Source organism: Varroa destructor, unplaced genomic scaffold, assembly GCF_002443255.2.
Source record: "Varroa destructor unplaced genomic scaffold, Vdes_3.0 BEIS01000002.1, whole genome shotgun sequence".
Taxonomy (NCBI): domain Eukaryota; kingdom Metazoa; phylum Arthropoda; class Arachnida; order Mesostigmata; family Varroidae; genus Varroa; species Varroa destructor.
Genome location: NW_019211455.1, coordinates 7122874 through 7175577, shown reverse-complemented (window position 1 = coordinate 7175577; position 52704 = coordinate 7122874). Strand labels below are relative to the sequence as shown.

At 38.2% G+C, this 52704-nt stretch overlaps 4 protein-coding genes and 2 long non-coding RNA genes across 10 annotated transcripts in view; 3 read left to right on the top strand and 3 right to left on the bottom strand.

Moving 5' to 3' along the window:
* LOC111244682 (uncharacterized) overlaps positions 1-14777 on the bottom strand; it is a 64662-nt gene extending 49885 nt beyond the window's left edge. Inside the window, exon 1 of the mRNA XM_086980749.1 lies at positions 13452-14777. Coding sequence (XP_086836875.1) covers positions 13452-13478 — 27 coding nt within the window. The 5' untranslated portion in view covers positions 13479-14777. The remainder of the gene's footprint in view (positions 1-13451) is intronic.
* On the top strand, positions 3478-4166 carry LOC111244683 (uncharacterized). 2 transcript variants are annotated; one of them, XR_002671011.2, is made up of 2 exons: positions 3478-3615; positions 3724-4166. It is a non-coding gene; the product is annotated as an uncharacterized LOC111244683 (long non-coding RNA). The 2 variants fall into 2 exon arrangements; XR_015322007.1 differs by having other exon boundaries at positions 3483-3571.
* Positions 14778-18149: 3372 nt separating the features above from the next.
* LOC111245307 (uncharacterized) lies at positions 18150-24597 on the bottom strand. Its single transcript, XR_002671276.2, has 4 exons — positions 24462-24597; positions 19616-19764; positions 18911-19231; positions 18150-18670 (listed from the first exon to the last, which is right to left on the bottom strand). It is a non-coding gene; the product is annotated as an uncharacterized LOC111245307 (long non-coding RNA).
* Positions 24598-29993: 5396 nt separating this feature from the next.
* On the bottom strand, positions 29994-31128 carry RpL15 (ribosomal protein L15). Its single transcript, XM_022790245.2, has 2 exons — positions 30900-31128; positions 29994-30531 (listed from the first exon to the last, which is right to left on the bottom strand). The coding sequence occupies exons 1-2, from the start codon at positions 31069-31071 to the stop codon at positions 30089-30091; spliced, it is 615 nt and encodes a 204-aa protein (XP_022645980.1). The 5' UTR covers positions 31072-31128; the 3' UTR covers positions 29994-30088.
* Positions 31129-31700: 572 nt separating this feature from the next.
* Positions 31701-33834, top strand: LOC111243910 (SOSS complex subunit B1). Its single transcript, XM_022790244.2, has one exon. The coding sequence runs from the start codon at positions 32042-32044 to the stop codon at positions 32762-32764; it is 723 nt and encodes a 240-aa protein (XP_022645979.1). The 5' UTR covers positions 31701-32041; the 3' UTR covers positions 32765-33834.
* Positions 33835-34908: 1074 nt separating this feature from the next.
* NitFhit (ntrilase and fragile histidine triad fusion protein NitFhit) lies at positions 34909-49753 on the top strand. Of its 4 annotated transcripts, none has more exons than XM_022790241.2 (10): positions 34911-35262; positions 36519-37025; positions 37235-37565; positions 42723-42943; positions 43205-43786; positions 44899-45070; positions 45559-45675; positions 46692-46837; positions 48622-48720; positions 49404-49753. In XM_022790241.2, the coding sequence occupies exons 1-10, from the start codon at positions 35257-35259 to the stop codon at positions 49491-49493; spliced, it is 2271 nt and encodes a 756-aa protein (XP_022645976.1). In that variant the 5' UTR covers positions 34911-35256; the 3' UTR covers positions 49494-49753. The 4 variants fall into 4 exon arrangements, with proteins under 4 accessions (XP_022645978.1, XP_022645977.1, XP_022645976.1 ...); XM_022790240.2 differs by lacking the exon at positions 46692-46837 and adding an exon at positions 47115-47263 and having other exon boundaries at positions 34912-35262; XM_022790243.2 differs by lacking the exons at positions 48622-48720; positions 49404-49753 and adding an exon at positions 47115-47257 and having other exon boundaries at positions 34909-35262.
* Positions 49754-52704: the final 2951 nt, after the last annotated feature.

The window sequence follows — 52704 nt, the reverse complement described above, 5'->3', positions numbered from 1 at the left end:
CAGATTTCCTAGCTATGAAACAGAAAGTTCGTGTCACAAATTGACATCTGGAGACTCTAATGAGTATTTGTCCAAATCTCAAAAAAAATGGGTAATGTCGTTTTTGACACGGCGTTGACAGAGGGGTGCTATCGTTTGTTCCCGTCACGATTATTATAACTACTTTACTCAAGTTTTACTTACTTACATACGGAGATAATTTCTTCGACATTCGCAAAGCAGGAGTGCACTCAGACAGAATTCTTATTATGATACTGGCTATCGGCGAGCCAAGTTGATCTCGGTGAGATGAATCACCGATCAACCTATACAACCAAAAGGCTTCTATATGGGCAATTGCCTCCGATATAAATATCTACCGACTGTTTGGTGAAGACACTTCGGATTATCTACGTACCTTCAAAATGGTGGACCTGAACAAAAATACTATGCCCAATATTATAGACGTTACGTCTGCTGGCTTCTGCAAATATCAGAGGTGATATATATATATTTTTTGTTCGTTAGCAGCCACAGCTATTTTTTCTTCGTTTCTAAATGGCGTGCCAAGTTCTTAGAAATTTCGGTCGTGTAGCAGTATAAATTTGTGACAGGCTCCTGCCTATAGAGGTATTACTAGAATGAATGTAAAATGCATCCCAGCGTCTTTGGGCACAAATAGACTAATTTTAGCGAAGAGCTCGCTAACTATTCTGGGATATTGAGCGGCCGAATAGTGAATTCTATCGAACGGATCTCGACCTGTAATCGCACAACTTTCTACAGCTAGTCATAGATTCACTGGCAAGGCATTTGCAACAATCATCTGAAACTAGTTCCTTCAGACCTACGATTTGACCAGCATTAGTGAAAACGCTACGGACCACCACCTTATCCTATGAGTTGAAATAATAAACCTAACCTGCTTAGACTAATGTGTGACTAAGCTACCTCAATTATCTGTGATATTTTATGCCACTCAAGTTCACGAAAGAACCATTGCTACCATAATAATATCATAAACTCCAAGCATATGCTCGAATTGAGTGACATCACACGATTATGCTTACTTCAGACATTCGTGCTGCCTAAAAGCGGAATGCTTTTAGTTTATTTTGAATGTTTGTTTTTTTTTTTGAAATTTTATTTACTTAGAAATGTTACTACACAACTTGTTACAGGGCGATTGGTAACTCGTCGATGATTTGCACGGTTCGTTCGCATCCATTATGCCTGCATGCGTGCTCCGACCGATTTCAGTCACCTTTTTAAGTGTCAACTCGCTAAGAGTTGCCACACGTATAATTCAGCACAGCCTCGATGATAGTGTATCTATAATAATAATAGGTATCAATCTTTGATTAGTCTTGGCTAACGTTCCAATCGGATGGGTGATGGTTGATCTTCCAATGACACGTCGAGAATCCACTGAAGACCCTGGATTTGACACAACCAGTAGGCCTCTTTGTGGCGAGAGCTGCGGCCAGTGATCGGCAGCGTTTGAAAGTGTCCTCGATACCACTACAACTGGGTCAAGGCAACCTGGATTTAGGCACACTGTTACATAGAGACCACGATGTTTCAGACAACACAACTCCGTATAGGTAGTGTTATGAGCTATCGCACGAAAGCGGAGCAGGTAGCCAATGCTGAACAGGTCGCGTTGACGAACGAGTCATTTAGGCAACGAGGTGAATCCAGTGCTTTACGTTCTCAATAGCGCCGCGCGCATTCAAAGCGATTTATCGCTAGTAATGGTCTGCGTTTGGAACTGTAAACCACTGCCAGGTGCTAAATTGTACGGTTTCAGCTTCTTCTTCAATTTTCACGTTATATATAATTAAATGTAGTTTCATATACATGCAACTCAGCCGCCTTCTTTGTTACACGATGAAGAATAATCTAGATCTAAATAATGGTCTTCTTTACTCACACACATTTAAATACATATATAACTAACGAGTTGACACTTCTGGTTTTTTTCTCGCGACGACAAGAATTTACTTATGTTACTTTCAGCACATTACCACTCAATCCTATGAGAATTTTGGTAATGGTAGACATTTTTTTTTTTTTCTCTTTTTAATAAAAACCTTTCTCAGAAAATGACAGAGTTTGTTAAAATTTTAGCCAAGATGTCGGTGTAAAAGTGACGCCCCTTAATATAGCCTTTTTGTAGATGTTCTTCTTTGTTTTTTTTTTCGTTTCGAAATATGCGTAATCTATACGTGTATTTACAGAGTAAAAAAATCATTTCTCAGAAAGTCATCTTGAAGAATATAACATCTAGCTTTTTTCTTCGTAGAGCTTAGTAATTCTGTAAGCACTTTATAGATCAGTGGTTATTCTTGACTCGAGAATGCAAAGAAAAACTAAGGTTCTGCTCCATACGCGGTTACTTTCTAATAGAAAATTTGGCACGAGACACAAATCCATGAGAATATTTCTAAGTAATTTGACAGCGTAATGGGCAGAACATTATTGCGATGAACAATTATATTAGACCTGTACTCTAGAGCAATAAAAAACATTTCATTTGGTACGCACGAAGTACGGATCCGTCAATTGAATTAAATACTCAACGTACTCGTTTTGAATATATTGTCTTAGTGTTTGGATAACCTGTAGCATAGGAAGTGCTAAGTATCAGTATTAACGAATTGGAGATATACGTTAACAGTTCTTCTTTGATATATTGCGTACGTTTTCTTTACTTACTTTCTACAACGTAAAATGATTTGACCGTCTTGAATGTCAACCGCGTCAGTGCTGTAATATATAGTACGAATTATAGGATTATTTAGTTGATTATAGTATTATTATTATTATTATAGTGCGTATATCCTAATTCTGCAGTCTATACATGTAAGAATGGTGGGTAACGAGCTTTACCGTTCTCAACAAACGCTAGAAAAGGTCCATGGCGGTAACTTATATTCGCTTCTGTTCTCAGTACGTATCATAAAGCCAGCAATCTATAGTAACTTTCTTTCTATCCCATCATCTTCCGCACCATAACAAGCTGGTGCCACTTTAATCTCTAAAAATTGCGAATAGACCCGTACAGCGTGCTGTCATTTAGACTCGACAACAGGCTAATTTGACGTGGGGATTTTTTTTGCTTAGCTGAAGATAATATGAAAGCGAAAAAGTCGGGTTTTAGGAAAGCAGATCACCCAAAGGAAGCACAAAGATGGCGTCGGTCTAATTTCGCCTGAAAACACATCTTTTACATCGTATCGTCTGCTGCACCTCATGGATAATCAATTGAACGAGTGCGATGTCTGGCTACCTAAAAGGCAACCGGACTTTTACCCGTCTGATCAAATCGGACATTGTGCGTAACACTAATGCCACTTGTAGACGAATTGAGCTAATAAATCAGAAATAACAGGATCAGAAGCTTATAGATGGTTCATTTGCTAATACGAATCGAAATTGAGTGAAATTTCTGCAAGAATGGAACAGTACCACTTGAAAGGACAGTGGAAAACGATGTGGACACCTCGTGACTCAACAGGCGCTCTATGGATTGCATCATGTCGTCTGCCAGGCACACGGTCCAGGAAAACATTGCCCATGCAAACTCGAGGTACCTTTAGTCAGTACTACGACGAGATAAAGCGTTCGCTGCCCGTAAGTACGTTTCTAGATGTCTTACGTGCAGTTGAGCTAGTTGTGTTTGAAAGCAACAAAAATATCGTCCTAAATGACAATCACATCCGTACTATCATTTAATTGCAGTTCACAGAGCAAACGACATTAATGAAGACATGAAGTATATCTTCGACGCTAAAAATGACCAAGGACGGCCATCGGACAGCCTACCAGAGCAGCTTAATTCGCATGGAACGGGGGACTGCGAACCTACCAGCGCTCGAGCTTGTCTAGCCGTGGAACTTTACAACATGTCAGTAGGATAGCTAAGGAAGAAATCTACTATGCGAATGCTATTCCCGATACTGCTTACGATGGTCGACAGCAGGCTGAGGAAACAACCGAAAAAGGAAAATGTTCATAACTCCTTTTGATTATTGATAATAAACCTAATAGGAAAAACGTCAACTTGATCAGAGAATGTACAGGCCAATTGAGCTGGAGATATGAACATCTACGCTTTGCTTTTAAACGTTGTAAAGCAGCCGTATCAGATACAAAGAGATTGCCTTAGGCAAACTTAAATACTTAAGACGAGGTGCTAAAGAATTTCGACCGCTACGACAAAAATTATCTTTATCAGGACTTCGAGCTGATAAAAAGCCTAGTAAACTTTTTTCAAAAAGTAACGTATTCTGCATCATTGTCCTTCAAAGCAGGTTTTCAATCAACGAATTGAGAGGAGCGGCCAAATTCAAGTTAGTAGGCTCTAGAAGCATTTGAAGTAGAAACGAAGTCGATTATTTCGATTTACTATACAAATCAATTCCGAAAGTTTTGCGCTGAAGTTCAAAAAGAAGAAAATAGATGCCCTCATTTCCACATCAGGAACTGTGGTAGCATTGCGGTGGCTGCTGAAGCTTACCATAGCATAATCCAACATCGGAATATATATATATAAGATCATAGAGTGAGTCACTTTAGGGGTTATGTTCTAGGGACTTAATCGCAAAGTAATCAGTCGCCGCTGCGTGGTTTGAAGGACGATGACATGAGATACTGGTTTCAGGCTTCACGTCCAGTGCTGCCGTCACGCATTGCCTGAGATAAAAGACGATGATAATTTAGTCTACTCCTTTGCCGAGGCTGCACAGGTCTATATGTTATCGCGCTGTGCCTTTCTATGAAAACATATTCGTGTGTGTGTGCTAGGTTCACTGGCAAACTAATCCTCGAGACTTCCAGTTGCACATGACACACACTGCCTTTGCCTTTAAGGCCTCTAAAATAGGCAAACCCAGCGCAATATAAGAAGAATAGAAAAGGGCTAATAATTTGAACTCATCTTGTGCAAACATGTTTAGTGTCATATCAATTTAGTTGAACATAAATATATCCTAATATTTTAAGACCGTTATCATATAGATCACTATTCTCAGTTCTGTTTTTTATATTTGTCCTGAAGATTGCCGTTGCAAATCTTCTGTCGGCCTCAGAAAGCCGAATCTGCTGTTAACCCGATTGGTCTCAAAGGGAACTATTTTATTTGACAAAATTAGCAAATTCCGGATCTTAATAACTGGGCTGCTAATCTAAGTGCCTGGAAGGCCCACAGAGAGTTGAACTCAGTGCGTATAGCAGAACTTTTTTACTGTTAAATTATGAGTATGAAGCAATCAATGTGTAAAACTCAGAATTTCTACAGAGTTCACAGTTCTCCTGTAAGATTTTTGGATAAAAACGAATTCTTTTTCTCCTGAGAATCCGGCACCGGCGATGATCTGCTATCCTAAAAGCATGCATGCAAGTTGAGCTTCCGTGGCACAGAATGACTAGCAAATGTCAATTATGACTAATATTAACTTCAATAAACCGATTATTTTGAGTTTTTTTTAGTCCGTCTGACGTACCAGGGTGCTAAAAGCTCAACGCATGATGAGCATAAAGCAAAATAGGGCTTAGCTGCCTATTCGTCATTTCGGCAATCCTAGTTGAACCTCAACTATTTCAAAATAGCAAACACTAGGCCATCACTTCATGGTTCATACTTAAAAACGATATAAAGCAGCTTTTTCAAAAAAAAAAAAACTTTAACAACAAAGAAGTGCATACATATAACAATGACCTTTCTGAATGGAGTCTTCGACCTTACTGGATTTCCATGCCGATACCAATAGTGTGATTAATAGCAATTTCTCATCGTTCTATCAAAATAAACTTCAAGTTACAAGCTCGCAACATTTTCAAGTATTACACATTATTATTCAAACCGATATAGAAAGTACATAGATAGACATTAATGTTTTCAAAGTGGTACTAGATTATTATACTTCACTACGTGTTTGACCGATTAAGTGGCGCTCTCTGGCCATCTTACTTGACAACGGCCCCACGTGCTCTGTTACTTGAACTAGCTGTCTTCTACCGCTATCTACCTTAAACTAATCAGAACTTTCAGATCGGTCTCTGATAGTAAAAGACTTTGGACTGTAAATGCCCGCCACTATATCGAACATATGAATAGTGCAGTAATTGGCTACTACGTTGAATTACGTAATACGCAGACTAAAGTGAAGACACGCCATCCAGGAGGTTCTTCGTCAGGTAATCAAATGCTACGGATTACTCGGACGTTGTCTTTTGAATCGCCGACGTAAAGCGAGAAAAAGTAACCCGAAAGACATTCTAATACATTGAATAGTTAACATCTGCTTGAAAGTTTACCTACTTTCTTTATTTGTTTCTTATTTCGTCAAATTACTGGGCTTCCTTAAGGCAGATATCTAATGGGAAACGCACAGCAATTTGTATAGCCAAAATATAGTTAAGCAACAACGTGGCTTGCGATAACCGAGCTCATGAGAAAAGGGCACTTATTCAGAAGTTACACCCCTTTTTCACTCGTTCGGAGATGGGTAGGAAAGGTCTGTTGCAGAAGTTTGCTGAGTAGATAAGCAAACGAATTGTAATGCTGAAAATAGGTATCACAAACGTCTGAAAGTAAGGAAGTAACGCGTTATGCAAACGCAGTTCTGTATTTCCTTTGTTAAATACAATTGCCCAACGAAAATTCTTGTAGCAAATCAAAATTTCCCATTGATAAAATTTATGTCATAGTGTATGATGTGTAAATATGTAATCACACAATAAAAGATAACCATTCTGGGCGATGTTGGTTTGGAAATATTAGACCACTGAGAATAAAGAAATCCAGTGTTACATACTTACACTGAAACGTCCTTCTCAATAAATCCTTGAACTGCTTTTAGGATCCTCCTCAGATAGTGTCCTTTGGGATGTGTCTAAGTCATGAAGTTAATCGCATATTGAGATTCATTCCGCTGAGGTCACGTGTAACGTATTCAACGTATGACGCAATACGGTAGGCTTTACAAATGTAGTTCATGTAAAATGTTTACCAGGATAAATACTGGCGAATAAATAAAATCAAATAGAACATTCAACATGTGACAATCTAGCTAGTAGCCTTATATTACAGGTGTAATGGAAAAACATACGTATCTCTATCGAATGTCTTCATATTTTGAAGTTTTTTCTTGCCTTGGGGCTTTCCATGGCCTATTTTTCTGCTCCTATCCTATGCAGCTTAGCGATCGTACGCGTCTTTGAATGTATTTGTTTTTAGTTTTAACTTGTAATAGTACAATATGTTGCCCAATTTTAGCTTTAGAGTGAGGTATGATGCAGCCACCTTCCAAACTATGCACTTGGATAAAGTGAGGATGTTAAGCACCAGAGGATAACGGCTTAACGAAGAATACATCTTTGCTGATCGAAGGAACATCCTTGGTATATTTAAATATCTATTTAAGATTTAATACACAAACGTTTGGCAAACCTATAAGTTTACATTTCTTCGCCGAAGCGTAGTTATTCACCCAGGTGCACTTAACAAGTTACGTATTACCTTCAGCCGCCTTAATAAGTTTATAGTACTGTTTTTGTACTGTTTTATAATCGATTATCCCTTCATTAGGTACACCCGACATAGCGCAAAACCTGTCGATAGGCTGAAAACAAGGCTGGGATTAGATAATACGATTGTGAAGGGGAAACAGTTCAGCGATTTTCGAGATCGTAAGATAAGGAAAACCTATTATGGACAATCGCCTCCCCCTGAGTGGCTGTTTTTCGGTAACTCACTGTGCTTCAAATGATGGTACTTGGGCTCATGAGACTTTCAGGGAGCTGGACTTAATTCCCGATACGCAGATGAATCTGACTGATTTCGTTTGATACATTAGCGAGAACGCTCCTGGTCTCCCTTGTTAAAATATTCGCAATAAGGAAAGACACTTGCGAATCGTTTAAGAGATCGTAGACGATCGTTCGGACCTCAGCTGTCGTAAAGCCTAAAATCAGCACTTATGAAATTGACCTCTGATATCTTGGCAGTCTGCGCCAACATCTATTGTTTCCAAAGGTAATTATGTGCTCAAAACTCTCATCTTAGTTTTTTCTATCGTCTTTTGAATACAAACTTGCAATACTGGTTCCGCTCAAAAAACCGAACAATAACCGATTGACGTAAGTTAGGTGTATGTAAACAGGCCTCCTTGCTGCTAGCTGAGTCGGCCAAGTGAACTAAAGTGTGATAGATGCAGACAGGATAGCAGTGATGCCTTACCACTCTACTTTTTGAGGTTCAAAACCGCGAGTCGCCAAAAAGAATCGTTGGCGACGGTGGCTTGGTCATGCACAGATAATTCTCAATAATTCTAAATAACAATCCTGACAGGAAAACTACAGTGCCTCTGTACTTCTGATTCGACCACCTGAAGCCATCCAAGCTTGTCTTATGTAGTGGAGTGTCCAAAAAACCTTATTAAGGGCTTTCCCCTTTAAAGTTTCCACTTCACTTGAATCTTGGGTCTGACTTAATAAATATTAACAGAGAGTAAAAGAGATAGATTTCTGCTTATGGTTAAAAATTCTTAATTTATCTAACAGTTGCATGCTATTATGTACGAATGTATGTAGAAATGTATTATGCACGAACTCAGTATAGTGAGACATTATTGTCTCTAGCGAAAAGCGCTGCAAGCGTCAGAGAAAGACGTACATGATTTCCCGCTCAGGGAAATTAAATATAATTGAGATAAATAAAAATACATAGGTTTCCCGGAATTCAGCCTGCCAGCAAACTGTATCATAATCAGTTAACGGGCCACTGCGTATCTGCACTCCAATATCCCAATAAATGGCTCTGGAGATTATCAGGCAACGAGGCTTATGGGAATTGCATTGTGATTTACAAGGTTAGGAGGAATGTAGGCTTCTCAAGTATAAATAAATAGAAAGTCAACTTTTTTTCTTAATGGTCTCAAAATGGCGGTCCTGATGTGTACATGCTTCTATATAAGAAAGCATGCAGAGTCGACGTCACGCTTGTTAGCATATACTAAAGCTAGTTAATATTTCTAAAGTCAGAACGCTTAGTAAGTTCTTAAAAGTTATAAGTATCTTTAGAATGTACTGATAGAGGAAACAGCATTTAGTGTGTATTAATGGCTCTTTGGGGATTTGCAGCAGCAGAAAAGTTCCGAATATTTTTGAGCTTTTCGCGTTATGTATCACAAGGAGTGTTGCTGAATAGAGGATTATTGAGTTCGATTTGGATACTTGCAAAACGTACCTAACAAAAACGTATGAAGCTGACCCATATGGAGCTGTAACAACGTAAGCAGGAAGGTGCATCTTTATCTGCAAACTCTAAGTCACGAAAATAGGTACATTTGAATGTAAATAAAAAAAATACGGCCTTACGACGCTACTGCAGGTTTGTTATAGGCTCTTCTTTCTACAGAATTTACACGAATCATATCCCTAGTAATATAGAAGTAAATCATATTTACACTTCACTGAGTTACTCCTTTTCGTCAGAGGCTTGCACACTAAATATATAGATAGGGCTGGTCAGATTGGAAGACAGAAGAAGTAATAGATTAGCCAGGCATTAATCTTAGCAAAAAAAAATAGATTTACGCAATTCTTACTCCTCGGCATTAGAAGAAAAATCAGGCCACCTTACAAGGTTACAGAGAAGAACAGATCCATAGATGAAGCCATTACATTCTCATGAGAATACGTATTACTATTCTATTTCACGACTTGTCCTACTATACGGCAGACAAAGGGATCGGCATGTTGGCACACATAAAATACTTGGCTAGCGCTAACTTTATGAGTTTTCTTAGACCAACTGTTCAGACAATTGCTCGATGCGGTATTATATCGTAATAAACAGAAAAGTCTACTTAACATAGGAGACGCATAGAAAGAAACCGTACGAAGAACTTGTACCACTTAACGAACGAAACGAGGCAGTGTAACCGTGAACGATATAAAAGAAAACGATTTGTAATCACATAAAAGACCTTTGTTTAACTTGCTTACTCAGCAAATGCAGCAACAACTTGCCGCTGTCGGTAATTTCAAGGAAATATAACTACGATATCTTACTTACTGTCCCGAAACTTAATCAATGGCCTAGTCAGTGACTTGTTTGCTTGTCATTACTATACGAGTAAGTTGTATACCTGCTAACAGCATAGGTGCAAATAATATCACTAAATGCGACTTACAGGCTGGATGAATCAATCTACGAGCTTTTGTCCTTACAAAATCCCATGTCATTGCATCACATAGGATAATGATAAAAATAAGAAATAGATGCGTCACCGATATGTATTGCTCATTGTTGTAATTAAGTTCTAATTAGACTGCCTGACAAGATATGATTCCAGGCTCATATGCTATTACATATCCTCTATTATAGATAAGGCTAGTCCCTAAGTCCGAGCTGTACATATATTTGAAAAAATCCACATTTTCATCAACGAACATTTATCGAATAAGGTGTTGTTTATTATTTCAATTGCTGCACACACTATATATATATATATATATATATATATATATATATATATATATATTTTTTTTTAGAAAACAGTATCTGTGCTCTCGATATCTTTGGCTATGTACTTTTTATGCTAAATAATTGAGAATTTTCTTATGAAATAGATTTAGCAGACAGAGGAACACGAGTCAGTCTTTTCGGAGCTAGATGGTAAATAAAATACGTCACAGCCAATGTCTAGCGTATTCGTGACGGGATACAAGATAAATGCAAAAAAACATGATGAATAGTTGTCCCGAAGTCGCTCTTGAATCATGTCGTTGTTTAGACAAAAATTGTTCTCGATCAAACCAGCTTTTAACAGTTCTATTCGTTTCGTTATGTAAAAGTAACTGCATCGGATCATACAAATCGAATCGCACCCTATTCACAGCTAAACTTTTTTGAATCGAGAGCCTACACAAAAAGACTGAATGAGGACCGCTACGTCCTGTTTTTCTGGCTATTTTCTTGAAGAGTGTTGTGTCTCAGTCATACGTAAAAAATGCTAATGCACTTAATTTTTTAGCCATTTTTAGCCGTACGCCAATACAGGCCGATAATTGGACTTATGAAGCAACCAAGCTCCGTCAGTTTGACGTATCCCTAACACATGTATTCGGATCCGATCGATTTTCATCAATCGCAAAGCATACAGATGTGCATCCGCAAGCAAAGTTATTAACGTCCTGTAGATTGTGATAAGTTGTTCGGGTCATAAAGCTTAAGGTCTAGTATCATAAAAGGAGCGCGCTGTTTTTGAATAGTGCGTTTGATAGCTACTGGGGACTCAAGCACAGAGCACACGTTAGCGCCAGTCTGGACCATTCCCGCTCGTCTAGAATAGAAGACCACTGTTCATCTGAATTGATCGGTACGGTTTTAAATTCTTCTTCTTCTTCTTTCTGGCTATAGGTTTGTGAAGACAAACTGCCTCGTCGTCGTAAAAATGAGCCAAATCAAAGCAAAAAACGATTCGGATTCCCTCCATAGAGAAAAAATTTCGTTTGTTATTTTTTGCTTGGCCAAGTATTATCTGCTATTCAAAATCGCCCTTCTTATCGTGCAAGTCTGTTATTGCTCCTTTGTCCGGAGAGCAGTAACTTATCTCTAGCTTGAGATCTAGATCTTAGTCCCGAAAACTGGCATCTTTCCAAGCAAGTTAATTTCAGAATTTTATAAAATGAAAAAAAAATTTTAAGGGAACAATTAGCATGAAGAATGTATAAAAATCGAATTGGTAAAGGCTCTTTTAGTCGGTTTTTTGTCGACGTCTAGGTGACGTACCATATATTGAATTGGCTATCGGTCGACATCTAATGAACAGACCTGTTGACCATATTCCCTAGATGCACGTAGATCTCGGCGTTTCCGGCCAACGTCTCAGCAACGTTCTGTCTTTGAAGACGGTAGGGCTAATGCCCCGGCGACGCACGTAGATCGAATGGGCCTTCAACCAACGTCAAATAGGCCAACATCAGAAACTGAATTCGTTAAAAAACTCACGGATGAAAAAGTTAAACCTGAAGATTGCTGAGCGTAAAACTAATCCACTTTTATGAAAACGTTGTGGTTTCTTCTAGAAGACATGCGATAACCCTTGCACAAGGTTCACAGCAATCTTTTTAATATGTCTTTGGCCAACTTACTGATTTTATACGTTGCAAATGCTTTATCAGAGAACAAACGTAGAGTATGGACTTCAGGTTCAAGCTTGGTCGATCAAAGTCACTTATTCACCTTTGAAGGGCAGTTTTCGTAATAAATTAAAACGTACATTTCCCGAGGTTAAGTTGTATCATTTTAATTAGTCGTCTGCGGTTATACAATATAATTGAGTCTATACAAAAATTATTGAAAAGACCTCGCAAACGATCTAAGAAAAATTGTAAAGGAAGAATAGCTACATATAATACCTTTCTGGAACTTTTTCTTGCAATAGCGTTCATCACATAGACTGAACTAGTCAGCGATCTCATAGAGTATAATGACAACAAGCAGAGCGTGTGCGGCAATCTAAGGTGTAACATAGATTTTATATTGAGGTGTAAATAAAGCGCATTACTTAGGCGATTCGTGTAGTTCTGTATAAAACCGTACCCCCATAGATAGCATTACATAGGTACCTATACGAGTTTTATATTTATCGTTGAATTCCTGAAAAACAGCGGACTTCGCCAACAGAACATCAAAGATCATTGCAAAATATTCTTATTCCCCGATAAAAATCAATAGTTAATAAGCGGTAACTTGACAGCGTGTTTTTCCGGCAACTTCCTCTACACCGAGTACGACTAACAATAAATAACTTTTTATCATTAATTGCTTACAACTTAGGTATTAATTTATTAAATCACAAAAAAAGCTCAGTACAGATGACCTCTTATTCCCGTTATGTAACTTTTATTCGTAAAATTTTTTCCAATACTTGTCAATTTTTGAGTCGCGCACTTCTGTTTGACGTTGAGCTGTAGCCGATTTATCCGTGATGTCTCGGAAAGGGCTGTGTTAATAGAAGGCGGAGGCTAACTTGTTGACGGTTTCATATTCAGTAAACAATATCCGTAAACAATATTCCAACTCCGCCCTTTAACGATAACCAGCAAGACATTTCTACAAATAAGCGGTTCATTTAGTATAGTGTTTGGCTGGTATCGATGTCATATCTATGCCCTATGTCAATCTGTATTTATGAATTCTTAATGCTCGTCTTAACATCGGTCGATTCACAGGAACTCGGTATACTCTCTAGAACTTCCGTCAAAACACTTAACTGCTCAAAAATCAGGTAATTTCTAGGAAATTCTTTTTCAGTATAAAGCGTCCACTGTAGGCGCAGCATGTTCGGATAGCCGATTTTTCGGTACTAGGACAGCAGGTTAGTTTCTAAACAAAACACGAATAGTCTTTGTCCGTTTGTTGAACAGACGTTAAAACGCTTCCGACAATTACTTACCTGTGCTGAAATTGGTCGTGGCTTCATATTAGCTGAGTGTACTTCATTGATGGGAAGTGCACCGAAGTGGAATGAGTATTCCACAGTGGCTGCAGAGACTTCCAGCACCAAATATACGCCCCATGGAGAAATACGATTTGACGAGAAATTTCTAAGTAGCTGCTAGTAACACTTTTGTTTACTAAACCTATATAGGCATCAGTAAATCGAGCAGCGTAAATCGGGACCTACGTAAATTGAGGTTCTTGAGGTTGGCGTAAATTTTTATACCAGCTGTGCTGAGCTGCTCCAGGTCAGTAGCACGAACTTACGCGAACAATTACGAGCAGTTTCAGCTGTTCCGTTAGTACGTTAATCAGTTATTCTGCTGTGGTCTTTGTGATCAGACTCCAACTGTCTTTTTTTATGCCACTTTGGAGCCAAAACACACTGGCCAAGCCGCCGAACCATGGGGCTTACTGCGATTGGCCTTCATTGCCCATGGTTGGTTTGGCGCTAACTGAGATGAAGCAGGAGGTTGGCAGTGAGATGAGGTTCAAAAAGAGGTGGTGTCGCCTGGGGTTGCTGGTCATTGTCGGTGCTCCGTTGGTCACCGGGGCTACCACCCAAGGGGGTTAGTAGCAAGTCCCCACTGTAATTTGGCGAAGTCCTATCTGATATAGTATCTCGCTCGATGCCTAATGCGGCACTAGAAAGGGCTGAGTGGCGCGCCACCGCATAGTAGGATTCAGTCTAGTTCAGCAGTAACGTTGCGAGACCGACAGCCGCAGCATCCTTCATCGAAACAACACATAAATGAAGCCGCAATGGCAACGATAGCTTGACCAGAGGCTATATCAATAATAGAACGCATTGCCAAAAAATTAACACTCACATACGTTAATTCCGATCGGAGTGGAAAATACTGATACATGTAAACTTCAGGCTCCTGTGAAGTCTTGCTACAGCAAATATAAGTCATGGTCCTGCTTATTCGCTAATAAATTACTCAGTTTTCGATTTGGTGATGAAATCGCAATTAGCGTACTAAAAAAGGTATAAAGCGTGAAAGACTGATCGGGCAAATTGGGCTAACATTGCGTGGCCTCATACTCTATAACACAAGTGAAGCCAAAAGAAACAGCTAAAAAATAGGCTAAAAGTGACTGACAATCGCGATTTTAACGTTGTAAATATACCTGCTGGTACATTTCTTTTGCCGATAATGGTTAGACGATGTGCTAGTTCTTTAAAAGTAGTTTGCACCTTAGTGGAGTAAGCTGATGTCTGCTATATGCCGGGAACATCTTTGTTGACATACACGAAGACGTACTATGTTTTGTTTCTCTTGCCTTAAACCCAACTGTTACTGGAAGAATTCTCTCAGATAGTAAGGGTTTATGATGTTCTGTGAGCCTGTTAGTTCATCGTTGCCGTGACAACGACCGAAGGCCACCGCTCCTCAACTATGTTTATACGAATCGGCAATACGCAGGCGGATATGCATTTGTTTTTCTCTCTGGAGGGATCCGAGTTTTGCTGGACCAGTGCTCATGAGGGACACTGCCAGGGTCCAATTTGCACGAGGCCATAGGTGCTGCGTGCGATGGCTATTAACAAAACTGTGACGCTGCGACAAGATATGTGAACCGGAAATGTGGCAGACTAAGCGGATAGATTCATTGTATCTCAACCCGAACGTACTTCAGATATTATCCAAACTATCGTTATGTATATAACTTGCTATGCGCAAGTTATTTTTTTTCAATAATTGCATGGACATATTATATGCTATCTATACCCTTTTTATAGCAAAATATTAGCCTAATCGTTTAAGTTGCTTTGAAGCCAGTTACTTAGAGGACTGTGATGGACCGGATTCCTAAGCAGATATTAGCAAAACATGATGCATCCCAGCGCTATTTCCTATACGGAGAGAGCAAGTCATAAAGTGACGCGTCAATAGCCTATATTTTTTTTTCGGGTGGGTTGCTGCTATTCGGCCCAACGAACCTTTACGGCAGTCCGCATAAAATAATAGAGATAAATAGTATTATTAACAAATATGTGCCGCAGTGTATCTTACCCAGCGCATATGACTTGGCATTGTATGCATACAAATGTATACCCTTTTTCCCCATAATAGACCTAAACCACTTACCAAACCTAAGCAGCTGAACTGAGCAAATTTACCTACTGTAATGCTGCGGTACGATCCCGTAACCCGCTAAACTATCAAGGACGCATCAAGGGAACTCGAAAACAAATTTTATCTAAGATTGATAAAAGGTTGACTTTAGCCTATTTACACTGAAACACTTGATATAATCTAGAGGAGTTTATTCAAACTTTTGCTGGCGCATCTTTTCGAAAAGTTTATAAATAATAATAATATTTACAAATAAACAAATGTTTCAAATGATGTCCAAACAGCTAAGTATCAAGTTTTCTAAGCCGTTTACTTTCTAAAATTCTTCTAAAAATAAATTTCTAAAAGTTTAATGACCAGCCTTCCACATTGTTGGATCATTATACCACTGGATAATATACAGTGTTCATACATTGTGCGATTAAAGCATTAGAAAATCATTATCATTAATTTTAAGACCGTGTGGACTCTAAGATCTCTCTTCATGTATTTGCTATTAAGGTTTCTCCGCCTATGCTTTTACTCTAATGTCCTAGAACTTACAAGCTAATCTAGAGAATTAAAAAAGGTCTGTCTAAAACGAAGTTTGACCAGAGGCGCCTGAGATATTCATCATCCAAAACGTATGCTCCCGATTTATGCGTAAAAGGAACATCGACTCAGATCGCATTCACCATTAATTTTTTTTGTTTTTCAACAATGCATTCTGTTAGTGTAGGGCGACACGTAGGTCAATCATTCTAACTCATTAAGATAAATACCCAAACTGTGCCTGCCGCTAGGTAAAACCTTTACTTCAACACTACTACAAGCGAGGTTCAGGCCCATAAAGTAACCATATTAATCGACATCAATCTTTATTACAACGTTTCGACCCACGATAAGAAACTTATTTTCTTGATCCTAAGCATTTTAAGTAGAATAGTTATTAATTATACGTGAAAGACGATGTCAAACTGTTGGAATGATGGCCAGAATCGAGAGTTGCAAGAAGAGGAAATGATTTTAATTCGTATCTTCCACCGGTTTTGATCCATATAAGTCTAGTTGCACAAATACAACTTTATGCAAAAGAAACAATCAACAACGCCAGTAGTAGGTGCACGCCTAACGATAATATGATGAGTTTTACGCTTGTAACGCAGGTGCTTGCAACCTTTGCCGTGCATGCAGATCTTCAGTCATCTTCATGGGTAAGTATGGTTGGTACCCTATCCAAGTTAACAAATTGTGAATTATTATTATTAAGGCAACAAGTTCCTTTTTTCTTTTCATATATAGCCCACAGAGATTCAAGTCAAAAAGAGATGCAAAGGAACCGCTGACCACGAAAGTTGCAGTTGCCTCTGAAGGACTGCTGGAGAGGTCTACGACACCAATGACAAAGTTCTGTGTGGATCTCTCAAATTTGGCTCGGCATGCGCTCCAGGAATCATAGCGGTATCATGAAGCCTATTATTACTGCCCAATTCCCTTGCAATGGTTTGAGTGAAGAGACCAAAAGGATCGTCAAATTTTGTGCCTTTCTACATCAGAGACCCCAGACGTCGAACTCAGAAACGGCTTTTAGATACAGATTTCGTTTATTGTTAAGTGGTTACTACAGTCCTATAATGTAAAGGCAACTTAAGCCAACCAGCTCTGTTTAAATAGTAATGCCATATAATTTATTTGAATTTTGGCGTTGATTAGAAAGGAACAATGCGCTCCGGAACAAGGACTATGCTTTAGGCTCATCGAAGACACGCGAACAGACATTTTCACAGTGTCACGGGCGGGTATATTGGTTAGTAAGGACAAAGCCACTTATTTGAAATTCCATCGGTAAGGAAAATGGGCGAATAAAACAATGATACTTATACCGACTTTTGGTAATAGGTATATAATAAATTGATTGAAACATTTGTCGCTCGATTCGCCCCCGACGTTGGATTCCAAATCGAAGAAGCTCCAGCTAAATGTAAACTAAACATTCTTAAATCGATTGCAATATCTTTATGAAACGTATTTCTAGGTAAGGAGGAATAAACTGTTCACCTTGTTCCGGCTACCGTCAACGAAAAATTAAACAAAATTAATATATAAGTGGAAAGAAAAAATAATTACCAAATGTAACATTATTTAAAGGCTGGCTATATCAGGAGCAGGAATTATTAAACAGTTATATTATAAAATGCAACTATCATTAGTAAATGAACCAGATTAACGGAATTTGTTCTCATAGCTGTACCTAAAGTGACAGTTTAAGACCTGAAAGCTGAATTATTAAACCAGTATCTTTATGAATACATGAAAACATCTAACAATTCATATACTTTTACGAATAATTTTTCTATCGAGTGGTGCTGTTATCAAAGGTATGAGTTAGCGAAAAAATACGCTAGTTTGACAATAATTTAAGTGGTTTTTAAATGGGCAGCAAATCAATTTCGTCAAGGACGTATCTCCTTTTCGCTACCTTCGGCCAATGTTTACGTCATTATTTTTACGTAGTTTACGTAGAATATCCACCAGTCTATATTCGACGTGCTTCAATGACGAGCTTAACCAAAAAGCAATGACACGTGCGATTAAATTAAACAAGTGAAGAACTAATAGCAGTACATATATTTTTCAAATTTTTTGATATTTATCTCATTTCTGTAATACTTCCTGTATTATTTAAATGTTGGCTTTTAGGTAGAAGAAAAATCCAAAATAGTTTTCTAACCCTATCCAATAATACTAAATAGACTAGAGTATAGATCTCTTCTCAGAAATACTCTATATGATTTAGTTTTGTGTTGTTATAAGGATGTACGGCTTTTAAATATATTGGTTTTTTTTAAACCATTGGTTACTACGTTTTACTCCTATTTATACTCAACAGGGATGAAATTTTCCCTGAAAAATGCGGGAAAAATGCAAATTTATTCGCACGAAACTTTATAATGTCCGCTTAAGCTGATGCACCAATCGCTCAGGAGTTCATGTCTCTCCCTGAAGCATTTTTGCTGTTCATTTTCGTCAAGTTACTGATCTTTCTATGTATTTAGTTTAGAATTTTCGAAGGGTTTGCATTGCTCATTCAAGCCACCTCTAGCGGCCATGCCTGTAAGTAATAAGTAAATAAGCAACGTCATAGCTCTCATGCAAAATTTGCGATATAGTTTCTAACCGTGTTCATAGTGGCATTATTATGATAGCAACAGGGGTTTCTTTCTTCGCGTCGAGCGATTATACGGAATGCTGTTTACGATAAAATAGCAGAGGTTAAAATACCAATTTGCTTCGATCACATTGATCTCATCTGAGGAAAATATGAGTTATTAAAGGTTATCAATATTCTTACTATTGCCGTTAATTTATCCATGACTGTAGTTTCGAACGGCTTGACTTCACGCAGTAGGTGCTCACCAATTGGTACGGTCAAAGTCACGCGTAGGGGGAAAACGTGGTATCGTAGATACATCTAACAAGGTGGCAAGCAGATTGTGACGGTGTGTGGTGTCGAAAGGACATCAGTTCGACACTATCAACTGTCGATAGTTCTGAGGTATATTCTAGTGCTGGTCAGTCTTAATATCCCAACTAAAATTCAACTCCAAAGGGCGACGACTCGGTACAGAAGCTAGTCTGGCAGAAAACGTTTGTTAATCTCGCTCGCTTTATCCTGCAACAATCAATGAATTGATTTATTATTTCAACTGGATTAAGTGTTTCTTTCTAATACAAAGTGTATTTCGCATTTTAATTGGATCCATAATAATCAACAAATGTCAGCGTCGGCGCTACCTAAAGACCTAAATAACAGTTCCCTCCATTGGTTCGTAGACCAAATCGAAACAGCAGACAGGAACGGTATTTATTTAAAAAAAAAAAAGCATTGAAAGTGTTCTCAAACTTAGTTTAGATTAAATAAAGCAACTGTGTATACGGATAATAAGTCATATATGCTCACACATACACCTCGTTAAAGCCCGTTTCATAGCTGTTCGTTTCGTCGATTTTACTATTCGCGTTGGATTCAAGTAAATAGAATTAAGACGGTACATACGTATAGTGAAATTGCTCGGATGGAAATGGATAGCGTTCAACGGTAACGTTTAACACGTCTTCCGTAATTTGAAGGGTCCAATATATCGATCGAATGTTAACGACTTAACTGGAAGTTCACCGGTCTTTTCCGGTCGAAACGCTCGTTCTCTACAAGTATAACGCACAGCAAGCGGTGAATCAACATCTTGCGGCCCGTGAGGTCTGCATTTCGTGGCTTCGTTTATATCTGTACAAAGCTCCGTTTGCTGATAACTACTCTTCTTAACTGATTTTTATTCGTCTAATATCAAATGAGGCTAAAATGATTTATAATATGTAAATGTACATCATTTTCTGAATCAAAACCGTTGTTCTTGTATCTAAATATCGATTGTTTTAGAACGGTAAGTTAGTGTAGCAGTCAGTGCCTAGACCCCTGTTATGTGAATGGTCGAGTCTTCTAGGCGAAGCCTAGTGGAGAAGATATTTTCTACCGTCTGCCCTATCGTGCGAAATATAATCACCGAACATTTACTTCAGCGACGCTGAGCAAATCGCCTTATCGACTTCTGAGCGCGTCGTATGTAACGTTTGGCGCCTACGATATTGATTTTCTAAACCGCTCAACAGTAATTATTCCATTCACATTCCGTGTTGGTGTTTAGTGCTGAGTCCTTGCAACAACGGTTGGATTTACCGCACGCGATAACTGTGTCCTTAGTGTTGTGATTTCACACCCGCTCAAAAACGGAAGTTCTCATTTGGCCAGGTAGACTTGCTTCGTTAGTGCATATGTCGTTAGGCTATTGGCGTAGACCTTCTCAAAAGCTGTCCCAACTTCCGGTGACGTATGCGAGGTCCTACACCTCGCTAAAACTTTTTGCCGGGTACAGAGCCTTTCTCGAGTGTAACCTGATAAACGCTTATCTATTTAGGTGTACCTCTCTGTGCGACAATTACGTTACCCACTAAGCAATCACAAGGACTATACCTATGTTATTTCAACCACTTGTCCTCAAATCCATTTACTATGCTTACGCGACGTTCAGTTAATTTTATAGAATTTATAATACGCAACCTCTATGTCGTTTCGTAGTAATTGCCAGTCCCGTAAACGGTTGGAGGAAGAACTGCCGATTTCAAAATACTATTAGAGATAGCGTTCCTCGCAGTCTAAAACATACATGCAACAATTACAGGATCTTTTGAGGAACTTATATTTAGAATGCATGAATGAATGAATATTTACCCAGAGTATACTTCTGGAATTTCCGAAATAGACGAGAAAATTTCCTTATAATTGCCCTAGTCTCGGCTTTGTGTTCAGCAGTCGCAAAATGCCCCACAATGATTAGCAGATACCACCAAGGGCTTCGCGTCTTTAGCTTTGTGTATTGTTTACTTTGACTGATGCCATATATTTTCACAGGGACGGTTAATCAGTAACTTCATTTATCAACTTGCATGACGCTAAATGTTTAAGTTGACTCTATTATTTGTTGTCGCTTCTATAGCGCTCGTCTGCAATTTAGGATCGGCGATTATTCATGTGCAACAATCTAGCTCAGAAATTCAGAATGTGCAGTGTCATGCTTTCGGAATTCATTAAATCGTGTTGCAAATCGTTTAATGTAAACACAGGAAAGTTCAGTAGTATAGATCCTTACGAATAAATGCCTAAACAATTTCGCTATGGGATACTTATATCTGTATAAACCAAGACGCTACTATGGTCTCTCTTCAAGATTAACAGGTTCTACAAAGCTAGTGTTTATCGTGATTTGACATGTTGAACAGTTGTCTTTCAGTGAACACTTAGGCCTCAATGAGAGCGAGCAATACTACAGTGAAGAATACTATTTTTTATTTGTTTTATGATCCAAGACATTTACGAGCAATATAGACACGTTTTTATTGATTCGAAGAAAAATTTCTTAAGTAAAAAATGCCATGTTAGTTGTTTCTCCAGAGCGGTCGTTTGTTTCGTTAAGAGTGTGATACAAAGACTCAAAAGAATACATGGACAATAACACGCACCGTATCTTAGTCAATCAAACACGTACATACCTATGCATAACATATTATATATCAATTTATTGCAAATGTGGTGAAGGGATACTTGAGGCCAAGCGTTAAAATAAACATGAAAAAATAATATGCTCCGGTGAGAAGCTGGGTCTCATGTACGCCCTATTGATGTTGTGAGTGTGAAACAGTAAACGATCGGGCGGTTTACATAATAGGTTGATAACGACGCACAGCAAGAAACGCTTCAACCTAATTTTTCATTACTGTAAAGCTGAAAATTGCAGAGAATGTAGCGAACCTGCGCGGCTCATCCTAAATGATCAATAAGGCCATCATGTGACAATATACGGATGTTCTAATATATGACCAAAAGGATAGTGTTCAACCGCTCTAATTAATGCTAGAATTAGGCATGCCAAATGCTTCACGTACTTCTCATCACACGCATTTTTAGTGTCACGTAGAACGATATAATATGTATATAGCAAAGACTGTATTTTTCACACAAACGTTCTACGTAGATAGGCCCTATTCTATGTAGATAGTACTATCTTTTTTCCATACCATCAGTTTATTTTGTCTACGCTTTTTGAAAGGGTAATTGAACTTTCTGCTATCCGATTGTCAAACGATCCCGTTCATCGTTCTAGCAGCGTCTCGTGAGCTTTCCATTTTCTAAAAATGGATCCCTTTGCGAAGAAGGTTGATTTTCTCCAGAAGAGAAGTTAAAAGGATACAAAACCTGCATACTGGTCTCCCTTACAGGTGCTCATAGAGACAGGTAGTAGCCACAATGGAACAAGTGAACACTTTCAATTCGCTTTTAAATTTTGACAGGTTTATCTGTTTTCAACGGTAATAACGGTGACTAATATCGTGAGTTTTACATTTTCATCGTCCGTATAGTGGATCCATTTTCGAGGCGAATATGGGCGCATCCTATGCGCGTTACTGGCGAGGCTTTTACCACGTCAAGATTCCTTTCTAGGCTTTAGCTTTCCTTAATGGAAATTAGAGCCTTTTATTAGTGTTTTTGTATATTCAAGGTGAGTTTTTGTAAATAAATAAATGTATATTAGGCATGGATCCAAATCATTTCTGAGGCTTCGCATATCAAGCTCTGTTTATTGTCAAAGGTATTTTGTACGAAAGTTTTCCTTTTTACTAGCGTTAACTAATATACTACGTTTAGATTTAGAAAGAAGAAGTTTCGATTTAGAATAAAAATGCAAACATGAGCTCAGAGCAATTCAGTGTCGATTACTTGCATCATAAAAGCACAACTGTATCTGATGGGTGACATTAAATATCCACTGCTCTATAAATTATCGTCCCTTACATCAGTCGAATCAAGCGATATATTAATCCGATAGTATCTAGGGGTCACCTACAATAAAATTAAATTATGATGGAGCTATGTACAGTAGCAGTAATAATGCTACACATTTGTTAGACCGTGCGTACCCATGACCAAATGCAGTCACGGCTCTTGAATTATTCGCGTAATAACGAAGTATGTATTATATATTATCAATTGCTTTGTGTGCGTGTTGCTTCAATTTTCTTAGCTTAATGTTTGTTTCTTTTTCGTCAAGAAAGTGACTGTGTTTTTACATACGGTAAGTAAAGCTGCTGCTATGTTGACTCATAATGTTATATGCGTTATAGGTGTAGGGGCTATACGGGTCACCAATTATTTTACGTGAATGAGCCAGTACTTCTACAAAACTAAAGCGAAAATATGTTTCTTTGTACAAAAAGTTGTTATCATATATATATATATATATATAAGATTATGATTCGTCTTTTATATATCCAGCTAAAATTTTACTGTGCAGTGCCAAACCGATTTTTTAATGGCCCAGCTAGTGGCACGCCCATGTCTGAAATGACGGGAGAACGATCAACAATATGCGCATAATTTTCTAAAGCCAACTATACCTGATTGATCCCAGTACAACAATAGTGGTCATGCTGATTCCGGTATAAAAGATGATCCGCGGTAAATTCTGATCATGATTAGCCGTAATATAGTGCATACGTCGGTAATATGGCTTTGTCCGAACGCTGTATTATGCCAATGAAATCGCAAATATTTTCTTCGGAAGTTGTGCTTAACACCGATATTTGCTACAGTGAATATTAATCTGCGGCGCCTTTGTTTAACTTGTGCAAATAATGAAAGCTATTACATATACACGCACGCATTTCTACTAAGCTAAGGCCTGTTAAGTCAACGGGGTGTTTTGAGGACGCTTAGTTCTTTCCGTTTTTCTGTCGAATTTGCATTTGTGCCATCCGATTTCACATATTGTCATATTCAGCACCAGTGTGAAGTAGGCATAAAGCCCTGCCTCACATTGGCCCCAATGGCCCTCAGAATGAGCTACATTTACTACATTTACATCACTCGACGCAATGACTTCTATAAAAAAATAACTGATATTCAGTTTACATTTGAAAATGTATTTTATAAGCAGGCGAAACAAAGTGGCTACTTTGCTTCTTTATTGTTTAATAGTAATATAAGTTTAATAGAATGCAAAAAACTTAACTATTCTATATATCATCTTAAAGTGTGATTAAGTAAAAAAGTTCCGCAAGTTTAATAGTGTTAAAGTTTTTAAATCAACACCCCTTTGCTAGGAAAACTTAGTGGCCCATATTGCCCTACGTTTCCCTACTCATTCTTAACGCTACTTATTAAAAGATCTCAGATTTGTATTCGTTACCTACATTGTTGCATGTTTGCGTTATTATTCGTATCGCGCAGTAGATTAGCTGCTACGGCGCGCATTCGCTAATAATGGGGTGAACGTTTTCTAACTCATACTTACATTGGATGACGCTTTATACCACAAGATTGCTTTTTAAGTATATGTGTATAACTGTGATGAGTTACGGGGCATAAACCTATTACTAAAATATTCCTTTTCAACGTACTTTGTAAACACGCCACAACAAAAATCACGTTCACACGAGGCTGTCATGTTGAAGAATGTGCGCTGTAGAATCAATTAATCCAGCCTGAATCCATCACAAAGTGGGCTTCATATAATCTAAGAATAAAAGTTTATTTAACTGGAAAACAAATTTTGCCGCAGAAAGAATACATATCTATAATAAGAAAGAGCTTTATCATACTTTTTTCAAAAATCAAATAGCCACTTTTTAAAACCCAATATAAATTCCTTATTTAGTTAAAAAAAAAAAAACTGTATGAGCAATACGAATATTCTATCCTATTACTGTTGATGCAAGCTACACAATCGGATTATAAATGGAAAAGTGCTAGTAAAAAATTCAGCTTGTTAAAGGCTAACTATTGATGATGCACAAGTTATGCCTTGGTATCATTATGATCGGTTCCTCGTAATACGTGTAGGACAATATTGTAATACTTCTACTGTTTCCAGCAGGAAACGTACGGTGTTATTGCTTGCAATTCTAATTGACAGTTCATTATATATACACATATTTTAAATTGTAGGTTATCTCCGCACAACATAAATCTAATAATACAGAGGTAAGTTTTTCCATGTCACACTGAGTTGCTAAAAGGTGATACTTACATTCTTGTGCTCAACTTAAATAACAAAGAAAAGTACTTAACGTAGACAATCTTTACATTTCTCCCATTTCCCTAAAATGGCTCTGAATCATCTTAAATTAGAATCCTTATAACAAGCTTTAAAATAGGACCATTAGAGTAAACAAGTAAAGCAGTGTCAGTAATGGCAACTAAACTAATCGTGCTAGCTGGAGTGACCTGTGTAAGTTTACGACCAAAATGAACTTTCAGAAATGCCGTTGTAATTTATTGTTATAACAGAGCAACTTTAATAAGCAGAATCTGTTAAATAATTAGCCCACAACCTAAAAAAAACGATTTAACGTATTTCTAAGAAAAACCGTTACGATTTTGCCATACATTTCAAAAGAATTGAACTCTTTTTTAATCAACCACTGCTGATTACTTATGGACCGTGTTAATGGAACCCTTAACATCAACTGATTTTGTTGATGCATCTTGGACCAATCTAGATATTATCAGACTTCTCGTTCATCAGAAACTCAAAATTGATTTTTATTGTGTCCTCGGTAAGATTGAGAAAAACGAGTATAGTACTGTTAAAGGGTACTACCTCTGTATATCGTAGATCAACATTACTTAAGTAATAGAGGGAGCTGATTTATGTGAAGTCTCGAATATATCTTGTTGCATTGACAGAAAGGTAGGACAATATTTAGTTCAATCAAAAAGTCAACTAACGATTCAGCAAATTTTAAATACTTCGACTTTTCATTTCTTTTTACTGTTGTTAATTTTTGTTTCACAGAGCTGACTCTTAACACGAAACGAAGTGTGCTTACGGCCAGTTTCGAATTCAAACTACCTCGAGGTCGATTTAGTTACGACTATATCATCATAGGAACTGATCCAGCAACCTAAAGACTCGTTCGTGTTCTTCCAATCCTAGATGAAATAACCAAATAATTTTATAAATAAAGTATTTATATTTTACAGCCTATTCTTCATAGTATTATCTCAGAGTTCTATAATATATTTATTTATACCTTTTACCATGTGTCAAAGCCCTCTATTATAAACTGTTGATTAGTGTTAGGTCAGTTAACATGCATAACCTTTAGAATTGGGATAAGTGAAAGATAAGTGACAATAAACTATTAAATTAATTTCCACTGAAAGCGCCATCAGCCTACTGCCAACAGCAGTGTTAAGTATACCTTGATTAAGTCAAAGAAAGGCACACATTGGTATTTTCCATTTATTTAAAACGATGAATTTTGGACAAAAAAATGTGAAACAACAAGGTGGTGGGCACTGTGAAGCGCGTGTATCAATGATGTAAGATTTACCCTACAAATTATTCGTTTCAAGATCTCGAACTCCCACCTTTCTCATATTTCTTTTTTACCTAAAATTATTATCTTCCAGGTTATTTGAAGTTTTTTGGTACACTTATACCTGAGTATAACCATTTTGAAAACATATGTATTGCAGAACTTATATCTGCATGTGTGTTATGACTATTGCTATGTCTCGCCAAAAGCAATAACAATGCATATATTTATCTATTTTTGTTTTAAATTCCCCTTTCGTTGAAAAAATACTTTTATCATTCAACTTTTTACCACTATTTCCATTCCAAATAATAATATGCTATAACTGTAAGATACATTGGTTCTCGATTAGGGCAAAAAAATATTTGACATTAATCGAAGTTAGATTGAGAGGAAACTGATCCAGATTTTTATACAACAGAGGCTACCACCAATGAAGATGAAAAAAATTGGGTTAATAGGCAAGGTAGTAGGTTAATAAACAATCATTGTTAGCTATTCTGTTTGCAGCTTTCATTACATACAATGTTAGACAGCAAACTTTCCTCGATTATTGTATCCGTATTGCTGTTATTGCAGTTAATGGAATGCTAAATGCCACAGCATATTGAATTAAAATAATAAAGCAAACGTAAAATTTAAGCAATAAGTACTTGTCAGCTGTTTTATGAAGTAAACTTGCACACGTCGAATTTTTTTTTATTGTTTACCAGTTGCTAAATAATATTCTTTACGACAACCGCAATAAATAATTCGCTTAGATATTAGCCAAAATGCTCAAAACTAGAAAATATTTATAAAAGATCTTTAAATTTCTGCTCTTTCTTGAAAGAAAACTTTTTTCCACGCATATATTGACGCACGCAATTTCCCAAATTTTTCCCAATTTCAACTCGGATGAATCCCTCAATGATGTAAATTCTAGGTGGCAAAAGTGCATCTTTAACACCTTGTGTTTTATGCGTTTCCTCTGCATAAAGCACTGCCGAAATATTAGATTTATCTAAGGCAACAGCACTATTGCTAAGAGAAATGCTCAAAACTGATTTGAGAACGGTGTCCGGGATCTAGAGCGTGCCCCCCGGCGCTATCGACCCTGCATTTTTGGAAAAAGACAGCCGACAAACAACTCAGGAATTAGTCGGAAAGATGGGCTGCCACACGACCTTCGCAAATCACCTCAACTTCATTAGGTTTTGACAAAGACTCGAAGCTTGGGTTCCTAATGGATTCTTTGTATACACCAAAGAATTACGGCCTTTTCAGCACAATGACCGACTTCTTCTCAGCGTTGTCATCGACGATCAGAAGTGGTATTTATACATCTACATGAACTAGGGATTTGAGTGAATGGTTCTGGAGAGAGACCAAGGCCTAAAATCCAGCCTAAAAAAATTAAAAAAGGATATATTGTGCGTTTTGTGTAACTGCAAGGGTCTAAGTCACTGAGAATTGCCTCCTATGAACCAGACGGCACGTCTAATTGACACATTCGCAGCAAACTGCTGTGGTAAAGTATTTACCTACTAACCATAGGACACATGGCTATCTGGATACGATTCCAAGCATAGACAAACTTTGTTTCTCAGTGGAAGCTAAACGTTTGATGAAATGCCTAACGGCGGTTTCAAACGTAAACCGCGGAAGAATTATTCCATAAAATGAATGAAAATATACGACTCTTTTGGACCCCCTTTTCGAGAGCAAATCGAAGTTATTGTTTAGGCTTTGAAGAGCGCAACACTTGGAATTAATCTGACCACGGCCTGCACCGCAAGTTTACCGGTTATTAAGGTTTTCACACTATTTTGCTCATTTAACCCTTTTTAAACTAAATCGAACGAAAACGAATGTGTATTCATCCCGTGTACAGTCACATAAAAGTGTTTAACTAGATATTTTATGTTCCTATAGACCTCGCTGTAAAATAGCCGGCCGTAAAAATTCTTTAACAGAATTTGGAAAAAACATACGTTCGCCAAGAGCTAAAGTGCTAGCTCTAATAAAAAAGATGACAAAAGCTTGTACGAATCATTCTCCAAAAAACAATTTGTCGCTTGTAGTATAGAAATAGAGCTCTCATTATACGGGATAACGACCTTCGAGACAATTACCTTCTCTGTATTATAATTGCTACGTTGTACTTTTAACTACACGTACATGAGAATTCACTATTTTGAAAATATAGGCTATCTTAGATTACCTGACAATACGGTAAATGTATTTATCTAAAGATAAAAGCATTATAGCGTCTGAGAATAAAGGATAAAAAATAAGCTTGTTAGCGAGAACTCCCTGATGAGAAAGAGAAATTCGTTCATGGAGCACAGATGCGGATATCTGTTATACGATAGAATTCATACCGCTAAACAAGACTCGATGTACTTTTCGAAAGTACAAGTTTTAAGTTGGCTATTGGCTACGAACTACGTAATTGAGTCGGTATACACAAACATTCGCACAAGATTCAAATAAGACGAAAATAGTCTACATTACAAATATTCTGTTGTAAATAAAATCATGTCATATCAGTCTCTAAGGGTAAACAGGCAGCTTTAGAATTTGGATGAGAGCCAACGCCAGCAGTTAGCACTACTGTCTAGTTTCGTCAATCAAAACGTTCAAAATGACCAACCCAGCAGAAAAAAGTTCAAAAGTTTTCTTAACCCGACGAAAGCCATCGTATGTTCATGGATATGTATTCACTAACCCAATTATTCTTTGTGTCTAAGTAATGACCTAATAGAAGTTATATATAACTTATATATATGTATAATATAAAGGTTCTTAAGTATAGGAACCTAACCTTTTCGTTCAATAACATAATCGATATAAAACACAACTGTTTGAATTTCCAAATATTACTTTTCAGGCGGTCTTCGAGGTAACATTCAACGAAGATTCGGCGAAGTCCAACGTTTGTACCTGACGTTTTTTTGTACTAGATTTCTGTGAAATGATTATTTGCAATTATTGGTTAATTTCTAATTATTAATAGAATAGAGCAGGACGATTGACCATCGTCAGTCAGAAGCCTTCCTTGGTCGAAATAGACAACACAGAGCCCCTGGTTGAACTCCACATTTCCAGAGTCTTTCTATACCAATTAAAACTACATGCAGTTATCCTCCGGTAAGTGACGCGTTAACTGTTACGAAACATTGAAACGTTATGTGCTTTAAAGAGAACGGAAGTTGCTTCTCATTAGTGCCTTGGTGTCCATATGTCTCTCTCTAAACATTAGAATAACATCACTCCGATACAACTTTAATGAACACAGCTCAGCTATTTGCTTATTTCATACTACGTTGCTTAGGCTCGGTTGTAGAGCTCGGCTTACTTTTGTGTTACAAAATATTTCCTCGCCTTGTGGAAATGGCGTACACAGCTTTTTGGAGCACATTGCCGTGTGGCAACTTCCTACTTATTTTCCCTCCATTAGCCTGATCTCACAACTACGTTCTCATTAGGCGTTACACTCTCGAAAAAAAAACACCGCACACTTCAAACTCTTCACCAATTGTTTGTTTATTGGTGATGACCAATTACCAGCTGTATTTGTACAACCATATGACGAAGGAGAGTACTACCATTTTCTCTAGCGCTTAAGACGCATCTGGAGGGTGTTTCTCCTCTTCCAGCTGGCACGGCGAGACCCACCGATAGTCTTCGTGTACCGACGACCCTTGCCAAGACCACGGTGTTTGCGGCCAACCGATGTAAGGCCACGTTGTTCGCGATGCTTGTGCACAGGTTTGCACACCCAATTCATGCGAGGATCGCGTCGGATGGCCTTGTGGAATGGATCAACACAAATAACCTCGAAGTACTTATAGGTGGCATCCTGAGCCACCCAATATGAGTTTAGCACCACAAGGGCCTTCACGCGTTTGCCAACGCGCCCCTCAGCGATCGCCTGATGATTGCGAGTCGGCTTTAACTGGTTGACACCGTGGTTGCGAGGCTTGCCATACGTAGCTCCCTTGGGCACCTGGCGTTTGCGGCAACCACGGCGGATGCGGGTGCGATAGATGACAAACCCTGCATATAAAATAAGTAGTAAATCAGCAGTTAGTCTTTGCGTGTATACAATATTATTCATATTGGAAAACTGAAGCATCAGTTGGTAGTGCATGAATCAAATAATCCTCACGATTTCTCAGTAAGGTGGTGATACTTATCATCATTGAAAGACATATATATATATAAACCACACCAAAACAGTATAGCAACCACGTGGCCGAGGCAAGAACCGAGCACTTCGAAATACTCATCTGTGACCTGTAATCCAAGCGAGCGTTTAAAATCAAATACTAGGAGCTTCAACCTCCTATCGAACCACTTTAAATATTTTATAGTTAAACTTCTACTAAAACTTAATAACACTAAGTGATGACTTGTTAGCACACCTTGTTTAGCTTTGTACCCAAGACGACGAGCTTTATCAGGTCGGGTGGGCCTGGGCGCACGATGAACACGGTTCAACTGCCTAAAGTACCAACACCTAAGACGCAACAAGAAGCGCATAACTTCGCTTTGCTTCTTGCGCCATATCTCTTGCATATACTTGTAAGCTCCCATTTCGTCAATCAAACCCTGCCACACACACGGAGCAAAAGAATTGATGTTGACTCAGGAAGGCTCGTCGTCTGCTTCGGAGCGCCATACGCCGAACAATCACACCATGAAAGTACCACAAATGTATTTTTGTACGTTTTTCGGTTCCTAACCATACTAGCGTTCTAAATGGTTTAGCAATAATTACACTTATTTCCAATATTTGTTATATAAACGAAACAGTTTCACCTGACTAATTGTTAATTCGCTCTATTAAAAATACAGCAGTCGTACGAATATAGCATCTGTGGTACGTTTACCAGTAAAAGTTCCTTAAATAAAAAAAAACTTTTTGCTCATAATTTCGTTGCGATACAACGCTTCAAGTCTCTACATAGTATTATCTTCGCTTAGTATGATTTTTTGGAAGTATTTTAAATTGATGTCGCTTGAGGGAGTCGAAAGCAAGAGCTGCTAGATTAGTGGCTTCTGTTTAATTGTTATGGGGCATTATTTGCTCATTCCCACGTCAACACAAGTTTTATAGTTTGATATTCTGGTTCCGCGCGTTATTTTACCGTTTACTGGGAGCACCGCATGTTTGGTACGTTTAAATATCCACACGAATTCTCATTAGGTAACAATTGATTACGTAGTACGCATTAACACTACAAATCGATTGCATGCACCAGCATAGTCATTCAAGCGAACCTGCCAATGAGCCATATGGGTTTCGGTCAACTTGCAGCAATATAGGACACGATGTTTTGTGTAGTATGTATCTTTACCAACACGAAGAGCCGCTCAGAGCCAATCTCTTTTTGACTGAGCGTGTTCCTTCGTCATTAATGTGTCCCAAATACGTGTGGAAGTACAAATAAGTTGAAATCAGCCCATAGTCAGCTGTTTATCTTGGTGCTTCATCTAGTCACATGATTGATGAAATGAAAGAGACTACAGGCAGTCGGTTGTTTCATATAGAACGCGAAAACGAATGCCTAAGAGCTACTGTTGTGCTACATTGAGTTCGCTTTCTGTGACTCGCGTGTGTTCTATTCGCACTAAGGGACCCCGCCAATTGATCGTCGGGCGCCTCGGGGTACCTCGCGAGTGTTGTGAAATGCCGGAGACCGGCCAGACGCCTGGTGGTAACGTAGCCCCAGCGAAATTGGAGCCGCAAACGTACTTGCGGGACCTTAAGCCCGGCCTAAAGAATCTGCATTGTGTGTTTATTGTGCTTGAAGTCGGCAAGGCGTCGACGACAAAAGATGGCAACGAGATTCGATCATGTAAGGTGGCTGACAAGACGGGCAGTATTAATTTGTCGGTGTGGAACGAGGCTGGACGCCTCTTGGAACCCGGAGACATCTGCCGTCTAACTAAAGGCTACGTGTCGTTGTTCAAAAATTCGCTTACATTGTACACTGGAAAGGGCGGCGACCTGCGAAAGATTGGTGACTTTTGCCTAGTATTTTCCGAAACGCCAAATTTATCTGAACCAAACCCAGAATTCCTTCAATATATGGCTAACAAACTTAATCCGGAGTCACGTTCGAGTCCGCCCAACGGCGCGCCTCGACCGACGCAGGGACAACGGCCGCCGTTTCAAAATTCCAGGCAACAAAAACTACCTCCGCCGCCAAATGCCAGCTCCCAGCCGGCGGGACCCGGTGGAGTACCTACAAGAAATACGCGACCAAACTGGCAGCTAATGTAGAAGTAGTTGGAGTAGGCATATCGAAGTAGAGATTTAGAGATCCAATTGTTATTATTACATTTATTATTAGTACTACGGTTACTACTAAACTGACAATGACAAACAGCGCGAAGAAGAAAAGAGACGAGATATTTCAAAAACTCAGTGACATGGACTGGGATGGCAGAAGCACCTTTTCGGCCAAAAAAAGTTCTCTGAGGATACTCATTTGTCCGCGATGAATCGACTCGTAACAACCGAATTTCTACCGGATTGAATTTTCTTTTTTATTTGAAATCACTTCTTTCCACAAAGCTGTTTGCCTTTATTTAGCTGGGTACTCTCTACGGCGCGGGGATCAATTAACGGAGTGTTGGGGACAACGTCCACCTATTTCTAGCAGTGTAATAAAGAACAGCGCAGTCGTACGCATGCGGTGATGCTATGTAAAGAACGCACATTTTCGAACAACATACGATAACGTGTAGCGCACTGGAAACATGTTTCTTCAGACTCTGATTGACCCGCATGCGAAGTTGTGAAATCCAACAAAGATATTGTTTGTACAGTAGTAAATTAGAAACGTATAATAAACATTCCCGGGTTCATAGATACCTACACGTAGACAAAGCCGTCTATACGCACACTAAAGACAAAACTAAGTAAATCAATAGACCTACTATAATACAACCTATCAAACCGTAAAGCTCTCATAAGTTTCGACGTTTCGTAGTACTGTATATGGGCATATCTGAAACTGTGTCATTCTGTTGAGCGCTTCCTGCGGGATAACTTGCGTAAGAGAGGATCGCAAACAGACAAATAAATAGAGGAAGATACTTGCGGAAGGATGTTTGTTTACGCCGACGGACTTTTTAGTTGTTTGCGTATATGCGGTCAGGAACGAAGTTACGTGGCCAGTATAATCAATAGAGAGACGGTTCGGGGTTGTTCCCTCAGACGGGAGAAAGATTCAAATGTTGTATTCAGTGTTATGTACATAGGATTAAATTAGATTGCGTATTGTAAATTTAATAAACCTATGGAAATAAAAAATAATGACAATAAAAGACAAGTCTGTGATCTACGTAGTTTACTCGCCTTCAATTTTAGACGTATCGTAAAATCTATAGAGGTAGATACTAAAGGATACTTTTGACTACAAGAGGAAAAGCTAAATCAATAACTTCGGAGGATTCGTTAAGTGGAACTGTTGCTGTTTTGTGTATACATATGGGCTGGAACGTGTATTGGCCGATCGGTGTTAGAAATGACTTTGTTTAGTACGTACGTTTTGACACAAAACCTAAATTTCTATTAACCTACGAAATTTCCGCAAATTTAGAGGATAATTTATTTAATAAATAATTTAATGTTAGCTCAGTATGAGATTCTATGGTTGTTCATGCACGATATATGACGAATGCTGGGCACCGACTAGAATAGGTTGCTTGTGTTATTTGAGATCTATTATTATCGGGTGAAGTTCAACAGTTAAATATTTGAAAAAAAAAACATTGATTCGCATTTTTTAAGGGCGACGTCAAGATAAAGACATCGCCTGTTGTCATTCTAACATGAAATAGTCTGAAATTTTTGTGACAGTGGCTGACCCGTACTTTAGCGAATAATATAGCAAAACTTACGTAAGCCAGGAAGTATTTTGCTTATGCAAGTATTTCATGTGCTATATTCAAATCGTCATCATCTATTTGTTATGAAGTTGAATCTCCCCTGCCAGCCTAACCAAAGTAGAATCGAGATAAAGTCACTGCGACCCTTAACAAACAACGGGGGTATATGAAAAACTTACATAGACTTATTCGGCCAATACGTATCTACAGCACTAATCAATAGCTCTTATACAGTAAGATAATATATGTATATATATAAGAAAAACATACTAGACATACAGTATCATAAACATTCTTTATCTACTGTATAAATGGATATTTAGTTAATATAATACTCTAAGAATTGTCATATTTTTTGTATTGCTATTTGTCTTTTAAACTTTTTATGGTGCTGATATAAATATAGTCTCGATGATTTTAACTACGAGGTAATTTCACGCATTGCCGAGGAAGATTTCAAACGATGTTCAAACGTCGGCGGGCGTCGTGCCCGCTTCGAAATCTATTCCGAGTGGTTTCGAATTTAGCTTGTTGTTGCTGAAGAACTATGTTGATATCGGTCTTGGAGACGTTTTGTTTCGATTGCCGCTACTTCTGGCAATTGTGTGTACAAATGGTAACGCTAATGGGTCGAAGTAATAGCAGATTCAGTGTCAGCCGAGGAGTCCGATGTTTTGCTGTCGGTTCTTCTAGCAGAAAATATAACACGACAAAATATGTTGTAATGAAAGACTACTAGAAAACAGTGACACTCTTTTTGTTTACGCAAATGCCGAATTCTGAATTCGGAAACTGGTGAGATAACGGTTTCCTTAAGTAAACCGCCAGCAGAAGCGACTGGCAACGGATTATCGTCCTGCTTTTTTGCTCGCCTGCCCCATGAAGGTAAGTTCTTTTTTTACTATTTTTCCAATGAGCGAATTGTATTTCTCACCTGTGTTGTTTTTCGAACTATGTGTGTTACCGTTGTCAGGGGAGGCGGCTGTAGCGGGTGTTAAATGTACATACGCTCGATATTAGACGTTTTCTTTTCGAACCAAATGGTATTTTGAACCATAAGTTGCTATGTGATATGCGTTTCTTTATGTATTTATACTATCTGAAATTATTGGAGAAATTTATTTCTATCAAATATTCTTTCAGTGTAAGCTCTATTCAGATAGTGGTAATCTTTTTACGAAATGTGTTTTTAACTGTTTAAGAAAACAAGTAGGAGGCTTTCAATTTCTATATTTTAGTTGGTCCTGTGCACTTTAATGATAAATTTCTATAGTAAAAGTAAGCAAGATGACGAAATTTGTGAAAGAGACTCTATATATATATCGCCCGAAAACTAGCTGCAATTACAGAACCGTTGTTGTCCTCAGGTGATTAACTTAAGAAACTAGAACAGTACACATCTTGGATAGAGTGCATTAGTTAAGGAAATTTTAGATGCTAATTTACGTACATTATAATTTTACTTGGGCACTGTAATAATAAATACATGGCATTTTGACAGTTTGCGATCTAAAATATACTTTTCACCCACATAACACCTTCGTTAAATTAAAATAAATCAGTTGTACATGTTCAGTTTCCTTTGAATTGCCTCTAGAATTTGTCAGATTTAGTAACGCACAAATTTTTAGTTATGTTAACGGTTTATGTTGGCTCAATTCACGTGAAAGCTGCATTAACAGAGTACGTACAAGTATGTAGAATAGCTGATAATCCATTCATTTGTGCAGTATATTGTGTGTAGCATTTCATGTAATTAGATCACTAAACTGGCCGAATTTTTTAAGATTAAGAAGTATTGAATTTTACTGTGTATTATGTTTCTCCGAAGGGGCGTCTCGTTTGTGGGTTGTCAGACTGCTATGACATACCAAATCGCTGAAGTAGAGCGAAATTTTGAACATTTTTTCACCGGAGTTATATAATTTATAATAATATCATTTATAATAATTTGTACGCTTATTTGTCAGTAATTAATTCCTTCATATTTGTGCGTTTTCTATACTGTGTCCGTGAGTTACAGTTTTAAAAAGGAAGAAAAGTTTCAGAGTTACTGACCTAAATATTGCATTATTTTTGAATAGCTTCATTTGCTTGGTATTTTTAGCGTCATAGTAAGAGCTATAATGTCCTATTTTCAGGGAAAGGCGATGGGGAACGAACAGTCGGGCCGTCCTAGCGGGCCCTATTACAGGTTGGCGCTCATGACCGAGGCCATATTGCCTCGGACGGACAATTACATACTCAACCAGATCGGACAGTGGGCAGCTCAGCAAACGCGGACGCCCATTCCTCGTGTCATCGAAACGACCGAGTGTATTGACACGACCAACGGTAATGGCAGCGATGATGGTATTCAAACCATCGGTGATAATCCGCCGTTAGAGAAGCCCTTATACCGACATCTTGGATCCTTCGGCTTAAAAACTGCTGGTTATGCTACGGATGTAGCTATGCCTTCGCCGAAATTAATGGAAGGTTATGACGCGAAAGCTCCAAGAACTAAGAGAGCGACGCCGGCGTCGTCCTCAAGAGATCGGTCACGATTTGCGTCGTACCACAAACCGCCGCATATACCTAATGTTGACGGTAAAAGCTACCTCGAATTTTTCAGACGCGATTTGCCGAATATCTATAGGAAGCAAGCGGTAAGCCGACAGATTAGCAACTTGTTGTTCCTTAATTATTCTCGCTGGAGAAGTTATAATCGTAAATCAATATTTAAGTGGTAGACTATGTTATGACAGAGTTTGTCAGTTTATCTATTGTAAGAAACTGTATTCTGAAACAAGCAAGGCTAGATGCAAATTAAATTTCACGAGACTAACCAACGATGGGTATTTTCTTTGGTTTCTAGGTCAATTTCAAACGGAAAACAGATAGGAGAGAGAACGGAGTAAATACATATAAATCATCATTAACGTTCATGCCCATATCAGATTTGCTTAGTCTCGGGGAAAAGAAATCACAAAGTACTCAAACCGAACTGACTCCAGTTGCAGTTAGTACCGATGCCATTGATAAAAGCGAACCCATTCGACAGTCGCCAAGGAAAGTGTTAGGAGACGGTTTGTGTCTTCAGCTGTTAAAAAAGGAGCTCGATCAGTTTGAGGAGGATCGGTTCCGTGAGACAGCGGCAAATCAACGGCTTGTTGCCAAATTGGCAGAAAATCGACGAAACGTGCAAGGTCAACTAGCCCAGCCAATCATATTAGTGCTATCGCCTCAGACGCCACCTTTAACAAATGAGATGAGGAATTGCATTGACAAAGCTTTACGGATAGCTGATCACAGTCGATTAGTTGTCGAAGAGTTTAAATTACGAATCACGCGGGGCGATTTACATAAACTTGAGGGTTTGAACTGGTTAAATGATTCGATTATTAATTTCTATTTTGCAATGTTAGCTGACAGAAGCGAGAAAGATGAAAAGTTACCTAAGGTATATAGCTTTAGTACATTTTTCTACGAGAGGCTACGTACCGAAGGCTATAAAGGCGTCCAGCGGTGGACGAAACGAGTGGACGTGTTTTCTAAGGATATTCTACTTGTACCGGTCCATCTTGGCATGCACTGGTGCCTAGCTGTTATCGACTTTAGGCTGAGCTCCATTGAGTACTATGATTCAATGGGTGGTGATAATGATGAGTGTCTGAAGTCTTTGTTCATGTGGGTTCAGGAAGAGTCCCGTGACAAAAAGAAAATTGAACTCAACGTAGACGGGTGGAGGACCTTGAACCGTAAGGATATTCCGCAACAGCAAAACGGGTCTGATTGTGGAATGTTTGCTTGCCGGTTTGCTGAATACGTGACGAGGGCCGCGAAGATCAATTTTACGCAGAAAGACATGGCATATTTTAGGCAGCGCACGATGTTTGAAATACTCGAGAAACGACTTCTATAGTGAACCAGTGCTACCGCACACGAGCGGACAGGCATAAAGAGTCACAAAAGTGTTGTTTCTCGATACTGAATTGTCCCCTACAGAATATAAAACGTTTTCTTGTTGAATTTGCGAGTTTCGGTCCACAGTATGTATACGTAAGTGGGTAACCAAGCTTGTGACTAGTTCCGTGAAAATGTAAACTTGAAATACATGAAACAAATTATTTTTTTCAACTCTTTGCCCTTCAGCTGACCGACGTAAGAAATTCTAGTAAAAGTATTAACGAACTTAATCTATTTTTTACTACCAATGTATTACATGGCAATAGATCTTGGTCGAAGTTTTAAAAAGCAAATCATTCGATGAACCCGGTGTTATGGTTAACGGCGGCAGGTCGAAACACAAGGCGAAGACACCGCACACTTCTTTATAATCGGCTTACATTGCAGTCGCATCACGAAAATAGTTAATTTAAAATAAAGGTATATAGTTGCGGTAAACCTCTTGCAGATTACAAGCAGTATACTGTATGCAAAGTCATTCTCTTACAATTTCACTATTTTTACCCATTTTCCTAATTATATCAAATGATTATTCTGTATGATAGACCCTCCGTTCTTATTTTGTCATGCACGAAAAAGACGTTAGTCATGTCTATTCGCAATCAAAGGTTTAGCGGTATGTCAACGCAAAGCGCTATAGTTGTGAAACCACACATAATTCCTATTATTTATGCTAATTGGTTCAGTACGAATTTGTTTCGTTACTCGGCTCCTACAACAATTATGCATGATTGATGTTATAGCCTATTAAGATCGTGATTTTTATGTTGCTGAGAAGCTTGTGAAAAAATAGATCGAACTGTTTGCCGCAGGTCATGTTTTATACAGTTTTCCAATAAGCTGCAGCATAATGTAACTTATTAACTTGAATGACCTCCCAAAATCATAATAATAATTTTATATTGATGAAATACATGAAGTGTACTGTGTACATATGCAAAACACAGAAATACACGTGCATACACTACGAAAATTAATTTTCAAGGTTAATAATACAGATCCACCATAAAAATATGATGTAGTGATTCGCATGTGACCTTCCATTTCTGCGTCTACGTCTTCCATTTCTATGGATGTCTGCGTATGTGTTGGGTATTTTCTAGCGAAAAAGCAAACCTATTACAATGTTAAGCAAGTGTCAAGCGGTGAAACCTTAAAGAAGAGTAAGAGATTATTTACTATACAAAAAACGTGGGCCTTAATAACTTGAATTCACGTTTATTCAAAAAGGCCATCTGCTTTATGCACTTATCTTGTGCAAGGCAGTTTCACGTTTAGAAATTAAACAAATACGATACCTTGTACATTAATATAATCCAGTCGTCCCTGCTGCAGTGCTGTAGGTCTATATCAGGGTCGTCTATTAGTGTGCTGATGTTTTATAAGTCACATTCTGTAAAATCGAGTCAGCGATCCTGGGCTAAGAAAAACGAATGTTCTTTCTGCACTTTACAGCTGCTTTAATGTTGTTTCCACTTGAATCTAATAATGTAAAATACGCCTGTACTATACATGTTCATATTTAAGCTATTTGAAATGGCGTACTAATGAACCTTTGTGGTGTATTGTTGCACAATCTAGATGTCCCATAGTCTCAATAATTATAGGTCGTGTAGTTCTCGAACAGTTTATTCGATTTGTAAATATACCTGTATGTACGAATTTCTAAATGAATGATGGTAGATCTGTAGGTAGGACTGTCACGTATGTGGTCATGAACGGCCGTCATGACACGGTACGAGAGCGCCTGAGAAAAAGAACAACGCTGCGACCGTGCGTGTGATAACAAGCGAATATCAATATTTATTTCTGTGTGCATTGAATGGTGTGTTGTATGTTACGTTAAGCAAGCAGACGCATTCGGATATTCGAACGCAAAGGAAGATTACACTTTCTGAATCTACAAGTCATGGTGGATGTATCTGTTTGCTTTCAAAATAAATCGAATTTAAATTCACATAGATATATCTAAAAATATACATATGGTGAAAAATATAGATATAAGTGAATGGTCGTATGGTAAGCTTTGGCGTTCTGTTTGTATATACTTGCTTTTGTCCTCAGTCCCTTGCCACGGGTTGAATGCAGTTATACATGTAAAAGTCCTTGACGCCTTCTATCAGTCTGTATGATTAGTACTGAAAAATAAACACAGAATTTAATCGAAATAAGGCCCCGAGAGAACATTTCAGGCAAAAAAGTGCATTTTTCGATACCAGCTTTACTTCGCATTTCTCCAAGATCAGGCAATGTCTGATATAACTTCGACGATCGATAGTTTCTAAAGCCTACTAAGAATACAGTACTCAAACTACTCGTGAGTGGGCTAAAAATATGAATTAGGCGATAATGGTAACACACCTAAAAACAATAAGTGTAAACGAATTATCTACTTTGCAACATCTCCCCAGAGACCATGCATCGTGAAGAACGATGTTTTTACAGAATCGTCACAGCCATTGAACCTTTTTGATGAAGTGAAAGTGCTACAGGACTTACCGTTTAACTCTATAAATAATTATAGAAAGCTATAGAAATTATGTTGATGATGTTGTCATCTATTATGATAGAAAAAATTGTAAAAAAATAAAGATACACAAACCATTCAGTCGTAGATTTTGCGTTGTATTGCAATCTACCAAGTTTTAGACCAAGCAGAAAAATATGATTTGTCTTTTCTTCTTTACGCCTCTTTAATTCTTTCAATTTAAAAACTGCCTTCTTTTTATAGAACATGCGTTTTAGTGAAAAAGCTTAAAATAACTGAAATAGAATCCAGAGTGCTTTTACTAAACGGATATTTTTGAAGAACTGTTAATATGGGTTGTTGCATGTGGGGTGCTCAAGTGTTGTGATCCAAAAACAAGCTTGAACAGAACCCACAAAACGACCAAATATGAGCATGTCGATATATTTTTATTGTAATTACGCCATCATTTAGTCGTCAGTAACTTAAGCTGTGTGTTACAATACGGAAATCTGCTCCTAAAAGGCTCTCCCTTGTACCTTTACTACAGAAAAATGTATTCGTTTGCCGCATGGGACAGTGGACTGAATTTTAAGTTGATAGTTAAGCCTAGTCTATACGTATGAGCTTGTTACGGGCTAACTGAATGGTACTAATACCCATCAATTAGTACTCGTAATAAATAGAAATATTATTGGGGATGCTCATGAAGTCATAATGGTCTATTGACATTTAATCAGCAGCTTTTTACTGGGCTGAAACCTCTTACCGCCAGCACCCTTGCTAAGCACATTTTACCTATAGAGGGATGAGAAGGTTGCTCACTGTTCTCTATTAGGTATTACGAATATATATTTAAACACTCGCTTTTAAAATTTAATTTTTTGTCCCGAAACATGCATTAAGAGTCACAGTGGTCATAAAAATTATAATGCTGATAAAGTGTAATGCTGTCTTGAAAACATATAGTTTCAGTATTTGTGGATGACCAAACTTTTTTAATCGTTGAAATTTATTTGGAGAGTATGCCAGTATGTACGGGTACTTTTTAAGCCACTGGGATCACACATCAACTAAAACGACCTGCAAAATCGAAAAAAACAATCTAAAAGATATTTGATCATTTTCTTTAAACAAACTTTTGCGAAACCGTTTATATACCAACTGGATATCGAGCCGCAAAAATAACAAGTGGTTGCGTGATTTATCAACCGTTAGAACAGACAAAACACCGAGTCAGTAGCGCATATATTGTTAACGAATTGTAGCATCTCTTCAAACATCGGCGTACTGTGATTTTTTTAAAGGAACGTTTCAGAGAATAGGGTAAGGCAACCAGCCTTACTCAGTTGGCGATATTCTCTTTAGATTTCTGTCCTACACACTCTAGGGACAATGCCAATTCAGGATACGCTCGATGCAATTATGCAAATAAGTATAGAGTCACGCTTTTTCTTGAAGCCGCTCTTCTCACGGCCGCCTTCCTCTTGAATTGGTACACTGGGCTTTCATCACATGCTTCAGAATAATAAGCCTTTATTTTGAGTCTAAGTTCTGTTGTAACATATTCTGATAGCAGATTGTGCATTTGAGAGTCGGAGAATATTTCTACGTGCCTCGATAACTGCCCATGTCCAAATGGCTCACACTAACGAAAGGGTCGAATTATTTCTTTTTACTTGAAGATAACCTGAGTAAAAGTGAAATACTGAAAGTATTCTGCTAAACCTACGTCTTGAGACAGTTGGTTGCTTCGTGTCTCTTCCCGTTGTTGTTTTGTTGTGTACGCCATTTGTCTATTCTTTAAATTATATTACTTCAGGTGATTACTCGCTGAGTCAAATCAGTATAGCATTTCCGAATACTCACTTCGGTGATTCGAGGGCCAGTTTTGTTTTCAACAACGTATTTTGGTTGCCTTTTTTTTCAGTGATGCTTAAGGCTGTACCTCGCTTAGCGTTGAGCTCCGTCGTGACTTATCCTTTCTGTCGTCCTTTGCCGTACCTCACGTACTTTCGAGCAATGAGTACCACAGCTGAAAATCGACTGGGCCGAATCGCTGTCTGCCAAGTTACGTCATCATGTAAAAAGGACGAGAACTTTAATAAATTCTCTGAGCTTATTGTTCAAGCGAAAAACAATGGTGCTAAGGTATGTGCTTATCGATGTTGAAAAACTACTTGAAAGAACGAAAGGCGGATTATTCTTTATACATGTTGTAATCTTTGAATAAGTAAGAAATTTAGTAACATGAACTACCAAATTACTTGTTTATTTAATAGCATTTACTAACAGTTATTATTGGAACATACTTAATTCATTTAAAACGCTCACTCTGAACGCGACGTTACCATTTACTACGCGCATTAGATTACGTTATCAATGTATTTATCTGGTGATATAATGTTTCAGATGGTGTTCTTTCCGGAGTGTACAGACTTTGTGGGTGAGAATCGGGATCAGGCTTTTGAGCTGGCAGAGCCACTTAACGGACCCTTGATGAAATCGTATTGCAAACTCGCTTTTGATAACAATATTTGGATCTCGCTGGGTTCCTTTCACGTTCGACCCGAACGTTTAGCTGAGGAGGACCTAAAGAAGATTAGCAACACCCACATCGTAATTGACTCCGAAGGAAAAGTAGCAGCTACCTATGATAAGGTGCACCTATTCGATGTCGATATTCCAACATTCCGAATCAAAGAATCGCAATTTACAGTTAGGGGTGGTCAGATAACGGCACCTGTAGAAACTCCGATTGGTCGAGTGGGTTTGGCCATTTGTTACGATATGCGATTTGCCGAACTCGCCCTTAGTCTGGCAAAATCTGGAGCTCAAATTCTCACCTACCCATCAGCGTTTACGGTCAGCACAGGCTACGCTCACTGGGAAGCTCTTTTAAGAGCGCGCGCTATAGAGACACAGTGCTATGTAGTCGCTGCAGCCCAAATTGGCCAACACAGTCCGAAGAGATCATCGTATGGGCACTCAATGGTACGTGTATTTACTAGCTTAATATCTGCATAATGTGTTTTGTTATATTTTAATTCAGGTGTTTATATTTACGTCGCGTTTCGACCAACATTCTTTATGGTAGCATTTACGATAAAAGGTAATTCGTGTTCTGTCTTCTTGTTGGTTTTTTAAACTTGTAGAACTTAGGAAGCGATCGGAATATATAATAAGTATCGAGGGGCTTTATACAATGGATTATCTCAATTATGTCCAAATAAAGAATGACGCATGCACTATAAGAAATGACTGCAAATAATTAAAGATCCAATATTCATTTTTGCAATCGCAAGAATTTTGCGCATGCAGGAATAATAGCTAAATCATGCGTATTTATCAGATGTATAAAGCAACACGGCTGTAATAAATAATGATATCATGCATTGATTCCTATAAAAATTTGAAAGAATCAGAATTCCCTTTAGCAGTACAAATTGCGCAACTATTGGGTTGTCGGAAAAGTATTAGTTGTTCTTAAGCCAAAATTAAGGCAAACATTTTATTATATTTTGATATATTATTACAAAACTAAATATGTACAACTTTGATCGATAATTTCTTGTCATTCTTCTGGTATTGCCACAACTTCATCGCTGTAAAACTTCTGTGGTTTCTGAATGAACAATTTTCATACGCGATTTTTTGTATCCCTTTGTTAAAACTAAATTAACACGGAGGCCAAAACAGTTAATATTCTGATACAAGATCGGGGTCATATGGTGCATGCATGAAAATTTCATATTGAAGTCCTTTTAGTCTTCAATGAATTTTCGCATCGCTTCGCAGGCCATCGAAGAAAAAGCTTGACCACTAAGCATTGGTCTTCGAAATGTTTTTTTTTTTAAATCTATCTCTCTTACAATCACTCACAAGGTTTTCACTCACAAGTTTGTAAAAGACTAGAGCATTCACCAGCTAAATTTCCTCTGCTAATGTCATGTAGTTTAGAAATTATTAAATTTTAAGGTCCGCCCTATTTACTTATGACAACTTAATATTTATGTAAAAACAATGGTGCAGGCTTATTTCAAACCCTAAGACTAACCTGGAATTTCACTGGGAAGGTTTAAAAGAATCAATTTTCTTTTTTAAAGGTAGTCGATCCATGGGGGGGAGTAATCGCTCAGGCGTCAGATAAGACGAATCAGGTGATATACGCTGACATAGACTTGGGATATCTCGAAACGGTTCGCCAGCGAATGCCCGTATTCTGCCACCGTAGGCCTGACCTCTACGGAGAGCCTGCTCCTGTATACAGCAACAGCGGTGCGTTTTGTTTATTCTGTGTAAGATGGTCTGCTTGCCTTTTAATTATGTGTGTCGTCCTGATTGTATGAAATCTGACCATGGCTGTCGAGTCCTTTACCTGTTTATGCATTGCAATAATATGTTCGAACATAAAGGCTTTGTAGGAAAATATAAGTAGCTTATTTTTTTGACTATTGAACGTCCAGATACACAGCGTTAAGTCCATTTGTAACTTGAAGTAACGCGCTCAGCCTTCGCAGTCAGAGGTCTAAATATTTGACGCACTCCGATGAACTCATCCAATTTTTCTATTAGTAATGGTTATCTATCTCTGCATTTACACGAAGTGCAACACAAGAGGCTAATGCCTAGTCGGATTTATTAATTTCTAAGCATTTTTCCGTCTATTTTTCTAAATTTAATTCTGAATGTCAATTATTCTAAGGAAATTTATTAATAGTAAAGTTAATCATTTCTGTTTTTCTTCGTTGTTTCCTGCCGTTCAGGTATCGATTCCCAGGAGACCTACCAGTTCGGCCAAGTGCAGCTATGTAAATCTCAGCTCTTTCACAAAACTGCGTTATCGATGGCGTTTGTCAACAAAATGCCCGTTCTTAACGGACGTATCCTTTTTGAAAGTCTTGCGAACACACTGCAACATACTGTAGCTTTGTGTTGAGTGCATTTAACTTTACACTAAGGCTTTTTACGATCAATCCTGACGATGACAACAACATGTTATTTTTTATGTGTACACAATCGATTCGTTCTGTTACTACATGGACTTCAAGCGTTTATTTGGGCGAATTTGGTAAATCACTGAGTCGTACACTGTTAAAATCTTATGAACAAAAATTAAACCAACGGGTAGAGTGACCATCATTAGCTACACGTTGGACCGGACAAGAATTTTTGAGGACAATAACTAGATAAATCAGGTTATATCTCTCATAGCGAAACCGCTTTAGAAGTGGTTTGTTTAGAATCAGTCGGGATGCTTAGATCACTGGTTCTCGCAAATTTTAGGTTATATTTTGAAATTGAGATCAAAATTTGATACAAAACAGACGCAAAAGTGTAGATTAGAGACTAATTAGATCTTCAAGAGCTGTAATAAGGCATCCCCTGGGTACGGAACACAGTAGTGTAGTAGACTTTATTTACTACGTTAATAAGACTTGTTAAATTATCCATGAAAGTGGTTAAATTATCTGTGAAAGTGTGTTACGGGTAGTACCTATCCGGGTAATCCATGAACTGAACGAGCAACTCTTACTCGTTTCAGATAGTAAATACATGTTACAGATAAAATTGTACGTTCTGGAGAGCTTTTGCCTGGCGCGGATATTTGTTCCGCTATAGGCAACTATACCCAGAACGAATAGACGAATGTTCGGGATCCCATATCGCGACTGGTTTGTGTCACTTCCTGCAGTGCAATCCGAGTGGTGATTTTGGGTACCAAAACAAGTTCACAATGAATTTCTAGATTAGTTTTCCAAAAACTCAAAGCAATTAATCTCAATATATATACTAGATCTTTCTCGTAGTTGTTTTCTTAAACAAGGCGGATTGTAGTGATTTTCCTTAACTTGCACATCCGTTGCTTCTTGACAATGGGCGCTTTGGGGGGCCACAGATGTTTTGGTTACTCCTCTGCGTCCCGCTCTTCGACTCAAAGATTTGACATCTGTAGAACGGATGGACCTCTTCGAGCTAGTGAAACGAGTACAGGCAGTCGTCGAACAAGAGTATCAAGCGGATTCCACCACCATTAATATACAGGTATCACTAGCGACTTTGTCAGCAATTTGAGTAACAAACAGGTTCCTACCTACACGCACATTGTACAGATACAGGAATTTGCTCAAACTGCATTGTCAACGGAACAGTATTGTTCACCATTATCTAAATCAAGCCCCGACGTAAGTGATTATAAATGTTTTCGGTGTTTGGGAGTTATCCTTAGTAGCTTTTTATAATTCTCTTGAAAATATCTCGGTAAGCACGCAATTACGCCCTGAACGCGATCGTCCTTGATGTTTGCGATGATTGCACTCAGACGTCTTAGTGGCACCCTTGAGGGCAAGTGCTATCCGACTGGCAGATATCACTCCCGAGGAAGCGAGAGACATGTTCTGGCTCATCAGTGAAGTTCAGAAAGCTGTCGAGGAGGAGTTTAAGGCAGAAGACTCGACTATTTCAATACAGGTACTCTCATATACATATTAAAAGACTACATCATCATTTCTGCGGGCTTCACTTCCTTGCTTTTTCGCAGAAGTCATCGGACGTCGACTGCTTGATTGCTTAGTTTTATTTATAGGACATAAGATTACAGAACTACCAATTTACCGTACTACCAATGCTTAATTTCTGCATTAAACTTGTTCAGGTTCGCAATGTTTTTATAAAGATAAAAAAAAAACAGGAATGGACACAGGAACTGCTTACTTAAAATGCATATAACAGAATTATGAACTGTAAGTAAGTCTCAAGACTGCTCTTAGTGGTAGCTTAACCAGTAATTAATTAGTCACTATTGGCAAAGCAACGTTAAAGGAAAACGTCTACATTGTTGCCACACAATCCTCTGCCAACGTATCACGTAAATTATTAAGGGAATTTTTGATGTATGCAGATTGGCCTTTTTGCAAAATGTTGTGGGAAAATCATTGGATAACAATTCTGGAAACAAATCTATCCTAAACATTATTAAAGAATTAAAATTATTCTTGAAGACCAAAGGTCGCTAATTAAATAATTTCATTAATCGTAATCTTCAAAAAAGTGTCCTTCAGCTGGGCTTATTCTGCGTAGAAGTCTTTCATGAACCCTAACAAAGACGCATCAGTGACATCTGCTCTAAGGCTTTATAAATTACTGGTTTTATGATGAGCAAAGGCAGTACACATTGTTCTATAGGAGCGGCCACTTGCAAGGCCGCGATTATCACTGATTTGCCAATTCATCCTAAGTGCTTAGGAAGATTCCGCAATCGTCGTGAAGGTCTCATGCCAGGAAACGACGTACGAGTAATCATTAAAGTGTAGAGCATTTGGCGTAGTTGGGCGAACTGGGCTCTAGAGGCCGCCACAGACAACAGTTTTTCAAACTGAGAATAATACCAGTGACGTTCGCAAGTTATTATTGCTGTATTTATTCACACCTTCTTCAAATCCTGCAAACTACATGCTAGAGTTTTCCCTATGCCCTGTGTATCATTATTATAATGTGGCATTTATGGTCGATAGCAGCTATAGTGACTTGGGTCAATTTAGTATATATATTAAAACAATATGTTAACTCTGTGAAAATATAACTATGATACAAAACGGAAACTAGTAATTAATTAAATTGTGACACTAAGTAAAAGCAGCGTCTATTAGATAGAGTGGTCAGAAGTACATCAGAAAGAGCTACATCTATTACAAAGTTATAATAGTTTCTATATATATATATATTTTTTTTACCAAATAATGCACAGAACGTTATTGAGCCGACAGGCGTTCTCAAGACTATCGCAGAAGAGCTACTATTACTGGGAATCCGCTTTGTTTCTCTTATAGGACGGCACTCTGGCAGGACGAAGCATAGACCACTTGCATGTGCATATCCTTCCTCGTCATATAGGCGATTTCAAAAATGACAATGACATTTATACAGAGGTAGGTTCATGACGCCGGGTTCCAACGAGCCGTATTACAGGTTCGGTAGTCTACCGCAATAGCTTTCAAATGTTATATTTCTCAAATGGTATAAGAAAACGAATGTCAGGCATAAAAAAATTGCTTAATTGTTAAGGAGGAATTGATAGGGAAGAGCGAAGCTGAGCTGTGGCCACGTTGTATTGGCTCCCTGTGTTTCGCAAATGTGTCGTAGTACGTAAAGAGACTTCAGTGTAAGGCTATCAGTTAGAGAATAATCGTTTGTAGATTAGGTAAAGGTCGGTTTCTAGTTGTTCAAAAAGTGTCGTAAACTTCTTTTAGGTTTGCGTCGTGTACTACCGTAAATTTACCTTTTGCTTTCCTTTGGCATAAACAAATACAATGAATTACTGTAGCATATGTAAGCTAAATTTCACCTAAGTTGCTATCTACACTCACTGATTTCTAATAATTTTTGAAGAACTAACGATAATGTTGATTTCACTATTTTTATCCAAAAGCGGTTGTTGTCGTTCTTCTTTTCTGCATACTAGGATAAAATTAATAGAACAAGTGCACTATATCATCTTGTATGTTTACCTGAGATAAAATTTGTCCGAACCTATGCACTTTTACCATCACGGATATGATAGGTGTACGTATTCTTTCAATATATATTGTCGTCTGTCTCTCTTAACACACAGCTTCAAGACCCCGTGCCGAAGAAACGCCCAAGAAGCCAAGAGGAAATGGCAGCGGAAGCTTTAAAGTTGAGGAGGTACTTTCAGGCTTAATTATCACCAACAGCAAAAATGAAACTGACGTCGTTCTTCGTTCTTCCTGCATATAATCTTCATAGTTAAGCAGCTAGTGCAATTATATTTAGCACACTTACTTCTGGAACAAAAATATGAACTTCAATAATTTTGTTACGGACGCAAAGGGCGCTGTACTTTTATTCTCACACTGTGAATTACTTATAAGTCGATGCAAGTTGATTCTGATGTGACAAAATTGTAAATAATAAATATTATTTGTACACCTTCGCCCAGAATTATAGAGATCTCTTATGTAGGTCGCTATGCACGTTTCGAGTATATATATATATATATAAAGCCCTGAAGCTCCCAAACTGTAGCTAATAGATCAAAACAATTCAGTCTAAGTGAGTTCTTTTCTTGATCAGTATGAAAAAAATGAGGTTCTTTAAAATGCGACTTGTTTAGTGGAGCCATAGGGGCTTCTATATTGTCCTACGGCATCTTCACTGAGATCGATTTAATTCAACTGCATGAATTAACGATTGTGTCAGGAAGGTGTTCACAGAACCGTTTTAACACAGTTTTAAGACCTGTCGAGGTGAGCTCAGAAGCCAGGTCTTCTCCACAGCGTTAGGGAACAAGCGACAAGTTATGGAGTCTCTTTCTCAGACGGAGCAGATGCACTGCGAATAGAATGGACTTGATCTCAACTGATACAATAAAATAAACGTGGAGATTTGCCAAGAAATATTATTGCCAGATGTATTTTGGCCCAACAAAGCAACTGTTAAACAGGAATCAACTCAAAAAACTTTTGTCAGACAGGAGAGCACATCAAATGGAGCAGACGATCGCTGTCAGCGGCATTATTCTAAATGCCACAGTGGTACGATGATGTGTGAATCAATCGGTGGTAAAGTTCATTTTTAAAGTGAAGCGCCCCTGGACCCGGGTACAGAAAATCATTTACTTATGGATTGAAGCATTTTCTTTATTTAGATAATTTATAATTGGTCTCTGATTCTTAATTAGACTGCAATTGGTCCTAATTTTGAAACGTTCAAATTCGATCGTTTACTATTGAGGCCTTTCATTATCAAGGCCATCTTGTCGATAGCTTGGCTTCAACTCGGCTACGGTCGGTTTTTCTCGTCGAACTAGGTCACAAGTTCTACAGTGTAAATCGAGCTAGTTATGTACGAAATATTTAATTTTCAATGAAAGAACTTATTATACTTTGCGAAGTTTTGGGATATCGCGTGAGGATTCGAAGCAAGCATTTGCGAATGTACTTTTGATGCATGAACACACACATTGATGTAGCCAAAAAATGGGGCCCGGCTGCTAGATAGCTACTGGGTGCTAAAGTATACCGTAAAGCTTTTCTGTGAGCTCAATCGAATAAAGCGCATTCTCGAATGCTAAATAGAACATATGTTTTCTGCTAAGCATGCAGAAACCTATTGAACCCTTCAAGGGCTTGCAAGAAATGGGGAAACTCATCTTGAGCTATTGCCCATAGCCTCTCTTCTCTTCGACTACCTGACCAACAGTTACTGACCGACCAGGCTGCTGCCAACTGCGCGCGTAAGCTCAGCCTTTGCATCTTGTCCTCAGCTAAGGTCTGCCGTTTATACTCGGTGAAATATACGTACGGTGAGAAGGCATCCGCGGTCGGCTCATAGCTTACCTCCATAATAAATCAACTGCTTCCTTGTTCGTACAAACGCCGTGATGCATGAGGACGCGCTTAATGGTTTCCTAGAATCCATGGCTGGCCAATTTTTTCCGAAAGCTGAATATCATACAACACGTGACACGCGTAACTGTAGCCCGCGCTATTTTACGTTAGAGGCAAGATAACTATTGCAGTTGAATCGTGTCAGAAAAAAGACAAAAATACCATAGGCCTCACTCAGATATATTATCGCTTAATACCCCCACAATCTAATAGAGTAGACTAATATAGAGATATAGATGATAAGTTAGTATTTACCGTTATCGGTATGTTTGACACATTAACATCCTTTGCATACAAGGCTGATTGTCTTATGATAGATAGCTCGGTCGTATAAAACGTTGTATTCGATTTTCAAGTCGGAGCAATCTACTTTCTATAGATTGGCTTTTCTCGTTTCCATGATAGCTATCGTGGCTAATTCTATAGATAACAGATTTGTCCGCTAATCGTAGCAAAACATAATGGTATATGTTCGAACTCGGGCTTAGGAGGGCTTCATTTTGTGCTGGGAGCCAACTGTCCTATAAAATACTTAAATGTGTTCCCGGACCGAAGACATTCAGGTTGCTTTTTCTCCCCACTGGATTGTTGGCAGCACTAACAGTGGGCGTTTACGATTGACAGCGATTCCAGGTAGAGTCCTTGTGACAACTTATTTGCCTGCTAATCTTCGGGTCTAGGTTGTAGTCTACCTTGGAACCCAAGTAGTGACAGACTTTGTTTCGTGTTGGGAGCCAGCCGTCTGACGGAACACCTGACGGCAATATCGGCCGTAAAACATAGAGGCATGGTCTAGAGTAAATGTATATATATATTAGCTATTCAGCAATGCTACGCAACAGCTATACTTTGATATAATCGAAATTTAAATAGTGCGAAATTGAGGCCTACAATAGGAAAATATACATAGTATTCCAAAGTCAATTGTGACGTGCCTGAAGTACCCTACGAGAAACGCTAACACTCGTCGAGGCAATTACAAGAAAAAAATATTGCGGAGACTAGATTTTGAACACACCTGCAAGAAACAAAATCCTTCTCTAGAGAAGAACCTATTAAACATTATTTTAGCCAAAACATATATTGAAACCAAAGATTGCAATTTAATGAAAATCATATGACGATTGTAGCTAGAGCAAGAAAAAGCCCCATGGCCTTCACTAAGCTTTTCTTATAACTTCAGAGTATCTACTAGGCTAAACCAAACAAACGCAAAGTTTTAAGCACTTACTGACACATTTATAAAACATATCTGCCCTTAGTTTATTGTTATTAGTTTACTGTTTGTCAAAAGTGATGTCCATCCTGACAACAGCGGGTCCAGCTTTGCAGGAGATACATTGTGGTTTTTATTGAATAGGTTTATCTACTTTGCCATAGATCAACCATAAAGAGGGTACCTGCTTGCTGTAAAAGCAATGAATGGAACGGAAAAGCCATTCGCGCAGCTTTACGCGATACCTTAGAAAAACTGCAACGTCAGCGTCAAAATCGGCTGGACCA

Coding starts and splice junctions, on each gene's coding strand:
- LOC111243910 (XM_022790244.2), top strand. CDS start 32,042: ATGCCTAAGAGCTACTGTTGTGCTACATTGAGTTCGCTTTCTGTGACT.
- RpL15 (XM_022790245.2), bottom strand. CDS start 31,071: ATGGGAGCTTACAAGTATATGCAAGAGATATGGCGCAAGAAGCAAAGC. Junction 30,532..30,899: donor TGGGTACAAAGCTAAACAAG/GTGTGCTAACAA, acceptor TTTTATATGCAG/GGTTTGTCATCTATCGCACC.
- NitFhit (XM_022790240.2), top strand. Junction 37,026..37,234: donor ATATCTATAGGAAGCAAGCG/GTAAGCCGACAG, acceptor TTTGGTTTCTAG/GTCAATTTCAAACGGAAAAC. Junction 45,071..45,558: donor TCCTGTATACAGCAACAGCG/GTGCGTTTTGTT, acceptor CCTGCCGTTCAG/GTATCGATTCCCAGGAGACC.